The 72089-nt window shown below is 35.8% G+C and overlaps 1 long non-coding RNA gene across 5 annotated transcripts; it reads left to right on the top strand.

Annotated features, from left to right (window-relative positions):
- Positions 1 to 24153: 24153 nt before the first annotated feature.
- LOC110352516 (uncharacterized) lies at positions 24154 to 57426 on the top strand. Of its 5 annotated transcripts, none has more exons than XR_011810950.1 (6): positions 24154 to 27708; positions 35099 to 35216; positions 35415 to 35530; positions 37488 to 37545; positions 48295 to 48342; positions 48608 to 49052. It is a non-coding gene; the product is annotated as an uncharacterized lncRNA (long non-coding RNA). The 5 variants fall into 5 exon arrangements; XR_011810949.1 differs by lacking the exon at positions 48608 to 49052 and adding an exon at positions 57129 to 57426 and having other exon boundaries at positions 24155 to 27708; XR_011810951.1 differs by lacking the exons at positions 48295 to 48342; positions 48608 to 49052 and adding an exon at positions 57129 to 57426 and having other exon boundaries at positions 24156 to 27708.
- Positions 57427 to 72089: the final 14663 nt, after the last annotated feature.

The raw sequence follows: 72089 nt of genomic DNA, 5'->3' as shown, positions 1-72089 counted from the left end.
AACGGGCGGACGAGAGGCAGTCTGCACACACAGGATCAGTGGAGGGGGATATTGGGAATGCTGGGAAAAATCGGCAGTCGGCTGTCAGCTGTTGAAGAGAGCAGGTTGCTTGTACTGTGAACACCTGTCAAAACACCTCATCACGGAGAATCATGGAGCATTTACTGGAGCAGTGATACGCGATCAAATTTTGTGTAAAGCTTGGTAAAATGGGCAAAGAGACTCACGACATGATTAAGGAGGCCTACGGTGATGCTGCCATGGGTAGATCGGGTGTTTTTGAGTGGCACAAGCATGGCACAAGCTGTTCCGAGAAGGTAGGGAAAGAGTGGAAGACGACGACCGCTCCGGACACCCTTCGACCAGCAAGACCAATGAAAATGTGTCGCGAGTGACAAATTTACTGAACCGTGATCGCAGGATGAGTATCAGAATGATTGCTGATGACTTGAGCATTCCTCAAACCCAAGTTCTTGAGATGGTGAAAGAAAATTTAGCCATGAGGAAAGTGTTGTTGTGGTTCCGCTCGAGTGGGCAGCCGAGCTCCACCACAGCCGCTCTCTCACTCCCCCTCCTCAAAGAGGAATGGGGAGAAAATATGTGAAAGGGGCTCAAGGGTTGAGATAAGGACGAGAAAATCACGCAATAATTAGTGTAACGGGCAAACCGGACTCAGCATAAGAAGACAGATAGTAAGATTTATTGCTCATTACTAACAAGCTAGAGAAGTGAGAAACAAAGGAAAGAAACCAAAAGCACCTCCCCCCCATCCACCCTCTTCCACCTCCTCCCCCCGAGCAGCGCAGGGGAACGGGGGAATGGGGGTTATGGTCAGTCTACAGCACTTCTTCTCTGCCGCTCCTTCTTGGTCACTCTCGTCCCCTGTGCTGTGGGGTCCCACCCACGGGATGCAGTCCTTGACGTACTGATCCGGCGTGGGCTTCCCACAGGCAGCAGCTCTTCCAGAACTGCTCCAGATATGGGTCCATACCACGGGGTCCATCCCTCAGGAGAAAACTGCTCCAACCTGGCTCCCCTACGGGCAGCAGCTCCTGCCAGATCACCTGCTCCTGCGTGGTCTCCTCTCCACGGGCTACAGGTCCGGCTCGGAATCTGCTCCGGCAGGGGTCTTCCACAGGCGGCAGCCTCCGTCGGTGCAGGGCCACCTGCTCCACCGTGGTCTCCTCCACGGGCTGCAGCGTGAAACCCTGCTCCACCGTGGTACTCCATGGGCTGCAGGGGGACATCCTGCTTCACCATGGTCCTCACCACAGGCCGCAGGGGACTTCTGCTCCGGCGCCTGGAGCACCTCTCCCCCTCCTTCTACACTGACCTTGGCACCTGCAAGGCTGTTTCTCACTCCCTTGACTCTCCCGGCTGCTGTGTGGCGCAGCGTTTTTTTTCCCTGTCTTAAATATGCTCTCACAGAGGCGCAAAACAACATCGCTTATTGGCTCAGATCTGGAAAACAACGGGGCCCTTCCCAAACATGGGGCGGCTTCTAGATCTTTCTCACAGAAACCACCCCTATGGCCCCCTGCTACCAAAACTTTGCCACGTAAACCCACTACAAGTGTGCACGAAGTTTGTGCCGAAATTGTTGTCAGAGGAGCATAAGTCCAACTGGAAAGCAATCTGCCAGGATCTTCTTCATCATGTGAATGAGGAGCCCGACTTTTTGGACAATGTAGTGACTGGTGATGAGACGTGGGTATTTGAATATGACCCTGAGAGTAAGCGGCAGAGCACAGAATGGCACACCCCTGCTTCCCCACACCCCAAGAAAGCACGAATGAGCAAATCCAAGCAAAAGTCCATGCTCATTTGCTTTTTTAATCGACATGGAGTCATCCACAAAGAGTTTGTACCACCTGGACAAACAGTTAATGCAGTTTTTTACGTGGAAGTCCTCACAAAACTGCGAAAACACATTGCTCATGTCCAGCCAGCCATTGTCAACAATTGGCGGCTGCACCATGACAACGCGCCGAGCCACACAGCGTTCTGCGTAGTGGAGTATCTTGCCCAGCACAAGGTGGCAACACTGCCTCAGCCCCCCTACAGCCCCAACTTAGCTCCGCCAGATGTTTTTCTATTCCCGAGAATAAAATTGACGCTCAAGGGGAAGCATCACGCATCAGCAAAGGCGCTTCAAGAGGCCGTGAAGAGGGAGCTAAACAGCATTCCATTCCAGGCATTCCTGGAGGCGTACGAAAACTGGAAAACTCGTTGGCAGCAGTGTGTAGATGCAGAAGGGTGCTACTTTGAAAAATTCTAATCGTTTGTTCTATTCTCATGAATAATTTAAAAAAAAAAAAATGAATTCTACTACTTTCAGAACAGACCAGTATACGCACATATACAATGAGTACTTATATAGAGTGTATACACAAAACCAGAAAAATACTCTTCTTGATGACCCCATCCTATTATTAATGTAGGTTTACATAAAACAACAAATAAATAAATAAATAAATAAATAAATAAATAAATAAACATTTGAAGGACAGAGAGGTCTGGTGTGAATATAGAAACCTGCATAAGGTTTGCATTGCTCCCACCTAACCCCAAGCCTCCCAATGTTTTCGTGATGTTTTCATGAAACGTCATGCTTGATATGACAATTTATCTGATCCCCACACAAGTTGCTCAAAGTTGTCTTACCTTATGTGATAAATGCTTTAAGCACATGAGAATATCTGGCAATATTCCTTACATGCTTAAACTTATTCTGTGCTTCATTATACAGTAAAAAAAAAAAAAAAAAAAAAAAAAAAAAAAGTTTAATCTTTGGTAGAAAACGGTTTATGTTTATTGGCAATAGCACATTACAGTGCATTACAATACATTTCAGTGATGATTTGATAGAACAAGTTAAAGGCTTTTAATTGATGATTGTCATCAGCTTGTAGAAAGACTCAAAAATGTTAATGGTGTCTCACTTATTAGCTTTTTATATCTTCGCTTGTTTTGTGCATGGTTTACTGTACTTATCAATTCCTACTTTATAGAAGTCCTCTCAATTCTTCAGATACAAGAAAGCAACCTGTTTCCTACTTGTTATTCATACTATATTCTTGATTATATTACATCCTCCAAAAATGGAATTTCTTGATTGATTTTCTGTGAATGATCACAGAACAGCTTTTAGTGTTCTAGGTCTAAACAACTGCAAAATAACTCAATTAATAGCCTGTAGCCTCCTTCCTCAAAATGTACCTGAGGCACATATGAATGGACCAACATAACATGGCCTGTCATTATCTTAATGTTATAATCCCATTCCATGTGAACAAGCCTGTTCCCAGAGTTTTCCACAGGCAATCTGGTATTTTGTCTCTGTCTCTGTTTTAATCTCCAATAGGCTCTATATACTTTCTGTCTAATGATTAATGCTGATGGTACAAAGTGCGTGTTTTTGTTGTTGTTTTGTTGCTGTTTGTTTCTTTGTTACTTTGTTTTGTTTGAATAGTCACTAATGCTTTACTTCAGCTCTATTTGATTTTATTATGTCTCTTCATCCTACTACTTTAAACAGGATCCATAAATATAAAAATCACACACTTGCTGCTCATTTTTAATTGGAAAAGGAAGGACAAAAATCACTTGCAGTTTGTTTTTTTTTTTCATTGGAGTTTTAGCAAATTTCTGATTTAGATACAGTGCAGGATGTTCTGCAGCTCACGAGTTTCAATTTAGAAATAAAGTTATTATTATGAGTTTCCCCATGAGATTGGCATACTTTTAGCAATAGAAATTATACAAGCACCTATAATGATGATCCTTCTCAAATGACATAATTTTGGACCCTACAGTACCCCACAATATTGCAGAACGTCCTTATCTAAGGGTAATGATAAAGACAATAATGAATAACTAGTGGAATATCTCAAAACATAATCTGTACTATCTTTAAAGAAAAATCTTTCTTTTTTTTTTTTTTTTTCCTTCTACAGTATGCTAAGCTGCGTCACACAGCTCCAAGTGAAGAATATAGAAATAATAATAATAAAGGAATAATAATAATAAAAATAAATAAATAAATAATAAAGTTACAAGTCTGATCTTATCTTATCATCTTAACCTATCAAAAGTTTATGCACTTATTTACCTGCAATATTTATGAACATACTTTATTCACTGATCCCTTTAATCATAGGCCTTCTTAGTATCACTGAGTCTTTAAAAGTTTCCAAAGACTCAGTGTTTGGCTTAATAATCAACAATTATTAGACTGAGGCAGAGTGGCAGGGCTTCATCCCCAAAGTGTTCCCCCCAAGTGCCACAAATGCACTAGCTTTGCTACCAGAACGTCCTCTTCATGCTTTGGGAAGCAGGTTGCTGCTATGCACTGTTGCAGGATGTGGGGGTGGAGGTGCACAGGAGCTTGTCACCTGCCTCCTCTGATTCCCCAGAGCTAGCAGCAGCAATCAGAGCTAATGTACCAACCCTGGAATCAAACTCTGAAAAATTCCCATCACCAGCAAACATAATGGGTAATCATCACATTTTAAGCATCAGGCTCAAAAAGAGTCAAGTATTTCCTCATTCTAGTCTCTACCTCTCAGTTTTTCACATATCAGTTAAAGTTGTTTTCCATAGAATAGCAGTTTTTCCATCCTAGGAATTACTCTGTTTATGTTTGCATTGCCAAATGTGTATAGAATATAAATGTGAAATATTTGACATAAAAGAAAACTATAAAAATTGCTAGTAATTATTACTATGACTCCAGTCTATAACTCCTTATTCATGTACACCTAATTTTGTTGTGGCTGTTTTTGCTTCAGTGAAGAACTGAGAAAAAGCTCACTAAGTTGGGCAAGTTTCTTGAGATTTAAGAAGGAACTTTTCTTTGCATAAACAATTGCAGATGTTTATGCTAATACTGGAAAAGTATTAAGCAACATATCAGCATCAGAACAAAATAATTTGACCACAAGACTTGCAAAGTTCATTCTGATCTCTTGTAAAGTCCTTGTCGTATTTTCTGACCAATGTATCCCAGTGCTGTGCAAGGTGAGACAACAGTTGGCTGGGACATGCTCAGTATGCTTCTTTTTGTCAGTTCCGGAACAAAACTCCACAAGTTATATGAATATCAGGTATATTTCCAGTTCAAAGTATTGAACTGAGCTTTGAGTCATTGTAATTAACATCCTGCTCTCTTATTAGGAGGCATATTTGCTCATACATCATTTATTAAAGAATTATTCTGTAAATCTAGTAATAAATGATAATCAGCTGAGAGTCCCCACCATGCTGAGGTCATTTTTCAGTGTTGTTTACAGAAATGCCTGTTGTACTGAAATTGTGTGTTTGGTCTAGTAAATATTTATTCAACAAATATTCCCATGATAGTAAATGTAAAGATTACCAAAAGGCCCATGGCACAAAAGATCATATGATTTAAGGTAACTAGTGATTTATGGCATTGTTACCTCCCATCATTGAGGAAATGAGGCTTGAAACTGACTAATGTTTCTCTTTATTTTGTTTGCTGGAAGCATTTATAACTTCCTCTGGGGATTTTTCAGAGCTACATTGTATGATATTCCCAAACTATTTTTGCACTGTTGTTTGATTTTAATTATAGTTGAATAGAAGTAAAATCTTGGGAATACTTCTAATTTGCTTAACTCCTTCCTGTTGTGTCTTGTTAAAATTTTTCCTAATTGATTATCAAGAGGAATCGGTCTATTTGCAGTGTGAGCAACCTCAAGGATATCTACTCTTTGCTCCATTCTTTCATACATTTGAGTAGCATGGGGGAGGTCAGCCAGTGTCCAGAAACTTTCAGAATAGGTCAGAGAAGCCACAAGAGGTGGGGAAAAAAAAAAAAAAATCTTTTGTGGGGTTTACCCCAAGTGACTGCATGGAAGGCATGGAGGGGAGGTTGTGGTCACCCAGACACTCAGCACAGCCCCTGGAGGTACCTGCTTTGGTCACTGTCTCCTGCAGAGATACCCCTGAGACTATGAAAAAAAGATGAGAAAAAAATTCTATATCTTTCAGAAAGCTGATCTAACCTGTATGAACTAACAAGCACTTTCATACTAGTAAGGGTGAGAATACTAAATTGCCACACAGGACGATGTGGCAATCAGGTAATGAAAATGCATTCCTGAAACTGCTTTTCTACCCACTGGTGGTATGAGAATCAGTTGTGACTTAATTTATGGATTGCGTGAGTAAAGAATGAAAGTATATTTCTTTTGCAATGATTAGCAGCCTCAAGAATATTTCAACCAGGAAAAAATGCTGATTTGTTTATGAGGTCAATCAAAAGACATACACCCAACACTGCCTTCCTAGCAGAGCTTTCAGTTACATTCAGTCATTTGTTATCTTGTATTGATAAAGTTAATGCAGGGAATCAAAGCCAAGCATATATCACCAGTAAATATTATGATCATATACATCTGCAGAACACACAAACTCTGTCGTCACTTAACTAGAGCTTTAAGAAAACCTAAACACAGTACTTGATTTATGAAAGTGGTATGACATGTTTTTTCTACTGATGAAACACACAACATTTATTTCAATAATAAGAGTTTGGAATTAATTATTGTAACCAAAAATGTTTTAGCTCAGGTCATAGTTCTTAAGGTTATCTAGCTCTTTCATAGCTATCTTTGTTCCTATATTTAAAAGTATTTTATGAAAATGGCTGTTATTAAAGTTATGGAATTTATTAATGTTAAAGTTAAAGGAAGTTATTAAAATCTATCTTATACATGGAATCAGAGGCTTCCAGTGAGCTACAACTGCTTTCATTTTAATTAAGCCAAGTTGCAACAAAGAGTTCCTCAGTGTTATGCTCTTCCACCTTCACTGGAAATTGGAAGTTTGTCCAGACCAGTTGCTTACAAAATGGATTTGTAACAACCCATGTTCCTCCACCCCAAATTTCCCAAGTGATTTTTGAAATTAAAATACCTTTCCTAAATGCCAGTCTCCATTTTCCTTTTCCAGTTTTCTCACCATTTTTAGGTATTCTTGACAAGGTACTTTGCTTGTCTTTCTCTGACCTGCCTTACCTCTTGGCAGCAGATACAGCCTTTTTCCCACCATTCACACAATCAGAGAGTATCTCTCTTTCCTAGTGCTGCCCTGTTCATTGCCTTCAAGGGTTTGTCAGTCACTCTGAAACTCTTTTTTATCACATTTTGAATCTATTTGTTAGGATCTGGATTTTGAAGTTATAGTATTCACGGAAATTTATTTTTTTGTTATTCTGTTACTTATTTCATTTTTTTCAACAGCCTGTGCTGAACAGAGAAACTGTAAAATGTTTATCATAAGATTAGACTTTCCAGTTCTTTGAGAAGTACCTGTCTGAGTAGTGGTCATCAAAGTTTAATAGTCCATCATCTCTATTCAGGAAGATACATAAATAGCCCTAACAGGCTTCCCATACACCAACACACTTACTAATTCATTAGTTTTAAATTCTTTCAAAGCTGTAAGCTGTACATGGACTTATCAAGTTGTCAGAGGAGTACAGTAATGCACCTTGATGCTTTTACAGTTATGATAGATCTGTGATTAATGCATTCTTTTAAAGAACATGTTACCTGTAAACCTAGATTATCCTACAGATGATCAACTTTCACTCTTAATTTATAACGCATCTCAGAAAACACAGCGGAAACACACAGCTGCTTTAATTCTGGTTGGTTTTGTTTAAACCTCTATAAAATTATACCTCTATCTCTACCAGAATAAACAAATACAGACTAGCGCCCTGAGCTTTTTCTGTTTACTACAAAACTTTTTCAGTAGAAAAACAAAGTTTAATTTTAAGAATGGTATACATGTACTCTTAACTAAATAAAAGCCCATTACAATTTGTTGCAGAAGAACCTTCTCGCACTCCAGAGCTTACTGTCTAAACCTTTGCCTCTATGGAAAATTAGGTGCAATTTTTAAGTTTGTTCAGAATATCTCAAATCAAATTTTTTTGAAAGAAATTTGAATTTTGACTGAATCATATATTTTTTAAAAAGTCCAGACATATTTAAATCCCCCAAAAATTCAAGCTTGCTAATAGAATCTCAGTGCCTTCTCTAAGTTTTTCTAATTCTTGTCCAGTTCCTCTTCAGTTTGCAGGGTTTTTTTAGACTTATTTATTGAGAATCATTTCAATTTGTGAAAGATGATTTTTTTTTCTTGAAGCGACTGCAGGATATAATCTTTCCCTTACTCTGAAAATTTATTTACATCAGCAAATACAACAAGACTTGTTTGAAAAAACTAGTCAACATTCTTCAAAGGACATAAGAATATTTGTCTCATTTCCAAATATACTTTTAAAAAACTCTTCATTTTCCTTTAGTCCAGCCCTGTTAAGTACATCTAAAATGCATTTATTGGAAGTCATTAAAATAGGGACCTCAAGATGGGTTCCTATTTAATAAATTAGAAAATTAAAAATAAAAATAAAATAATTTTTAAAAAGTTTCCTTTTACTAATTCAGAGAATGAGTTAATGCAAGCAAAAAGATCACTGGAGGAAATAGTTCATACTCTGTTTTACACAACCCTCCCAAATAAGTTATCAGTTCAAAGCTCTTTAAAAAGATCCATGATGTGGTACAGATCCTGGTTATGTGGCTAAGATCCCTGCTTATTTTATGAAATAAAATGAACAGACCCTGACACTACAAATGAAGATTAAAATAACTTTGTTAAGAAGCTAAAAAGCTCTGTCAGAATAATGCAATAAAAAGTTACATTCTGGTGTGAGGCACTACGCATTCAAAATATCTTCCACGCAGATCAGGACAACACAAGCTTAAATTATAAAGGGATTTTTAAGGCATTTTTCTTAAAGCAGTAATCAATATCTGCAAGTTTCTAGTCTGGTAAGAAGGTCAGCAGACAGCCCCTGAATAAGCAGATCACTTGCTGTGGTCTTTAGGCTTTTTGTTTATTTGTTTTTTTGTTTTCCCATGGAGATCTGAAGAACTGATTGGTAACCTTTTCTTTAATAACTTTGCATCTTTTGCCTGTAGTGAAATTTTAAGTGCAATCAAGTTTTCTTTGTGTGGAAAAAAAAAAAAATACTACCTCAATTAATAAATCTCCTCTATTAGATAAATTGCTTCACTTTGTCTATACTTATCTTCTTCCTCTTGAATGCAGTTACAAATGACTACAGCATCTGAAGGGTAGCACATTCCTTGGAGAGCTGACACCAGAAACCGGAGCCATTTATATATATATATATAATATATATATAATATATATAATATATATATTTAATATATACTATATTTATATATATTTATATATGTGTGTGTGATATATATATCAATACATTTAATATATTTAATATATAATCTATATAATATTTATATATATATATATATACAGATATATCTATCTATCTATCTATATATAGATATATATATAGATAGATAGATAGATATATCTCGTCCAGAGAAGGGCGACGAAGCTGGAGAGGGGCCTGGAGAACAAGTCCTACGAGGAGCGGCTGAAGGAGCTGGGCTTGTTCAGCCTGGAGAAAAGGAGGCTCAGGGGTGACCTTATCGCTCTCTACAGGTACCTTAAAGGAGGCTGTAGCGAGGTGGGGGTTGGCCTGTTCTCCCACGTGCCTGGTGACAGGATGAGGGGGAATGGGCTTAAGTTGCACCAGGGGAGTTTTAGGTTGGATCTTAGGAAGAACTTCTTTACCGAAAGTATTATTAGACATTGGAACAGGCTGCCCAGGGAAGTGGTGGAGTCACCATCCCTGGAGGTCTTTAAAAGACGTTTAGATGTAGAGCTTAGGGATATGGTTTAGTGGGGACTGTTAGCGTTAGGTCAGAGGTTGAACTCGATGATCTTGAGGTCTCTTCCAACCTAGAGATTCTGTGATTCTGTTATATATATATATATATATAATGCCACAGAATATGCATTTCTAGCTCTCATTGGGTGACTTTCTGCCACTTTTGGCCTAAGCGGGGCCAATGTGAAAACAACATCTACCCTATTTACTCCATAAAAGTTCATTAAGTTTTGTCCAGGTAAGAGCTATGGGAAAAAGTTCTACATGACAGAGTAGTATGGACAGGAAAATGCTTCTAAGTAAGGGGTCTGGTAATTAATTCTGAATACCAGTGGAAATTCAACTAAAGTTCTATCACAGTGTGGTGCAATCGCCTGAAGTAACTAGGAAAATAAAACATTCACATTTTAAAGAAAATGTACAGCATTGAAGAGGCTTTCAGGGTAGGGCGTAGCTGCATTACCTGAGTGTTCCCTAGGCTTGGGGATTCAGCAACATTACCTTGGCTGCTGTCACACTGGGAAAACCTGTTGTGCTAGCTCTAAGGAACAGTATGGAATGTAGAGTGGAGTGGAGACACCATGGCTAGGCTCTGTGACCAGGTGGGGACTCTATTGTTCTTGTGCACACCAAGACCAATAAGCTGCACTTTTTGCTACCCTGAGCCAAGGATCTGTCATGTTTTGACAAATGCTGTACCCTGGTGTACTTTTTCTCATTATAATATCATTATAATACCAAAACACATTTCCATCCCAGAAGCTACCTGCCTCCAAGGTGCGAGCACCCCTCACTGAGCATGCACTCTGAATTTCTCAGAGCCTATTACTTTAAACGGAGACGGGAGAACTTTTCACCAATCATAACTAAGATATGCTTGATTAGAGTCACTCAAGCTCCACCTACAAGATAGAAAATGATATAAATTGGCCTAAGAGAGAGGGAATGTTAGGGAAGATACCACTGTCAGGGGAGATACCATCCCGAGGGAATATAACATCCTTAGGACCTCCTGATTCCTGGACCAGTCGACGGGCTGAACCTCTCTTCCCCCCCATTGGGACGTCTTTGGGTGAGATTTGAACACTTGGTTATAAATCTTTCTAGAGCCTTTGATCCTTTTAATGCTTTACTTTCTAGGCTGCACACCTGTAACACCTGTAACACCTGTGTATTTCATGCATGATAGCTTGCTTTTGCAGTCACTATCACTGGCAATCCAAAGAACCTGTGTACCTGTTGCTGTAATAAATCGCACTTGATTGACTAGAGTAAGGGTGGTTATACGTTATTGGAGAAACCGTGACCATGACAGTTCAGTGCTCTGAATCCAGCCAGTCCCCTAACGGTTAATGTGTTATTGGCAAATCTGTGATTGTAATAGTTCAGTACCCTGAATCCAACTGGGCCTATAACGGTTAATACAACCCTTAACACAACACACAGCCACATTAACATCAAATGAGACTATCAGAATTAATATTCCTGCAAAAAAATATCAAGGAGTTAAGAATTATTAAACTGTTATTACTAAATGTTACATGGTAAAAAGGCAAAAAAGATTTAAAGAAGCTGTGAAGTTTTGCCTGGTCCTTGCATCACACATGATAACATCTCAAGGTTAGTATACAAAAGTTAGAGTGCAGTTAGTTAGGGAAAATGTGAATATATAGGGTACATGATACTCAGCAGTAACTCACTACATGAACAGAAGGTAATGTTGCTTGTTGGTTGCTGGAGAGGCAGGCGACATATTCTCTGTAAATACGAGTGATAGGACTGGGAATGGTGTTAAGCTGCGGCAGGGGAAGTTTAGGCTTGACATCAGGAAGAGGTTCTTCACCAAGAGGGTGGTTGCATACTGGAACAAGCACCCCAGTGAAGTAGTCACTGCACCAAGCCTGTCTGAATTTAAAAAGCTTGGTTTGGAAAAGGCATCCATTTTTTTCATCTAGTTGGACTGCTACAACTCAGGTGTTGAATGACCCATGAATGAGTCCATAGGCAAGCCCAAGGTACCATAACTATTGAGATTTCTGCTGACAGCGTAAATTTGAGCATTTGCTTCTACCCTACCTTCTAGCACATGGATCACTGTATACAAAATTACAGATAAGAAAGATTGTAAGCATTAAAAACTAGTTTATATCACAAAAAGTAGCTGAGATTTATTTATTTGTTTGTTTGTTTATTCCTACAAAGCAGCTGGAATGAAAGCCAAGGAACTAATTGGCTGGAGATTTCACCTAATGCAATTCTCTCTCAATAAACACACATCAAACTTCTTCAACAACTAGATACATGTCTCATCTCATCCTACATTTAAGAATATCATTTTAAAAATATATTCCTACAATTGTAATTAAATACAGTCAAAATATCTATTTCTCAAGATTTTTGCTGCAACTATTTTTTATTCCTTATCCTTTTCCTGTTTCTCTTTTATCCATACAAAAGAGCAAATCATAGTATAGTCCAACCATAAAGCTCATAGTCAGTACTGAGTTTTTTTTAATCAAAGCTGAATGTATTATGTCTTTATTGAATCTTGTCTATTTTCTGCTGAAAAAATGTCCCCATGACTGTCTCAGAGATACGTGAGAGAGTCAATTTCATAAAATTCTGGCCCATTGATTGTGTAACATCAATCATTTGAGTTACAGAGTTTGGAATAGATATTAAAAATATGTGATATTTTATGCATTTTTGCAGCATTGCTAGCAAAACAAGAGTCACATGCAAACTAGAAAAGTGAAAGCCTGACATGACCCCTGTAACATTCAACCAAGAGAAATATCTTGTCTGCAAGTCTAAATCATCTATACGATATCATTAATCTGAAAACATGAAAATGTGACTTCTTCACTTGGAAACTTACAAGTCCCTTGTTTAAACAACAACAACAAAAAAAAATCTATGAAAACAGCCCCTTGAGGGTGGCGGGGGGAGGGGGGGAAGATAGAAACGTACCTGAAGAAAATCAGCTTGCTTGCCAGTTCATTTTAATTATTGAGAATTAAACTACTGATGTGTTGTTGTGATGAATGGGAGAATCATGTTATCCATTTCATTTTACTTGTAACATGAGTAATATATGACATAAGTTTTGCTAAAAAATAGAATTAAGCTGTGGTGAGAAAGGTCACCTTTCTCTTTCATCCTGGCAGTGGTACTCCAAAGATCTTGCTGGAGGCAGAAACTTCACCTCACTTGAAAGCTACCAAGTATGGTTGTCTGGGATGACCTTCTAGAAAGTATGTGCACAACACCAGGGAAATACTGGTCAGGAAAGTACATATCTGGAATTCTGGAACACATACACATATATGTACACACATCTGAAACTCATATCCGCATACCTAGTACATACCCAGAACAAAAACTAAAAATAAGAAATAAATAAATAAATAATAATAAAAAACACAGAGAAAAGGGTCATCTACTTTCAGAAATCCATGAGAAATCCATTTAATCTTTTTTTTTCACCCAAATGATTAAATGATTTCTGGTTTCTCCATCATTCTTCTTGCATGTTACATCTAGAGAAACAGGAAACTACTCACAGTTTCCAGCCAAAAAAAAAAAAAAAAAAAGATTAGAAACAGCATTTAACACAATGAGACTTGTCATGAAGGTCATAAAGTATATTCCTGTTCCATGGTTAGATGGCTTTATCTATTCAACTTTAAAGCCAAATACTTACACTTAAATTAAAAATGTGATTTGTGCAATAGGCATATGTAAGTGTCTCATTTTCTCTATGTTATTTTCCACAGACTCATTTACAAGAATTTTTGGGGAATGTAATCACAGAAGCAGTGTGTACACAATTTAAATAAATTCTTTTGAAATCAAAAGAATATTCATGGAAATATGTTTGCTGTATTCATCCAATTCTAATTATTACTTACTTTTGACATCTGTGGAAATACAGAAAAAGTATTAAAATTGAGTCTGAAGGAGTAAAATATCATTCCTCCACTAGTATGAGATTAACATATCAAGTTACACCCTTTAGAAACAATGTAAAATTTAAGTGGAAATATCTTATTCAATTATACTGCAGGAAGACATTGGCCAGTTTATTAGTATTACAGAAGTATGAAAATTATTGCAGTTTAGGGATGCATGTGGGGATACTAATATGTTAGTTGAAATTAAAGCATGATATCCGTTCTGTGTAGGAAGTACAAATTTGATTTGAATGAAAGCAGAAATGTTAAAGAATTAAAAGCCTTTTACTTCATCTTACTGAGTCTGGCTGATGAACCTAGCAAGATGACTATTGCTGAAAAAAATAAAAATAAAAAAGCATGTAACAAGCATACCATTTCATGACAACAAGCCCAAAGGCCCAGCATTAATGTGATGGCTACCCAATTGAATATGTGTTTTTGTGCTCCAGCTGCTCAGGCTATCTCTTAAGCCAACATTATCTTTCATTGTTCTATCAGGCATTCTGAACAGCACTTCATGGAAGCAATGAAGGTAATTCTGTAATTAGTGGCTTTTTGTACTTTGATCAGAGTTAAAGTTAGAAATGTTTCATGTTGGGGAGGGGTGAATATCCAGGGATTTCTGCTAATGTTAGAAAGATAGGGGTAAAATGGGAAAGTTACCTCCTCCCCAGATAAATCTAAGATTTAATTTAGAGACATTTAATTAATTAATATTTAATTTAATTTAAATAGAGGATGTTCTCCTTGGACCTTCATGCTTACTGAAGTTTCATTGCCACAAGTCAGCACCCCTCTGGTTTGAGCTGAGTCCTTAAAAATATTCACAAACTACATTATCTCTTATTTTGTTATACATGTATATCTTTAATTCAAGTAGCTTTTACCTTACAAACTAAAATACTGAACTTCTCCACAACAATCTGCCCTAAATTATATCACACTCAGGCTAACTATTGGTCAGCGTGATTGATTATGCTATATGCAAGCTGAAAAACATAACTGCATGTTACAAGCAACAGTAAAGAGAATGTTGCAGGCAGCAGCTGCATCTACCCAAAGCAAACACTTCATCCTTGCTGTGACAGCATCTGATAGAAAGCTTTTGCTATTTTTTCCTTAGTGTGCAAAAACAACATAATCAAGTTTTTTTACTCTTCTTGCCATTTATTTGTATCTCTAGTAAAACAGACAGTGAAATACAAAGGAAACACAAGCTAGAATTAGAACACTTATGGCAAAGCATCTTTCAAAAGTTCCAGTAGCAAACAGCATGAGATATATAGAGATTGTACTGGTGTACTTATTCTCCTTGATGTACCTACAAGCTGGCTCTTAGCAATGAGCTTTTAAAGTTCTTTGAATATAGCTAGAAATGAACTTGGACTTGAATATTCATCTTTCTAGCATCTGCACAGAGGAGTTGGCATTCTTTGGAGAAAACTGTCCAGCACTCACCTCTCCAAAAGCAAACCAAGCTGCTGTCTGTCATTGTGAAATGACCTGTGCCATGTGGTTATCACTGCATTTTCTATCTGAGCTACCAACCAAGCATTTGCAAATAGAAGTTACTTCCTTTAAAACTTGTATTGTCAGAAAATCTTTAGGCCTGGGGAGGAAGGAGGAAAGAGTCAGAGATTAACTCTGACTTCCTACTGTTTCATAATACATAACTCTTCTCTTTTAGTTATGCATGCTGATGTGCATGCGTGCTGCAAATTCCAAAACCACAAAAATAAAAGAGGATACTTTTTGTCATCTGCTTTACTTACACTGTTAGCAACTTTTCTTCCCAGGCCTTTCATTTTCCTCTTTAATAGACTCTCAAACATGTATCAATGGATTTCTTTGTGACTGTAACTAGCATAACTAGCAGAGTGTTTTTTTTTTGTTTTTTTTTTTTGTTGTTTTTTTTTTTTTTTTTTTCCCAATGGTAGTAGGTGTTGAAGAATTTGAATTGAAATTTGAAGGTTCCTGGCTCCCAAGCCAGCAGGGGATGAGGTTTAATTGCTTGGAAATACATTTTCACAGCTGATACTGGAGAACAGAAAAAGTCTGTATGTCAAGAGCCTCTAAACTAATCATTTAGCCATAACATGCACCACCCCATACCTGGGGACAATGTAACTGTTAACAGCTTGAAGCTGTTGAAAAAATATACCAATGAGAAGGTTTATTCTACTTCTCTAATGCTATTCTTCACCCTGAATAAACTAATATAAGAGAAATGTCTTATCATAGAATCATAGAATATCCTGAGTTGGAAGGGACCCTTAAGGATCATCAAGTCCAACTCTTGACACCGCACAGGTCTACCCAAAAGTTCAGATCATGTGACTAAGCGCACAGTCCAATCTCTTCTTAAATTCAGTCAGGCTCGGTGCAGTGACCACTTCCCTGGGGAGCCTGTTCCAGTGTGCAACCACTCTCTCTGTGAAGAACTTCCTCCTGATGTCAAGCCTAAACTTCCCCTGCCTCAGCTTAACCCCGTTCCCGTGGGTCCTGTCGCTGGTGTTAATGGAGAAAAGGTCTCCTGCCTCTCGACACCCCCTTACGAGGAAGTTGTAGACTGCGATGAGGTCTCCCCTCAGCCTCCTCTTCTCCAGGCTGAACAGGCCCAGTGCCCTCAGCCGTTCCTCGTACGTCTTCCCCTCCAGGCCTTTCACCATCTTCGTAGCCCTCCTCTGGACACTCTCCAACAGTTTCATGTCCTTTTTATACTGTGGTGCCCAGAACTGCACACAGTACTCAAGGTGAGGCCGCACCAGCGCAGAGTAGAGCGGGACAATCACCTCCCTTGACCTACTAGCGATGCCGTGCTTGATGCACCCCAGGACACGGTTGGCCCTCCTGGCTGCCAGGGCACACTGCTGGCTCATATTCAACTTGCTGTCTACCACCACCCCCAGATCCCTCTCTTCTAGGCTGCTCTCCAGCGTCTCATCGCCCAGTCTGTACGTGCAGCCAGGGTTTCCCCGTCCCAGGTGCAGGACCCGGCACTTGCTCTTATTGAACTTCATGCGGTTGGTGATTGCCCAGCTCTCCAACCTATCCAGATCCCTCTGCAAGGCCTTTCCACCCTCATTCGAGTCCACAACTCCTCCAAGTTTGGTGTCATCAGCAAACTTGCTCAAAATACCTTCTATTCCTACATCCAGATCATTTATAAAAATATTGAAAAGTACGGGCCCTAAAATGGAGCCTTGAGGGACCCCACTGGTGACCGCCCGCCAGCCTGACGCAGCCCCATTTACCATAACCCTTTGGGCCCTGCCCGTTAGCCAATTGCTCACCCATCGTATGATGTTTTCATTTAGCTGTATGGTGGACATTTTGTCCAGTAGGATCCTATGGGAAACCGTGTCAAAAGCCTTGCTGAAGTCCAAAAAAATCACATCAGCTGGTTTCCCTTGGTCCACCATACGGGTGATCTTATCATAAAAGGAAATCAGGTTAGTTAGGCAGGACCTACCCTTCACAAACCCATGCTGGCTGGGACCAATGACTGCTTTATCCCCCAGGTGCGCCTCAATAAGTTCGAGAACCATCTTCTCCATGATTTTACCAGGCACTGACGTGAGACTGACAGGCCTGTAATTGCCAGGGTCTTCTTTCTGACCCTTCTTGAAAATCGGCACAACATTTGCCAGCTTCCAGTCTACCGGGACCTCTCCAGATTCCCAGGATCGTTGAAAAATAATTGAGAGAGGTTCCGCGATGACATCCACCAGCTCTTTCAGCACCCGGGGATGAATCCCATCCGGACCCATGGACTTGTAGGGATCCAGGTGGAGTAGCAAATCCCGCACACGTTCAGGGTCGGTTGGGAGTTTGTCATCCCCACCGTCCTGGTCATCCAGCTCAGGGCACCCTGGGTCCCGAAGCCCATCATCGGCATTGAAGACAGAGGCAAAGAAGGCGTTAAGCGTCTCTGCTTTGCCTATGTCATTGTCTGTGAGGAGACCTTCCCTATCAAGGAGCGGCCCTATGTATTCTTTAGTTCTCCTTTTTCCATTCACATATCTAAAAAAAACCTTTTTATTTTCTCTCACAGACACAGCCAGCTTCAACTCTAGGTGTGCTTTAGCCACACGAATTTTCCCCCTACAAACACGAACAGCATCCCTGTATTCTTTCCATGACACCTGGCCCTCCTTCCAGTAGCGAAACACTCTCTGTTTCTGCCTAATCTCCATTAGAATGTTCCTGGTCAGCCACGCCGGCCTCCTGCCCCGCCTGCCTGACTTGCGGTATTTAGGAATTGCCTGATCTTGTGCTTCTAGGAGGCATCGCTTAAAGAATGACCAGCACTGGTGGACATCGAGGCCTTCAAGAGCAGTTTCCCAGGGGACCTTGCTGACTAGTTCCCCGAGCAGCCTGAAGTCCGCCTTCCCCATATCTAGGGATGAGGTTTTGGTGGCACTTTTCCTTCTGTCACCGTAAATTTTGAACTCAACCACTTCATGGTCGCTATGACCGAGGCGGCCACCAACCACCACATCTCCCACCAGACCCTCTCTGTTTTCCAGCAACAGGTCTAGGAGGGCACCTTTCCTAGTTGGCTCCGTTAGCACCTGCACCAAGAAGTTATCATCTAGGTGCTTCATGAACCTCCTGGACTTGCTCGTGTCAGCCGTGTGGCACTCCCAGTTAACGTCTGGCAAGTTGAAGTCCCCCATAAGGACAAGGGGAGTTAATCTCGAGGCCTCTCTTAGTTCTGTAAAGAATAATTTATCGGCGCTATCGTCCTGGCCAGGCGGTCTGTAATAGACTCCCACAACGACATCCCCTTTATTCGTTCGTCCCTTGATCCTTACCCAGAGGCTCTCAACTTTGCCATCGCCGACCTGAAGTTCCACACAGTCCAGCCCCTGCTTCACATACATCGCCACCCCACCACCTCTCCTACCCTGCCTGTCCCTCCTGAAGAGCCTGTAACCATCTATCGCAACACCCCAGTCACAGGACTCATCCCACCAGGTTTCACTTATGCCGATGATGTCGTAGTTGCGGGACTGGGCCAGTACTTCTAGCTCATCCATTTTATTCCTCATACTGCATTATTTTCAGTTCTGTCAGTTTGAATGAAAACAATTGTGTGTACACCTAGTTTTAGCACTGGAATTTATTAGATCTGAGACTGTTCATTAGGGTAACAATTCTGAAGTTGCTCTGTTGTTAATATACTGCCTGTATAAGCTTATAGACTGCCTGTTATATCTGGTGACACTCTGGAGGCTGAGATTTGGTTTCCAGCACTACAGATCAGGTCAAGAATTGTAATAACAATTAGCCATTAGTCACTAGATCTCAATTTGCCATAATAGAAGGTCATGTATTCTGATTATTTTCTCCCTGGAAAGAAAGAAGAAACATAGGAAACTGTCAAGCTTTTGAAAATCAGACTGTGCAAAATCTGGGTATGGCTTTTGAGAAAATAACAGGAATAAAACTTTAAATTTCTTTTTGAGCTATTATTTTATCATGGGGCAGGATCTACATGTATTGACATTGTCTAGTATAGTAACAGTTAGTCTTCTTTTATTTATTTATTTTTAAACCCCAGTGAAATGGAAAATCTATCTAATCTCACCTAGAATCAAACAGATAGATTCCGACTCAATACGGATATATGAGACGCTGAGAAATATGCAACATCCTACTTCTTGCCACTATAATTATTTCTTTCCTATCACTTATTGTGAAGTACAGAGCAGAGACATTTCAGACTGTTTCAGTGTACTTCTCTAACTCTGTACCTATTAGCTAAGGAGACAGCAGTAACCCCCTCTCATTAATGCTGCAGGGATGCACCAGAGAGTATTTGGATGCAGAAGAGGTGAGCCCCATGGAGCGCTACCAGTCAATTTGGGCTCTGAAGTAGACTAGGGAGTAAATGACACTGATATAGAGTTGTGCCCTCCTGCCCCCATAACAGTTCCCCGAAACCAAAGGTTTCTGCAATTCCAGCTGGGGTTGAGCTTTGCTGGTCTGTAAAAGAAGCCAACTGTGAGGAGCATGGGTGACATAGTAAGACTTTGTGTTCTACTCTTCGGAAGAAATATTTTATTTTAAATCTGTTAGTGCCTATACAAAATTGTAAATAAGAGATATGACTGAACTGTTAATTTTCTAATTCAAGTTGTTCAAAGATCAAGGAGGATATACGAGAACATTTATCTCACCTCCAGTTATCTCCTGAGAGTTTTTTACTTGGCAATGTTTCTTTAGAATTGGGGGGGAAGAGGCAGGAGGAAGAAAAGAGAAAGGAAAAAAAATAGAAATTCTGTTGCATTTCATAAAGAATTAGCTTTTTCCTTGTGATCTGATCAAAGGCCTATGAAGAAAAAGGATGATGTAACTCAGATTTCAGGAAGCTATTCAGTGATGAAAAATCTGGAAAGGCATGACAGCTGAAAGAGTAGATAACATTTCAGATCAGATCCTTCTCTTTAATGGACAGTAGCAGCTGAAAGAGAAATTATAAGGGAAGCTTCAAAATGTAAAGAATGAATATTGTGAATTGGTCTTACTTAAGAACAGTATTTGGAATTAATATAAACAGAGAAGTGATCTCATGCCCATTGACAGCCCGGCTAACAATCACTTGACAGATAGTTAACTATAGAAAGGTCAAAAGTCAGGGCTTTTAATCTATAGGTTGATGATCCCTTGGGGACTGTGTGGTGTGAAAAAGAATTTGGTATGTTTGATGCTATTATAGGCATGATCAGCTTGTCAAAATCCATTAGCACTCCATTGTGCTTCAAATAAGCATTAAGCTAGCTTTTGGTATGATTTTTTGAAGCAGATTTCTTATCATTCTTGGTAATACTTTATAAGCATGACACATTCCATTACTTATAGGATAAAAAGTGATTTTTCAGCAACTGGTAAAATGCATAATATATTCTTCATTTAGGTCTGTTTAGTACACTGAATATTTTTCTGAAAGACTTCAAGTTGAGTTGAAGACTTCACAGAGAACAAATAGAACAAACTGAAAGTGCATCTTAACTTACGGGGCACAGTGTTATCTTTTACATGATTATAGCATGACAAAGAACAAAACAAGCCTGCATTATCTTTTAAAAGAAAATCAGAAATATATTTAGTCCTATTTTATTGCTTTTAGACCCAAAGTGTTTATAACTGACATTTTCTTTGAATATTTTGCAAGATATTATTTGACTATTTAGATAGCTCTAAGGAAGAGAAACTTCGCTTGTTTTTAACATTTGTTCATTATAATTTCAAAAAACACTTCTTATAATGACCTTGAAAGTAAAGAAAGTTTTTTTGGGTATACAACATTCATTAGTAAGTAGTGCATGAAGAATGTTAATGCTGTGAAGATAAAATATTTGAAAAACTGTATTTTTTCAATAAATAAAAAAACAAGATGTGGAACCTAAATTACAAGAAGGTGTAGTAATATGTACCTACAACATTATGAAAGCTTATTAAGTTCACTTAGGAGAATGCAATAAAAGTGAAATGAAAACAAATTTCTCAGCAGATAATAACATTTATGGTAGTTACATAATACTGACTGTAAGTATGACTTAAATCTACTAAGTAAAAACTATTCCATGCAGCTTTGAATTTGATTGCTGTCAGCTTCAGAACATGCATCCTACCATACAATTCTATCCCGTATGTCAACCTTTAAAAATAGGTTTGGAGAACAAAATGAAATCTTTTGATGTTACACTATGATAGCTTTGGCCAATTAAATACATAAATAAATAAATAAGCATTGAGAAAAAACAAACAAAACAAAAAAAAAATCAATGCCTCCCAATATGTAATAAATCTTGACTTTACCTCCCCATAGATTACATCTGTGTCTTCAGAAAGGCTCAGTCAGTCTGGTTCATCTGATGGGCAGATGCATGTCATGCAGTACTTGACGAGAAACTTGTGAGCATACTTTGGCCACGTCTACTTTGAACTGTCAGATGGATTTCTCTTGGGTATCTTTCCTTTTGCTGTGCATCGGAGCAAAATAATATTTTATTGTTGGTCATAATTAATAATTCATTGAAATGTACCAAATGATCATACACAAAAAAAAATAATATGTGGATATAAATCTTATTAGGTCCCTGGATAAAGTCACACTATGTTTTTACATTTTGAATTTCCAGGCATATATTATATTGTCCAATATTGAAACAAGCTGAGAAATATAATATAAAAATTTGATAAATTGCTTTCTGTCTGTAAATGAGAAAACAGACTTGTAAAATGTGAAATGAACCATTCTGGCAAAGTAGAATTTGAGCTTAGACTGTAAACACTTGAGTTAATGGCTAGGGTATCTCTGAGTCTCAGAAGCTGTGGTACAGAGGGAGGGTGAAAGTGAGGTTATGGAAGCTCTTCAATATTTTACTTTGAACATCCTTACAGTCTTTAATTAGACAGATTACCTGTTCTGCATGGTGCGGTGTGCTGAACAATTTTAAACTGGCTTGTCCTCAAGGCAAATGGAAGGCAAAGTCAAAAAGAATTACACTCTACACAAATAACAATGAATGTTCTATTAACAAGTGTGGTAAAATATGAAACCTTCCCAGCCCATACACTATTTAATTTTTAACTTTACCATGTACAAAAGCACTTGTTAAATATTTACTGACCATTTGAATTTATGTACCTAACCTGTCCACCTCTTCAATGCCTCAGTCTGTGTGAAACCATGACATTTAATGTTGTAATTATGTGAAATTTTCTGATTTATGTTGCTTCATGTCTAAGAAAATGTGACAATGTAATGGAAACCTTTTTGACAGAAAAAATAATAAATGCTTTCTTTATTTCAGTTCCACTGAAGAGACATTTTTTTATCTTTATTTTTTTAAATCTCAGTTCATATCTATACCTATAGTAGAAAGCATAGAGGAACAAGGATGTTTACTAATGATTCCTGGATGCAAGCATTTACTTGCTGTATATATGCTAAATTCCCGAATCTATTTAATCGGTTTATTCAGCCAGCCACCTATGGGGAAGGTCACCATGTCAAACAATCCTGAATGGTATTTTGTGTGAATTGGGAACAGAACTTTTTAAAGGCCAGAGGTTTAGGAACATAAACCAGATGTTCTCATTTGAAATAGGCTACTTATTAAAAAAGGTCAAACACTTAGATCTTTTTTAAATCTTACTGTCAGACATACTCCATAGAACTAAGATTTTACTGTTCTGAGTGGTATGAATTTCACTGATTCCTTAGATGAAATATACCTTCTGATCTTTGCCATAAATGTATTGTTTCCCTTTTTATATTCTACTGTTGAATCAAAGAAATTTACTAATTTAATCAGATGAATATTTTTCACAATACTGATTTTTAAAATTACTTTTTAAGTTTTTACTTTTATCATTCAGAATTACTCTAAGTAATTAATTCATATATTTCTTCTGATATATTTTCCAGACAATAATTTGCACAGCATAAATCTAGATCACAATGTGGTTAGTGTGAAGACGTATGTGGTTCGATTTTGTTCTGTTTAGTTTTGTTTTGTTTTCTGCAGATAAACACATCTAAAAATTGGTCTCTTGTCCATAGAAGTTAAATGAAATGTCATTTAATAATTAATATAATTTAATTCAATTGTTCAGCTTGCTAAACTATTTTACCAAACTGTCTGTGTTGACTGGTAGGATCTTATTTACTAGAATGATCACATTTGTGAATAGGAATTTTTAAGACTTTCAGAGAAGAAAAATAGCAAAACGCAAATCAGCTAACCTGCAAAACTGCCATGGGGGAAGGTCCAGCCTCTTTCCAACTTCCACACAGAACAATGAATATTAAACTGAGCTCTATCCATTCTCCTTGGACAACTGGATGTTCAGAAATAGCTCCAATCAGAAGTGGCTGGAGCAGTCCTTCTCCCCACAGCTCTAGTGCTACCCTTCTTCCCCCAGCCCCAGTGCTACCCTTCTTGCCAGAGACAAAGAAAAAAAATAGATACTTGATATAGCAATCAAAAGTTACAACAGAACAGAGAAAATGAAACACCTGCCTTTGATAGCATACAGCAAAGCATGTATAAGTGATTGATTGCCACTAAATGTCTGTAGATCTGCTTTCACTGGTATGGATTATGGCCAATTTTCTCGTTTCAGCCACTTCATGTCCTTGAAGGTGGTAGGAGCCCTGGAGCTATAAGGAATGAAAAGCAAATCCACTGGCTGGAGATGGAGTATTTTGTTCTGCTTGGCCTACACTACTCTACACACACACACACACACACACACACATACACACACACACACAAAAAAAAAAAAAAAAAAAAAAAAAAAACAAACAGACAAACAAAACCATAACTGAGAACATTTTGCTTATGTTATATTCAGCTGGTTAGCCTGTTGTGCATGTGAATGACATTTGCAAAATGTTCTTTATTCATAGTGAACTCCAGATGAATTTCCATTTCTAGGTCAGAAACATTATTCAATGTACATCTCCATTTTAAAAATATTTGAATGAGATACTGGGCTATTTAAATTTACAGAGAAGAAAACTCTAAATATTAGTATATTTTTACTGCAAAATATAATCATCTATATATTTGTGTCCAAAAATCACTGTAATTTCATATAACAGAATCATTGAATCATTAACGTTGGAAAAGACCTCTAAGATCATGTGGTCCAATCATCCACCTACCACCAATACCTCCCACTAAACCATGTCCCTAAGCACCGCGTCCAACTTTTCCTTAAATATCCCCAGGGATGGTGACTCTACCACCTCCATGGGCAACCTGTTCCAGTGCCTAACTACTCTTCCTGAGAAGAAATGTCTCCCATTTTCCAGCCTAAACATCCCCTGGTGCAACTTGAGGCCTCTAGTCCTATCACTGTTTATCTGCAAGAAGGGGCCAACACCCAGCTTCCCACAACTTCATTTCAGATAGTTGTAGAGAGCAATTATGAGCCTTCTGTTCTCCAGACTAAACAACCACAGTTGTCTCAGCCACTCCTTATAGAACTTGTGTTCCAGGCCCTTCACCAGTTTTGTAGCCTTTCTCTGGACAAGCTCCAAGGCCTCAATGTCCTTCTTGTAGTGAGGGGCCCAAAATTTAAAATGGTATTGGCGGTGTAGCCTCAGCAGAGCATACTACAGGGGGATGATCACTTCCCTGGTCCTGCTAGCTACACTGTGTCTGATTCAAGACAGGATGCTGTTGGCCGTCTCAACCACTGGGCACTCTGCTTTCCAGCTGTGCTATCAGATTCAAAAAAAAAAAAAAAGTGTTTTTTCTTGTTTGTTTTTATGTTTTTTAAGTTTGTTAAGTGTTAAGTTTGTTATGTGTTTTAATTTTTTTAAGTTTGTTTTTAATTTTTTTTCTTTCAGATATAAGTTCTGACCAGAAAATACTTAGCATAAGCTGTTTTCTAGCTTTTCTTAGTCTTTCCTATATTGCCAGTATTAGTCCTGATATATCTTATTTCACAAACTGAAGGTTGTCTTCTAGGTCATCCAGAAGAAGACAAACTTCAGCAAATTTATTTACTGATTTTGTACTTTGATTGAGATTTGGTAGAGCAAAAGTCCAAAATATTTGAGTAAAAATGAAAATTCTACCAGTATCAATGTATTTTATAGATACATAATATATCAAAATCTGTGTTGGAACTACAGAGAGCAAAGCATTTTCTATTCACAATGAAATCTTCACTTCAGTATTTTCCTACAGTTCACAAGCAGATACTACACTTCAGTTTTATTTGAAATGAAAATTTCAACTTCAATTCAAATAGCAGTATGAAAACTCATCATGGTATATGAGACTGTGTAGATGATTATTTTTAATGGAAGTAATGAGAAAATATAAATAAATATGTTAAAATATGAATCTTCAGTTTATTAGTCAGTCGTTATTTGCTTTTTTTTGTTTTTCAGAAGCCTATTTGGAGTCTCATTAATGAGAAAAAAATGTTGACTATTGGTCTGTATAAAGGAGGCTCTAGAATGAAACTTCAAAAAAACATTTGAATATCTCTGTTATATGGATTGTCAAGGACAACTCTGAATGCTCACAGTAGTTCAGTGGTGAACCGTGACAAAATCATGTGAAAATTCCCAAGGGAAAATATAAAATTAAGTGAAGAAAAATGAAATATTAGAGCGTATGTCAGAAGAAAAGCTAGATCCAGCAGACTCATCTCAGTTGGACTCACACTTACTGTTGTTTTTGTTCATGTACCATCAACTCATATTCCCTAACCTTCTTTGGTATTACTTCTGAATCTGTGTTTCCTTTGTTTGTAGTCTGTGGGCTGCTACAGTCTTTGAACACATTATGTGTATAAACTGTTGTTGTTGTCGTTTAAAAAAAAAAAAAAAAAAGACAACAATTTCAATCATTTTTCAATCAAATTTTCTGTAACTGCGCTCTTCATTTTGTTAATCATCTTGATATAAGCTTTTTTTAATTTAATCATGATAAGGATTTGTGAGTCAATAGAGCATTTCTGTCCAGTACTTTATTGTATAAGCTACTGTGCACATGGGAAAAAGTTGTGCCTTTACCCAAAATAATGCCATGATTTTCCTTTTTCTCTGAGAAAATATTTTAGACTCTTATCTGCCACCTGTGTAGTTTAATGCTGCATCCCCATCAAGGCAAAGTGTGTGCTGTACATGTATAGCACAAAAGTGGGAAATCAAACTCTTTCAGATTACTGTAGTATATATAAAAATTGTGCTTTTACAAAAATCATATTTCTGGTTGTTAATTTACATGACTGTTTTCATGACCTTTTCAGATGTATGAGAGATGTTTAATATTATGTTATTTCTAAAGTTATTACAAGCCATATAATCTGCTCAACTCCATGGGTTTTGTTTTTAACTAAATTATTCAATCAATTTATATATCTTGAGAATATTACTAATATTACATTCCAAAAGCTGTCAAATATGAAGGTTATCAACTCCTAAGGCAGAGAACATCTTTTGCTTTGAGTGTAGTTACAAACAAACCAGTACCAGAAAGAGTCTACAAAAAATATGTACAAAATTGAAACTACCATCAAAGAAAGGAAACTCTCACTCCTGTTTCCCAAAAGAGTACTGATGAAAATAATATTTTTGTTTAAGTACTGTTTAATACAACTATTAAACACATTGCTGTTCTACATTTCCTTCTAGTAGTTAAAATTATTCTCTCCCTTTGTCAATTTACAAAATACATCATCCTTGAGGTGTCTTTTGGAGAGTTTTCTACTCCAATATATATTTATATAGATAAATAATTAATGGTATAATAAAGTAAGCCTAGATTTGACTATGTGTCCACTGAAAGTGTAAGGAAGAAAATTAACAGGAGCTTGTTTCACTTTAATAACATAATGGAAGCCAGTTGTTTTGTTGTTGTTGTTGTTGTTTTTGTTTGTTTGTTTGTTTGTTTTTATATAAATGTAATATTTAAAATGTATTTTCTTTTTTATTTATTTTCTATTAAATTGAGATTAGTTACTTTAATCACCATCTGAAAAATACCAAAAACTGGAAAAGAAACTCCATGAAAATGTACTTTGTGCACTAATAAACTGTGTTCAAACTGAGGTTTTGTAAACTGTGAATTACTGGCCTGGATTAACCTCATCAGTAACCATTACAGTCTTTTATTTAGCAGTGATTTAGTCTTTACTAATTTCTGCTGAATGGAGCTTAGACAGTTCATAACCTGAGACATAACAAGGGAAAAACTTGCAAAGAAAATCCCAACAAACATCAGAGACTCTTAGAATTAGGATATAATTAAAGAGGGAAATAAACTGCGGCAGATTGTTGTTTTCCTCTTTTGGATTGGTTTGTTTTTTCTTTCCAGCAAGGTACTCCTTTGTAGCCCTGCTGTTACCAAGGTCCTCACTTACCTCTTTGCTCTGGAGAATTACAACCCTTCAAACACCGTCTATATCTTTAAGGTGAGAAAAAAAATCCATTATATTTAGGATTTTAATATTTAATTCTGCATACCACGGTCCAGAATATGTTGGTTCTTCTACTGGCTTCATAATAACATTACACATAGAGTTAAACATTTTACTGCACAGAGGCTTCCTGTGACAAAAAAGTGGGAAACCCTGCTTGAGAACTGTTGCTAGCATTCGTATCAATACAATGTTTTGTAATTAAGTTCATAGCAGTCCTTAATCTTTTGTGCCTTATATTCCTTGCTGATATCTAATGTGCTTAATTTTGTTTAAATACTTGCTGCAGAAAAAATATAGCAGGTATATTTGTCGTGCTGTTTAGAACATCTAGCATGTCTTGACAATTGCAATTACAATGCTGTTAAATATATCTAACATGCCCTGACACTCCATCTAGAAGAATGAACATGACAGTGAAGACTGTTTTCCAAAAACATTTATGTTCCTGCAGTACGCATATGAAAAATAATTCAGCAATTCAATTCATTTTCGAAATCAAACTTCAAAGTGTTTTAGGAATGTTTACCACAGAAATCAAGCATGTATTTAACAGAATAGAGATGCATCTAGAATTTGCTGAACATTTCTTCTCTTACAGACATCATGCAAAAAAAAAAAAAAAAAACTAGCATGTGAATGCTAATCAGAAATTTAAACTCTTCAGTAACCTATATAAATCTAACTGCAGAGATTTTTAGAGGGTCACTAATTTATGAAAGCAGAAGTTAATTGATGCGAATATTTATGAAAAATTAGTAAGAATCACAATCTAAATACATAAAATCTGAAGAGGTATTTGGGTGCTTTTTTTTTTTTTTTTTTCCTGCAGTATTTTTATTCTTGCATGGCTGAATAAGAGAAAAGATTTAGTAGTGTAACCAACAACTGATGACATGAAAGAGCAGAGCTTAATTCCAGCCTCAGACTTAGTTTTCCTCCAGGACATTTGGCAAAATCCTAACTAAGCACCTGAAACTTTCTGGAGTTCAGTCATTTGTCTCTGTGACTCAGTTCCTGTTTGCAAAACAAATTTAATTGCACTTCCTTACTCTACAGGATTGTTGTGACAATATGTACATTAAAGATTGAGGACAACAGGGACTGTATGAACACAGTCAACACCCAGTGGTGTTGACTGCATACTGATGAGGCTGTAAGCTTTGCAGCCCGAATCCTGCTAGCTATATCCTTCAGTCCAGAGAAGTCTGCTGAGCTCCAGCACAGGGAGGTACCACACACACTTGCTTTCTCTTTCCTCAGCACGTTTGGCACTATCTGAACATGTATATTTAGCATTTCTGCTTAGGACTCTTAACATGTCTTGACACTTTCGAGAAAGTCAAGAATAGTGCAGGCTCTCCTTCTTGACATCTGGCCTTTGGTGTTTTTATTCCTTTCTCTAATACAGCAAAGGACAAAAATTCTTAGAAAACACGACAAGTGCCCTGTAGGCCAATTCTTTGACAGACTGTGCTATGTCAATAAGAAGTACAATGTGGATGACTTTAACTCCAAGAAGTAATAGGGATGAAGAAATGTGGCTCATATTATGTTAGCTGAAGGGAATCTTAATGTGTCAGCCCTAAACAGCAGCATAGACATTACCTACATATTAGATACAGGACAGAAAACAAAATTTGTTAGTCTAGTGAGCCACCTGGTCAATGACCCTGCACCATTTCTGAGTCTGCCTTGGTACAGCACCTGAAAACACCACCCAGCTTACCCAAAGTACAGAAAGGCTTCTGTAGAATAAGAAACATGCTAAATAGTAAATAAATATTTTTATTTTCTTTTTTCTTTCCCTTTTTTTTTTTTTTTTTTTTTTTTTACTGTCTACTAAGATTGCTACTGGCACTGTATCTTATTAGCCCCAGGGCCTGAAGCCCAAAGCCCAGTGGGTGTTAAAAGTCTGTTATTGTGTTATTTATTCAGGAGCTGCAAACTGGATGAACAAGGGAATACGTTAAGATTTATTCTGGTAGGCTGAGAATTTTAAAGAAATGATGTTTTACTGAATATATGGATTTTAAGTGACTATATTAGAACTTTCATTTAAGCGTTTCCTAAAATCTTACCATGATATTATTAACAACATAGAAACTTTGGAAACTGAAAATACAGACATAAAAAAATTATTTGTTACAAAAAAGGGCCTTGCTCGTCTCTTGGGAAACTGAATATTCTAATGTCTGTTTATACCAGCAGAAATAAATTGTATTTGGTAAACATAATGTTAGTCATTTTCAAATATGAAAAGATGTGTGAGCTTTTTTTTTGTTTTGTTTGTTTGTTTGTTTGTTTCAAAGACTTTGCATTGCACATTGAATTTATTTGAGTTAAACTGAATTTTAGCATAGTAAGACTTTGGCTCTCAACAGAAATTCCCTTTCACATATGCATGTGTTTTTTTTTTTTTTTTCTTCCGTTTCTTTACTTCAGCTTTCTTTATGCCTGCCTTCCTTCTTTTTTTTTTTTTTCTTTTTTTTTTTCTTTTTTTCCTCCCTCTTTCTTTCATTATTCTTTTTTTTTTTTTTTTTTTTTTTGTTTGTTTGTTTGTTTGTTTTTCTCTCTCTCTTCCTTTTTTTTTGTTTGTTTTGTTTTGTTTTGTTTGGGAAGTTTAGCATGAAGGTGTTACCTACTTTTCAAAATGTATCTAATTGTCAATGAGACAGATTGAAATATCAACATGAACTGTCTAAAATGTCTGAAATGTCTAAAATCAAAGTTTCTGAGTCATAATTTCTAAATTACACTGACCAAATAAGTTTTGTACTGAATTAACCTTTGGATGAAAGCTTCATTTCCATTTCTCATGACAAGCTTTGAGATGTGTTTTTGTTTCCAAATCATGGAAAGAAAAAATAAAAAAAGGATCATATATCGCATCGCTTCTCACTGTATGTGGGCAGAAATGACTGTTGTGCAAGCCTGTTAGGAAAAAGCAGGTTTCAAATGATTTCAGAAACTAGCAGTTATTTCAGAAATGGTGGGAAATTGTCAGAATAACATAAAGGACAAAAATAAAATGTAAAGAATTGAGTGGCTTCTTGCTGTAGAAATGACTTCTTGTTTTTCCATTTGAAAAAAATCATCATATTTTATTAAAGTGGTTAAGGCTCTGAGATATTTACTTGACACAGCAGTCAACAACACAAAATGTGCACTGTAGAATATTGTGTCCATAAGTCCCACAGTGTGATCATCATGTTAGATAAAAATAAATAAATAAATTTCACCATTATTGCAGACAACTAAATATAATAAATTTCTTAGGAAAAACAAACAAGATGACACTAGGAGAAAGGGATAGATAGATAGATAGATAGATAGATAGACAGACAGACATGCATACATACATACATACATACATATGAAACTTTAGCTTGTATCTCATTTTAGATACTTGTCCTTATCCTGTTATGCTATCTACCAAATTCCATGCTTCACTTTTTAGCCGCTATTATCATTCAAGTTGTAAATGCCAAGCCAGCTAATCTCAGTAGTACCATTAGCTACTCAATTTATATATAAAAGAAGGATATCTGTAATTAAGTAAAGCCAGTTTAAAGAGTTATTTAAGCTGTCATATTCCTGTATAAACCATCATGAAAAGTAGGTCATGTCTTAAATATATTAAAATAAAACCATTGAGATTACTCTTTCTTTTAATTTTTTTTGTGTTTATTGTAAAACAAATAATCAAATTAACATTTTAAATAAATTAATTTTTTTTTTTCTGTAAGCACAGTTTGACAATTTAGGCTGAATTAGATCTCTACTTCATCTTCATACCAAATTTGTAAGGTTATTTTCCCACACTCTTTTCTTAAAAAAAAAAAAAAATAATAATAATAATAAAGAAATTATGTCCAGTTCTATCCACCTGATTAATATAGCGCAGTTGTATAGTGCAGCCAAGGGAGAGATGGATTAATATGTCAGCTAAAACTGACAGTGGGATGACTAGTAACCTGCTTGATATAATTCCATAGGGTTTCAGGCCTTCTAGGTGAATGCTTATAGCCAGAAAACTTGTTTTTAAGTAGATATGCAATTGATGAAGTAACTTTTATTCAGATACTGATACAAAAATCCTAGTAGTTGAGATAGGAAAAATGGTGTTTCCTTAAATAATGTTAATTTTTCCCTTAAACAGTTATTAAATCATTTTTTTTTGTTTGTTTGTTTTGTTTGTTTGTTTGTTTGTTTCCTATCTTATTCCAGGAACAAACTGTTTTTAGGTGTTTTTTTAGAAAAGATAGAATTTTAAAAATAAAAGGATTGGCAATATAAAATGTATTGATCATAATTCACATAACAAGGCACTTAATTTTTAAAGCTAATTGGTATATAGAGAAAACAGGGAAATAAAACGTAGTGGAATCAGATACAAAATGTCTATAGGAGTAGGCACTTGGTAGCATTTACCAAACATCCAAGCAGGTTATATTATAAATGCAGGTTCTCTCAATAGCAATGATGTGTCGAGTGAGGTTTGTAAAATCTCCCTTTTTCTTTCCAAATAAGGATGAATTATGGCCTAGAGTGTCCTGTCCAGGTGTTAAATGTCTCAGGATGTGTCTGAGATCTAGCCCCTCAGGTGGGAAGACTGGGTCATGTCATATGAGAATCTGTTTCATAGAAGTGCTTTGCCCATCTTTGCTTCATAGTCTGGATTTGAGTCAGGCAGCTGGCTCTCTAGGAAAGAAAATGAAGTACAAGAGGGAGCTGGTTCAAATTCAAAACTTTGCCCTTTAAGGCAATATGAAAGCATCAGCAAGCAAAGCCACTGCAGGCCACTCTTCAGGGTTTTCCTGCATAGGAAACATAGGTATGTTGTTGTTTCATTCTAGTGCTTTGGGTGAAAATCAGTTCTTGTGTGTACTACTTCAATAAGGTTTGTGTTATTTTATTTATTTATTTATTTATTGTTTAAAGAAGCTATGCATAGTAGCTAATATAACATAAATAAGTAAAAATTCTTTGAGATAATTATTTCAAATGTACAACTAAATGTGAAAAATCTCAATTGCATTGAGTCCAAATGCATTCCAAACAAGTGTTACAAATATAAACACAAAGTGTATGTTGCAGATATAACTTCATGGCACTAATTGTTACAGCAAAATAATATCCAGAATTTAAACTAAAATTTTGCAAGTATTCTGGTCAATGCCTTCTGCCTATTTTCAAACACTGACTCTTCTATCAGTACCCTCATTGCACTGTCTAAACAACTGTTTGATCGTTCATTCAGAGAATGACCTTCAGTAGCTTAGAAGAATATTAGCAGTTAAAGCTTATTTTTAATGGTATGAGACATAAATTCCATTCAAAATGAAACAACAGTTGTTTTTCTTCTACAAGTTTAATTTCTGAAAGGCACAAATATGCCACCTGTGGTGTTCTGAAAGACTGGTCATACAGAACTATCAAGAAATTCAGCTTTTCTGCTTAAATAACTGTATAACAGGAGATAGATCTCAAATGAATTCAGCACCCACCATCACGTAGGTGCCTAGAGTGCTTTGTCAGTGTCATAGCTGCAGGTGGTAATGGAGAGCTGTATCTCTGCCACCCAGGGAAAGGCATGAGGTACTCTGATGTACTGACAGATCTGGAGTTCCTAACAGGAAGAAAGGCAGTGTAGTGCTGACAAAAATCGCCCCTGAGGAGTTGATGGGTTCCTTGGCAGGCAGCACCTTACCAGGAACTGCCTGGGAACACAGAGGCCACACATCTCCTTATCACGTTGATTTAATGCTTATGTCTGATAGAGGATACAGTACTGAACATCTGCAAGCAGAGGAAGATTGTATGAAGACAGACATTGCCCATTAAATTACACTTGGCCTCTTTTCACGTGGTGTCCCAAGGCTCCTTATGTAACCATGAAGGCTTGGAGCCTTGGTAAATTTCCAGCCATGACTGTGAACAAAACAAAACTTGATTTGTTTTAGATTGTTCATCAGAGTACAGGGTTCTGGCTTTCCTACTGAGATCTAAGGTGTTCAACCTGGGGAAATCATTTCTTAAAGATTCAGCTGGAGTGAATCATCTGACTGAACCTAAATGTGTATAACATTTCATTTTGTCTTAGTTAAGACACCCTAACACACAATGGAACACTAGTAATTTGGAGTGTTTGAGCAAGGAAAGAATGTTGGATAGTGCAAAAAATATTAATCCATAAATGCCTTATATTTCTCAGGCATGATTTTATCTAGAACTCCAGAAAAACACTTAGAGCAAGTGATAAATGAAACCAAATTTTTTGATGAAAAAATATTATACTCTAATTGAATTTAATTTTAATGTTTAGAATTTCAGAATGCACAATACCTTTTTCATATCTGTTAAGTCTGCTACAATAATCTATAACACCAGTGTGTATTGTTCTTTGCTAAAATCCCTTGGATGCTTAAAAACCTAGCTGGAAAAGATATATTCTATTACATTTTGTAGCATTTTCCCATAGTATCTGACAGCAGTTGTAGAGAATGTTAGGAAGCACTAACCCTGGCCAAGACATTCATTGAAGAAATTTTTTCTTGATTTAACATACACAAGAAAATGGTAAAACTGAGATTATAGTTCAGAAAAGACTAAGCTCTCAGAGAACTCTTCTTTAGCCACCAGATAGACAAACACTCCATTATTAACAGAATGCTTAACTGTATAACACATTAATATCAGTTTTGTAGGACATACAAACAAAATTGTCATGCATACTTAAACAGGAAATTATTTGTGAAAAATGTAGGTCCTGATGGGAAGCCAGTGGGCTAGACCATTCACTTCAACAAGCTTTTGTTTGTTTCTTAAACCTTTGAAACTAAGGAGAACTGAATTTCCTTCTTTAATATGGAAAGAGTATGCAACAGATGCCAGAATCAGTACATTAATAGTGCACAGCGCTTCAGCACCCTGAAGTACTGTGCACTGTAAACTAGTAATGGATAAAAGCTTTCAGAAGATAGCTGTATGGTTTTGACAATTATTACAAAGATTCCTAAAATATATTAGTTATGGTTTATTCTTCACTACATTGTTCATAAAGTTAGCTCAAGGTCAATACTATGTGTGCTTTGCCCGTCTTTGAACACTCCTAACAAACCTAAATCTTGCTTGCTTCTGTCCCCTTTCCACCAGCTGCAGAGTCCCAACAGACCACTAGATTATAATAAATCAGTAGTGGTTTAATCTGATTTTACTATCTAACTCTCACCTTCAGAAAGCTTTCCTTAACTGTCTGTAAAATCCCTCGTCTCTCACGCTCATACAGCATTTTTATGGCATGGAACTGCCAGCATGTCTCAGTGTTTCTTCCATGACTGTTTGCTGGTTCAGTTTCAGCCTGGTGTTGTTCATTTTTCAGACTCTCAGCCTGGCGCTTGACCTCACACTGTGGTGACAGGTCCAAAGTACCAGTCTCCACACTCGATGCAAATGCAGTGGTGGAAGACATCAAGCTGATGAGAGCTGGAAGGGCTATGGTAAGGGGAAGACTTGTTTACCAGAGGCTGGATTACTCAGGCTCTAACATGAATGTCATAAAGATGCCACCCATCTGAAATGTCCTGTCCAGTATGAAATATATGTTCACTTTGATGCTTAGACCTTCAAACACAATCCCACAATGATCTATCCTGCCATGTAAGCTTTAAGGCTGAACTTCAATTTGTTTTCCACAGAAAAATGAAAACATGACATTGTCCTGACAGAACTTCCTGAAGTACATGCAACCATCCTTGTGCCTGAATACCTGACCATTTACAGGAAGTGTTGATTGGTTTGAGGTAGTGACAAGGTAAGTGAGGAAATTTTTTAATGCATAATTATATTTTTTCTAATGCATACTTTCTATTTCATAGAGAATGAAGAAATTTTGTGTATCTTTTTTCATTCCTCAGCATTGTTTCTATTCCTTAAACTACTCTGATATACCATCTAATTTCATTTTGAGAGTAAAGCAATAGCATTTTTGTCAGTTACCCACACTTTCCCTTTTTGTTACCACTCATAAACCCTGAACACCTGGGATTGCTAAAAGCTTCCCCTTGCTCCACTGACGCATTTGTGAATGTCTATCTTTTCCTCTTAATTATTGTTTGGGGGAAGTAAATGTATATCTGGGGCCAATATGGAGATTATTCATAGTATTCTGGTTAAACAGCTTCAGTGGTTCCTCTGGGTAGAAGTTTACAGGAGTGTCTTTTAAATTTTTATAATTTCTTTTTTTTTTTTTTTTTTTGTACAGTCTTTTTTTTCCATTCATCAGACTCTCTAATGTAGTAATCTACCTTCATGTTTATAACAGACTTCTTTGTTGCATATAATGAAGTAGATAGTAAACAAGTATTACTAAAAGCTTTTTAAAATGTGCAAATACATAGAAATGTATATATATATACTTTTTTATTGTAGAAAATATTTGTTAGGTTTAATGTTTCCCTAAGAACTGATAGTGCTGAATACCATTAATATTTTATATATCAAATATTTTTATTTATTCAACTGCACTAGTTGACCCAAAGCATTAATTAATGAAAATCATTTCCATTACAGTCTACAAGCAATTCCTTAAAAGCTGCACTATAACATGCTTTAAAGATATATGTGTTTTTCATGGTTCAATTATTGTCATGGCAAATATCCAGACTGGTGAATAAAGACAATAAAATACCCTATAAGAAGTTAGAGGCCCCTGAACACTTTTATTATACTGTACACACTGGAATCAATGAAAGTTTTTAGGTACTATAGTCTGGGAAGCCATCTGGTTTGTTCTATTCTGAACAAAGAAAGCCATTTTTATATTCGTACTTTTTCCCTTATTGGAGGGGAGTACTTATGCTTCTGTAGCTAAGACTGTGTCAGCACTTCCTTTATTAAACCCATTATAAGAACCAAAAGAGAGACTGGAGAGTTTTGAAGTATCTACAGGTGGGTGAGAGGGAGGTGTGAGAACAGAGCAGCTGGGGACCTTCTTGCTGGTCCAGCTGTGCACGTTAACCCAGCTGAACTTCACAAACAGTGATCTCATTGGAGCATCTGTGAACGAATTTCACAAATGTAATTAAAATATCTAGCTAGTACTGGGTACAGAGATCACTGAAAGAGCAGGAGTCTATCCGTTCAGGTAACTGGTCATGCTTTAGAGACTAGTTCACATCTCCAAGTGAGATCACCCTCACTAGGGGCAGGGAGGAGTTGCTGGGCAGGGTCTGGGGACAGACGTGGGAGAAGGGGATGGAGCTGTCTGCAGAACAGAGCTTGGAGTCTATCTTGGAATATCATGTGGCCTGGTGTCCCTCCTTCTCCTACACTGTGGCTTGGCCTGTAGCAGGGCAGCAGTGAGGCAGGTCTTCAGGCCTGGCAGTGTCCCAGGCATATCCACAGTCTGTCACCCTGCAGGCAGGGAACACTTGGCTACACTGTGGCTCTATGCTGGTGCCTGGCAATTACTAATACCTGGCAGTGTTGGAGCCTGGCAATTACTGGTACTTGGCTGTGTTGGTACAAAATAGCAGAAGACAGGGAGAATTCCAATGGCATTTTGAAACTCTGAAGTGAAACTTTCCAACCCTGACATACAGGCAATAGAGTCTCATGAAGTTCTCTTACTGATTTCTGCTACTTCTATGATTTCCATGGGGCTGTTTTTAAACCATTAACCAGACTGAGCATTACTCCGTGTGAAATTTAACACCTCTACGCTGTCTTTGCCATACTTGAAGAATCTTTTTTTTTTTTTTTTTTTTCAGGATTTAATTGAAATTTTACTTCAGAGGCTTCTAGAGCCAGGATCTACTGAAATGGAAGGTAGCTGACAAAGCTGTCGTGGTTTAATAAGATTGCTTCACCACATTCCAGAAATATTAATGCATCCAACCATAATTCAAACTGTTCCTGTTTGTCCAAGAGCTGGGAATATCGTGATACAGCTTTGTCACCACATACATCAATGACACAGCAAATTTCTGTTCAGTAGAAAATGGCTTTCACAAGATATATCACATTATTCTTGCAGTTCTTTCCACCCATCAGCATTATCCTGGAGGAATAAATAAGTGGTGTGATTTACATTTTTCATATACTGGGTTTGGAGATATCTAGTATCATTCACTTCAGCTAAAGACTATGTACTCTAAGGCATGTTTCTGCCCTGATGAATCACTCCAAAATGTTATGATCTGTTTATCTGGATTCTGGAAGATAAGTCACTCTGCTCTGATCTTCCCAGGTTAGGTTCTGAATGATGATGTAATTCATGTTTATGAAATTGCTTGCAAATAGTTAGCATGGAAGTTCAACTTAATCTCCATATTTGTGTAGTTTTTAGGAAACTTATTTTCAGACACATGGATATTTTATTTTATTACATTTACTCATCTTGATTTCTCCTGTGACCAAAAAATTCTTCCCCCAGCTGCTTTGTTCTTAATTTTAAGTGAGCAATTACTTCATGATATGTTACTTTTGTAGTATAAGCTATTCCCAGAACAGGAGAAACAGACAGGGTGTGCCCAGGATATCTCCAAATTCTACTCTCATTGTTTTTATCTGTTTTTCATGCTGCAATTTCTTTTACGGTATTAGTCTTAGCAGGGTGGTTGCAATGTGATTTTCACAAATTAGATTTTCCTTTCCCAATTATGTTGTACTCTATTTATGGTTGTTCCACTAAAATTTAACTTCTAATGTTGTTTTTGTAGGCTTGACAATTCCCTTGTCTTTCTGTTTCTCATGAAAAATGCAGAAATTCAGCTGCAGCTCTTTATAGTGTCCATTAAATTCTTTAATAGATTCTTGTGCAGTCTTAGAAAGATAGTCACTAATGAGGTATGATTGCCATATCTTGGCTGAGTACTTAAAAAAACACTGACCTGTTCATTATAAAATCTAATTTGAAAAGATGTGGCATTTATATCTTATTTAGAAAACTCATACTTCAACTGGGGAAAAAAAAAAAAAAAAAATCTTACATAAACCTAGTATTGCACTTGTAAATAATTTATGAATGAGAATTCCATGGAAGGAAGAAGTTGTTTATAAAAACTACAAAATTCACTATGCTTTCTCAGATATTTCTGGTCTCACAAAAATGTGCAAAGTCATGCCATTCAGGAAGCTTCAATTAAGTAATTTATTTATGCAAATGTTGAATGTAGTAAGTTAATTAGAACAGCAATGGGTGTTTGCTAGAGATTCCAAGTTTGGCAGGCTAATCACTCTACTCTGGCATGCTGCATGTCATTTGTCCCTTAGGCTTCCCATAAAAATGAGTCAAAACTCCTCATAAAAATGAAAGATTGCTTCAAAATCAGGAGCTATGTCCTGAAAATGTTCTAAATAGGATTTGGTGGGTTTGAGGGAATGGATTTGCAACAGATGCTGAGACCCAAGAGAGAGGAAGTGAAGATGAAATTAATAAATTCTCCATCCAAATTGCATTTTCAGGTAGGGTATGACTCAAGATTCAGACCTGTCCAGGTATGCACACAAGAGCCAGACTCACGCTTTTCAATATCATACTCAATCTATTGACACCCTCACAAAAAGGGCAAGGTAAATGTTCACCTGTAAAACAAAAAATAGAGAGAGAGAACAAACAAACAAACAAAAAAAAAAAAAAAAAAAAAAAGAAACAACAACAAAAACACCTTGAATTTGCCTTGTATTTACCTTGAATTTCATTGCTTTCCATTTCAAGAAGAAGATGATCCTAGATAAGTCTGGCAAAGAAAGTAAATCTGTCTGGTACTCCAACCACAGAAAACCAATGCTAATCATAGAATCATGGAATCATTAAGATTGGAAAAGACCTCCAAGATCATCTCATCCAACCATCACCTTACTACAAATATCACCCACTAAACCATGTCCCTAAGCACCATGTCCAGCATTTCCTTGAACACCCCCAGAAATGGTGACTTCACCACTTCTCTGGACAATCCATTTCAATGCCTGACTGCTCTTTCTGAGAAGAAATGTCTCCTAGTTTGTAACCTAAACCTCCCCTGGCATAACTTGAGGCCATTCCCTCTAGTCCTATCACTAGTTACCTGTGAGAAGATGCCAACCCCCTGCTCCTCAGCACTTCCTTCCAGGTAGATGTCAAAAGCTACATGCTTAAATATATTTGTACTTTCAGCTTCAAAGACTTGTCACCAACGTGATGCATATGATACAATTTTAGTCATATTTGTCATGTGGTGTAGAGGTAGAGTCAGTTAGTAGTATCTGAACTTTAATTCAAATATCAGTTGTTCTTTCTGATTATTATTTATACGTTGACTTACTTGAATTCTGAAGATGTTGACGGTCCATTTTTTTGTATTGCATAGCTCTTTCAGTTCAATCTTTTTTTTTTTTTTCCCCGATTGAGTAAAGTAGTTATATATGGTCCCTTATTATTATTTTTGTTAGCTTCTTTTACACTTGAAAGGATGAAAGAAATTCCACTTAATTACTCTGTTTTGGCGTGCGCTGTTGTGGACTGAGAACACACACTTCACACTGTCCTTCCGATAATTCTGACAGTACTGTCTGAAATAGTAAAATCATAGGTCAGAAATTTGGGAATATGTCACAATTCACATTGCACTATGACTGGAAAGTCAGTTAGCCTATTATGCATGTGTGTGTTTGTGTATGGTCCATATTAAAATAATTAATCCTCATGACATGTAACATAGGAGTGGCAAAGGCACAGAACTGCCAGCATAATATCCACAGAGCTGTAATGATGTTACAGTGAATTTACTGTGTTTTCATTGAATCATCCATGCCTTTAATGAAAATGGTAGGCGCTTTTTTTTTTTTTTTTTTTTTTTTCCTAAACTCTATTTAGTATTTATAGCTGCTTGGAGAGAAATTCATAGAGATGTATGCATGGAGGAGTAGTGATGTCCTTTAGTAGTACTTTAAAAAAAAATAATTTCAGAAGAACCCTCACAATTAGATCTTTAGCCCACTGGTAATTGCCTTGCAGTTCTGATAAGAAAATAGTTAAATGTCTCATATTACTGTGAAAATAAAAACTGATTTTATTTTTATTTTTTTTAAAGAACTAATACACACCTTTGTTTTTCTGGAATGTGCCTATTTCTTCACTATGTTCAGCCTTCAGGGTGGGCAATATGTTTTAGTCCTTCTGCTCTTTCTCCAGCTTTTCAGTTTCAATCCTTCAATTAAGTGAGAACAACATCGACTATTGTTCTCCCCCTCACATTTTTTCACATTAATACCGATTTGTTTTAATATCGGGAGATACTGAAGATTTTCTATTTATTACTGGTGAAATGGCTAGTCATCATTTCATCCCAGGGGAAGAATCACATATCCAACTGGAAGGAAAATATCACCTGTTAAAAGCAACTGGTGATTGATATTTTGATGGAATGTAGTAACAAAAGTGAGGATTATACCTTCAGTGACTTTTCTGAGAAATTTTAAAACTCTATATAAATCTCCTAATCCCACCAACAGCTCCATTTTTACAACTGCTACATGTTCTTATGTCAGCTTCTCCTGTCTGTGCTCTCAAAAAGACTGTGATAGCTGAAATAGAAGAGAAATCCCTTGCCAGTGCTCAGTATTTTCTCTAGCTGACAGTGAATACCTGCACAGAGACGTTCTGCAAGAAGCATTCGTTGCTGGGCAGCACCCCATTGGTAAGTGGCAGCAGAGCTACAGTGCAGGTGATAGAAAAGCCATCTAACTTAAGGTTTGCTGATGAACAGAAGTGTAAGAGCTTTGGATCCACAGAAGTGTCTGTGGCCAATTTCTCTGTTGTGGTTTTCCTTTTTTCATTATTTTTGACATTTCAGAGATGAGGCTTTGTTATATAACACAAGTCTATGGCAGTGGACCAGGAGAGATAAGAATTCACTGAGATATAGAACATACAGACTAAGAAAATGTGTGAAAAATTGAAATGACAAGGGTGGGTTGATAGCTTGTTGTTATTGAGCTATAGCACCTTGGTTGGAGAATTAGGTAGTTGGAGACAGAGTAAAATAAAATATGTGCTGACTATGCCTAGAGAGCAAAAGCTGAAATATTTAAACCTCCCAAATCACGGCTTATGATAGATAGATAGACCAATTTGACTTTAACACAGGAATGCTAGAGATAAAGTATGATATATTGCTGATGAAGTGTCATTTCAACATGTTATACTGGACTTGTATACATCAGTAAATAAAATAAAATGTCAAAAAGAAGTCCACACAACCACCAAGTAAAATATATCAATGCATAATCAAATATGAACATGTACTAGAAAACAATAAGAAGAGGAAAATGAACTTAACAGGAACTAGAAAATAAAGTATGCAAGGAAGAGCCTTTAATACTGACCTCATTTATTTGGAATTATTTTCTGCTAATATTTAAGCAATTTTATATGGATTATTTCCATTTACCCAAGCTACTCCTTTTATGTTGATTGTTTTTCCTATCATCTGAAGAATTAAAAGGGTCATATCTCAACTGTTCTTTGGCAGTTCAAACAGGATTTCTTGCCTTGTCTTTTACAAACTTGAGCAAAGATCCTATGTTTAGACCAATATAATTTTCCTTTTCTCACATAATCAGCCTGTTATACTAGCCTCATTGGAAGAGGTAGTGATGGAACCATCATTTCCCCTGATTTTCCACCCTTTTCATCACACTCCAGATATTAATAAAATCCCAGCTGTGCTCCAAAACATTTATTTTCTTCTACAAGCACAGGTCCTAAAATTAGAAATGATCCCTGGTAAAAAAAAAGGTTTCATCTGATGGGGGGGGGGGGGGGGGGGGAAGGCAAATTACAGTTAAAGTTACATCAATTGATTTTTAGGTATAATGAAATAAATTCAATCTAACTTCTATCAAGTTTCTCTAACAGCCTTATTCTTCCCATCAGTCTACCTGCAAGGAATGTTACATCAAAATGCCATTCTGTCCAAAGCAGACTTTTTCTAGTCTGCCAAACTCTGCACTTACTTTTGCAAATTAATTTCATTGGACATCAGATCATTACATAATAATCTTATGAAATAAATGTCATCACAATGTATTGTAAATAGATTGGGTTTCGCTAGATTCTGTGACCCTAAACAAAATCTGACTTTTTTTTTTTTCCTTACTGATAGTGTAGTTAATTCATCTAACAGTTTGGTTAACATATATCTCAAATAGAGTAAGGATTGTTACAAGACTGTACAATGTAATACTGAAAATGTCTGGACTCACAGACATTATGTACTTGTTAACACCAGAAATATTGTCACATTTCCTTCTGCTGGTGAAAACAAAAAGAACTTCTTTGGGTTGTGAGATGAGCATAACATTTGCAAATATTAATTTTAAAAAATGATAATTGTGGTTTTAAATGATAACATAAATTATACTAAATTTCAGTTTTTCCTCCCAACTGAAACAGAGAACAGGCACTCTTATACTAAATTATGAGGAAAACAACATTCAAACAAACTCCCCAAAACTTTTTTGAAACTTCCAAAATTAATACAAATCTCCTGGAACTGAGAAATTCAAGGTGGGTGTTTTTCAAGGGGAGATAAATACAGCATGCCTGGCTTCCCATTTTGCATGGGTACGTGCATTTACATACACAAATATTTCCTGGAAGCTTCCTCAATCTTTTATTTATTTACAGTAAATGTTTATTGCATATGCCCTTTTCAGAGGCAATGTTCTCTTCCAAATCTTTTTTGGATGTAAAACTGCAGATTAATATTCTGTTTTATTAGCACAGCTGTGACCATGGGTAAGTCAGATATAGTATACAGGTCCTTTTTTCTTGCTATTAAGAAAAAAACCTCTATCTACTAATTTATTTTTTTTTCATTACAATATCCTTGGTGAAGCTCTAAGAAGCACTTTTACTCAAACAAAGGAATTTTAAAATAACCATTTCTTTTACTGATGAGGGCAAGTCCAGTAAGAATGCTGTGTTAAAACTTGTTTCACATGACAAATATCACAAATAGTGTGGGGATCTCTTAAATGATGCAGTGAAATTGTTGGTTCTCTCCAGGGAGGGGAAAAAAATAGACAGTGTAATATTGTCCTGGTCCTTTTGAAACTATGCAGATTGAATACATTGATTAGTAACTATAAGCAGTAATTCCTGAAAATGAGTGTTGTGCCCCTCTAGCTTTCTGAATGTGTGCTGCTATCTGATGGAGAGAGAAAAAAAAAATATATATATATATATATATATTATTGACGATAATCAGCGGAAATTAATTCTGTGTATTCAGCAAAAAGAATATTCACCATATTGTGGGATGTGCCTGCTTCGGTGCCATGTACCATAGGCCAATGCTGTGTCTCTATAACAGTTCCTTTATTTCCGAGCTTATCCTACAGACTGTGAGTGGTGTCTTTTGAAGAAAACAGTTATTAGACCATCTGATTAGTGTTAATACCATCAGTCCAATTTTGCATATTACTAAAACCACGGTGGACTGAAGTGAATAATGTCCACTTGTTAGAGGTTAATGCAGCTGACATGATGATAATTATCCTAATATGTTCTCATCAGATTAACATTACTATGTTAGTTGCATTAAATAGACCTATAAAGATCAATACGAAAAGCTTAATGAACGTTATATTGCTGCCACATTGCATGGTAGTACAGTGTAAGAATTCATCTGTTCTTAGTAATACAAATATATCGTCTCTTTTCTTACAGTAGTACATTGATTGGATTGGTTGGAGATGCCATGTTGTCTCTAATATTGTAAATTTTAAAGAAAAGACTAAAAAGATTGATTAATATACCAATATTGACTCATTTATTGTATTCTTGCCTAGAAGAGGGAGTAGAGTATTACTGACATCCCTTACAGTTTTTTTTGTTTGTTTGTTTTTGGTTTTGTTTCTAGAGCACTTGTCAAATTAGTTAGTTTCCTCATAATTTATTTGGAACAGTGCACTGAAAAATATTTTAAAACCTTGGTACAAGAGCATATAAACAAAAGTCCAAGAGATGATTAAAGAGCACAGAGCTCAGTTTCAAAATGTTTTCTCATATCCAGGGCCTAAGAATTTTCAGTAGGATATGAGAAATTTTAAAGTAATTTACCTTTTCTCCAAATAAAAAATAATAATAATTAAAAACACACACACACACACATAACATCATTGTGCAGTTTCTGCTGCCTGTATTTGTAATGGCAGTGCAAATGGGCAAAAAGACCTAATATACTTTACTCCTCTCTGATATAATCCTCAATAGCTAAGCACAGCATAACCCAAAGTAAGTTTATTATAAGTAAATCAAAATAGACTTTCCTGTCTGTCAAAGGAAGATCTGTCTTGAAACTGTAAATTCTTTTTCTGAAGTCTTCTCTTTTAAATCTTACACCCTAAAAAGCAGTTGTCTCTTAATATAAATTGTGTTCCTAGTGTATAAACAATATAGTTCAATAGTGAAGTATTTTTAAAATGTGATTTAAGAAACAATCCAAACTACAGTGGCACATAATTCATCACAACTTTCCAAAGTTGTCTAGTAGTCCCCTATGGGGAGGGAATCTTTGTGCAACAGAATTTCTTCACTTCTTAAAAAAACTTTTTTTTCATGCCTTTTTCCTTACTTCTGTACTGTAAAACTTGACATCTGTTCCCTGGCTGTCTTCTTAACTCTGGAGTTTTGTATGCAGACACAGGGAAATTCCATTCCAGGTGCCCCCTCATACATAGTTCACTTTATTTAATTTGTTTCTGCAATTTCACTGATAGGAAAAAAAAAAAAAAAAAAAAGGAATTAAAAAAAAGTTCTGTCTGAAGTCATTAGTTTTCCATCAAGAGTAACACAGAATCATTATATTGTCTATAGCTTGTGACAACTCTAGATTTGGTCACCATTGCACTGCAATATCAGCATGCATATTACATTTTCATGTAAAACAAGAATGGGTATTTGCCTGGAATATTTAATTCATTAACAAGATAACAATAACACATTAAAAATACAATAGCAAAAGTGCTGTGCGAGCCTTCATGAAAACTAAGATTTTAAATGATTGGTCTTCATTTATCTTCCTTTCATTTCATTTTTAAAAGCAACATAATAATTTATAGCAGCTACCTGAAGTAAATTTGGCATTTAAAATACTCTGAATATTTATTTTTTTATAATGAGGTATACTTAACAATCCATTTTTTTTAGCTTTTCTGAGAGCACAACTGTGAAAAGAAAATGAGGAAACGTGTACAAACATTTCATTGACTTGATAAACCTTAAGAGTACAGAGGTAAATGTTCAGCAAAGTTAAATGTCTTTTTACTCCTTAGTACACATCACTCCATACTTTTCTCTCTCATTCACCACTCTGTAGCTGTGTCTGTGCCTCTGCAAGCAGCACTTTCCTGGCACACACACATGCTACCAAGATGCAGCATTATCCACTTCTGTAAACTTGTCTAGCTCCATTGATTTTAGTAGCACAAGGCAGATCTACACCATCTGATGAGCTGACCCTTAGAGTCTTACCTTTTTTCATTGCTGCATGCCAGACAATTTTTCTTTGCACAGTTGTGTTTTGACAGTACAGTCTGAGTGACTTAACCAAAAAAAAAAAAAAAAAAAACAAACAAAAAAAACCTAATTGCTTCAATTTCAGGCCTAAGGAATCTTTAATACGAGAACGTTTATTAGAAAACAGTTTTAAAAGTTTATCACAGTCCAGAATCCTTCCTGTTATTAACAACTCACACTACCAAAATGATAGTCCTTCCTCCCATATTGCAACACATAAACTTAATTACCATTTGACATGAAAATGAAAAAGTTGAATTTGTCAGGGTTACGTGGTAATGTGCTAATGACAGTAAAGTAAGTATAAAGGTATGTTCCAGTGTTCGTCATTTGGTTTGTTTGTTTGTTTTGATTTTTTTTTATTCCAGATTACAAACAGTGGCTACTAATATTGTTATAATTTGAAGATGTGACACTGTCTTCCTAATGCAGTGGAAACACAGCATTTATAAGATCTGGGGTTCAAAAACTATAGCAGTCCTAACAGGAAAAAAAATGTACAAGACTCAGTCCCACTGCTGAGTTCCATTCAGAGTGCAATCTGGACAGTGAGGTGGGCTGGCTTCTTAAAATTTTCTCTAACTTTCCTCTTAGTTCATATAGTCATTCTGCTATTCCATCATCCAGTGATTACACAGGATACATGAGCAAGGAATTGACTCATCTGATATTTTTGGTTAGACCACTCCACAAATATATTAAATTTGTGAACTGACATATAGAACCCTATGATTAATTTATTGGGCCACACTGAATATGGATAAATTAGAATATAGGTCCTCAGCTCAGGTTAGGTTAAATATTGTGACTAATTCATTATATCAGAAGGAAATAGATCCCAGTTTTAGTGTGTGTAAAGAAATGGTCTCTTATATTGTAGTCTATCACTATTTTTTGTGTGAAAACAAGTTAGAAAATTTGGCCTTAATGAAGACCCAAGCTAACAATCACAGTCATGAAACATTTTCTGGCCACTCAAAGCTGCATAGAAAAAGACAGAAGTCTTTAGATATAAGTGCTCAGTATTTAAAAACACCGGGAGGGAGACAAATATCTTGTTTAATGATCCTTTGGGAGCCAACATATTCATATTATGATCACATAAATCTCTTTTCTGGTTTCTTTACCTGATCCTTTGGCACCCTAAGTATTGCACAACAGCTATCATTTTCTCATCAGCATCTCAGAAGATGCCACAAATTCACCACATAATTTGTCTCAGATCTGTAATAGATTTGGAACTCATCCTGTTTAAAAATTAAAGGACAATGAACTCGATTTTTTCTTTTGACTTAATAGAAGGCACTTTTCAAAGGTTTTTTTTATGCCTTTTTGACCAGACAAATTAGCCATTATATCTTCTTAAACAATTCATTAGTTACTAATGGCTGCAGTGACATCTGCTGATGACAGTGAAGCTGATCAAGTAATGCTTTCAGTGCTTCTAAATTCATCCACTCATAAATTCCCAGGCTTGCAAAGAGCATAGAGGAACAGGCAGAGATTTACTCTGGAACAATTATTTATATAACCAAAGTCGAAACCTCTAACTGTTCTACCATGACTTGAATCCAGTAGTATACAAACATGAGCTCTGTGGCCAGCAGCTAAAGGAGAAAGCTGTAGAGAATGTAATTTTTATTGGTCACTTACCTTTACATCCTCCACTGATATTTGAGATATTTGAAATATAGAGTGACTACTTTTGCCATTACAATATTTTGATATTGATAGCCCAGAAAAGGGCACAGTCTGGACTTAACAAAAGCACCCACATCACTATGGACAGTGTGATAAACCAGTCAAAGTGTGTGTACATGGTCATAAAATAGCCCTACCATGATAGGCCTGGTCTCTGCTGCAGTCACAGGTCTGGGCAGTAATGTCACATTCATACAAGCTGTTTCCCTGTCACTGGTGACAGATCTGCTAAGAAATAGGCATTAACAATTATTATTTTTTAGAGCTCCAAGCCATGGAACCATCTTACCTTTTACCTTTACATGCAGGACCATCTGTGAGGTTACTGAAAATGATCCAGAAAAAAGTACTGGAAGGTGAGAGAAGATATTTTTTCATAACATGTAAATGTGTATTTGCATTTAAAAGCAATAGGACCCTCCTGTTCCTGTGTTTCCCAAGTTTACAAACTTTACCATTCCTCTAATAGAGTTTGTGGGTTTTTTTGTTGTTTTTTTTTTGTTTGTTTGTTTGTTTGTTTGTTTTGTTGTTGCTGTTGTTGTTTTGTTTGGTTTGGTTTGTGTTTTTTTTTTAATTTTATTTAATTTTGTTTTGTTTTGTTTTTCTTTCTTCCTCTGACAGTAACAGGGAAAAGTATGTTTAGTTTCCCTTCACATCAAGCTGGTGAACTTACGTTTCAAGAAAGAACTTAGATGTATTGAAATCATCTTTTTTGCTGCAATTAACCAACTGGCAGAAGGACTATAGATATATCACAGGCACATACAGAGAATTTCTGAACATCCTGAAAGAATAGCATGTAGTTTTCCTTGTCCAACAAAGGCACAATGGACCTGATTTATCTTTTAGAACTATCTAAGGAAATACACTGAATCTGGGTTTATTTATACTGAGATTACTTCCTAGTGGTAAAATACATTAATGTGCCCTTAAATTGATGGTTAATTGACCTTAAAATGATGGATAAAATGGCTTTAGTGACTTATGTGAATAAAGAGAATCCAGTATATTTTGGCAACTTCTTATTCCAGAAACATTTTATTTTATTTTACTTTATATGAACAGTTTAATTTGCATGCTGAACACCAAGAATTTTCTCACATATTAATAAAGGGATGAAAACCAAGTGAAATTACAGGCACAGATCTAGACATCTGTCCTGCAGAAGCAGAACATGTTGCTTGCATGCAGTTTAGCAAATCATACTTATCTTCTATAAACTAAGCCTCATGCCTAAGTGTCTGTGACCTCAGTGATTTCGTTCTCCTTATAAAGCCATTAACACTTCAAATGATTCATAATTTGCTAAATCTGAATACAGAAATGTTAGAAATAATTCAACTTATTTTTATTTTATTTTGTTTTATTGAAATAAAAAATGCCAGTGCTCAAGTCCAATACCTACATTAAGCAAATCCTAGGTGAAAGATTTTAATAAAACCCTGTTTTAACATTCCCAGGGATAATTTCTTCTTTCCTTGAAAGTAATTAAAAAAACAAAAAAAAACAAAAAAAAACAAAAAACAAACAAACAAAAAAAAACAACGGTTGTTTTCAGATAGAAATTCATGAGCATTCTGGCATTTTTAATGTTTTTAAACTTTTTTCAACCTGTGCAAATTCTCATGAAATAGAAAAACATTTCTTATTCATCTGAATTATAGAGTATTCATAGGATAATTCCATTCAGAAAATGATGGAAAACACAGCAAGCGACCTCAGAGAATCACTCAGCATACTGAATTTCCTCTTGATATAGCAGAGAGCAATTAGATTTTTAGAAGAAAGAAAATATCTATTACCTGTTCGTACTGTTAATGGTCACATCCACAATCCAATACATTTAAACAGTTCCAAGTGATTTAATAATTGCCATTCTCTTACAAAAATAGCAATTTTCTCATACCCTTACAATATGGAAGTAGTTTTCTAGTGTGAATGTCTGCATCTGCAATTATTCATATTCAGTGACTTGAATTTTTATAAAAGGTTTTTCTGGCAAATCAGTTTAACTCAGTTTGTAATCCTACTTTGTAATTTAAAAAATTGAATGAATGTTTCTAGAAGCCTTCTTCAGACTCCATTTATAGCATGGGAACCATAAGGGGACTGATTTCCCATCCCACTGAATATAGTAGTAGATTTTTACTTGGATTAAACTCTTCGTGAAAATAGTTCTTGTATGGAATAGCCTTCAAAAAGGAGCGAGTGCCACAAAGCCCTGGAACAACATATTACAAGCACAACAGTGTTTCCAAACTACCACTTCTCTGTGCTTTCTTCTTCTTTATAGTTGACCACAGCTAGGACAATACCACGTAACTTAGCTCCACTAAAGCCAATTTTGTATTTTATTTCCATATTTTAAGAAAAAGACACTGTGTTATCCTGTTTGTAGCTCAAATACAGACATAGAACCAAATCTTTAATTGCATACACAGTTATTGCATTGCTCATAAAACATTTTTTTACAGAAATCTTTATTCATGTGGATTTTAGTACAGCCACATAATACAGTTCACTTAAAGAAAGAAAGCAAAAGTACATTTTTTTTAATATCTGTGTGAGTGTCAGAAAATCAGCTTTCTTAATGATGATGAAAGAAATATATGATATATACCCTATTCACTTCAATTTGTTCACTATTCAAATAATTCTTTTCTTGTCCTATTTTTGTCCTGGTTAACTCATTTTAAAATTCAATAGTCTCATTTTGTCTAAAAATCACACTCATCTTTCTCTCAGTTTTGACTTCCCAATCCCACATTTTACTTGTGAACTATGGATACTATTATGTGTTCAGTGTTGCAACTTCTGTACCAATAAAAATCTGGATCAGAAACAGCTTCTGATCTCTCTCCCAAGGACAGTAATGCTTGATTAAATTCTCTATATGCCTTGCTGAAATGTCACTTGGGATATGATTGCCCAGTGTTCTCTGCCCAAGTGCATTGCAAGACCACCATTTGGCTCAGTAAAATTCCTGCATGGGAGGAGGCTCTTAGTTTGCCTACACAGCAGTATTTATGTCTGTTTAAGGGCAAAATCATTCTGTTAGATTAGTGCAGTGATCTAGACAGATGGACAGAGCCAGTGGTACCAAGGCAGTCTCCATCTCAGTGCAGTCCCTAAGGCCCTCAATAGCTGAGCAAGGTCAAAACAGCAAACTGAAACTGTGTCAGGATCAGGTTTAAAGCTATCCCTGAGGCACATACTTCATCCATCTCTCCCATCCACAGAAAAAGTGGGTGAAACTCGTATAAGAGGTTCCTGAGGGATGCTTGGGAAAAAGGGAGCACATGTAAGAAAAGAGCTTTTGTTTTTGTGTTTCTGAAGGTTGAAGTATTTCTGTATTTCCTATGTTATAAAAGAAGATAAAAAATGCTTAGTGTAACATTAAAGTTAATCATATTTTTCCTTTTGATTCTATTGAGCTTTGCAATATTTCTGTAATACCCTAAGTAGCACAGTATGGAATGTTTGATTATATTTTAAGATCACAGTGTTTACTGTATTTTTTACAAACACTCAGCTGTTGCATTCATATTTTTATGTCTATATCTCGTACCACACTAATTATCTCATAACACATGTAGTAATTTGGAACAGTTCTTGGTCCTGTGCTATTTAAGATAAAGAAAAAAGAGAGAAGAAACAACAAAATTGTGGCAAGTAAGGAGAACATGTCACTGTTGCAGAGTGACCTGGATCATTTGCATGGGCATAAGCAACAATATGTATTCCAGTATGTGCAAATGCATCTCTTAGGGAAATGTTTTTGTCTTATCTCCTGGCTGTATGACCACCATCATCTTTAAATGATGAAACATTAGAACTAAAGTTAGACTATAATTAACATTCACATTTGATCAGAAATGAATGGCAGAAAAACAAGTTAAATTTTTTTTAATAATCTTGAGTATCCACGGAAAACAGAAATCTGGTAAAGAACTGCTCAGTCAAGTTGTTAAAATACCTGAAAAAGTAAGAGAAAAGATTTTAGATGTTTTTATGCATCTTTACTAGCAAGAGTACTTAGCTTACCAATGGCTGTGATGTAGTATTGTTCTAATAGTTTGCAAGTAGATCATTTTACAAAAAATTAGGTACTATTTCAGACACAAATTAAGAGAAGTCCTGCAGCCTCCATTTAAAAAAAACAAAAACAAAAACATTTGATTCTCTTACAGCATGAATTTTACAGTCTAAATCTTAAATCTTCTCATTGTAATCAACATCAACATGAAGTGCTCCATACACTCTGTTAGGCACAAGAAGAGGAAACATGGCTTGCCAAAGCTTGCACTAAAATGTTTCTTTCAAAGGGAAGCTTTTATAAACTTCCATTCAAAACAAGCAAGCAACTAAAAAACAAATAAACAACAAACACTAAAATTCTCAACTGGTATAAATTGGCCTGTTGACTTTATTGGAGCTCTACCAAATTATATGTACAGATAATTTGGCTTGTGAATCTTAAACTGTGGGATAAAACAGGAACTCTCAAAAGGTAGAGGTAAACAAAATAATTTTTAGACAGTAATTAGTCTTCTAAACTTCAAGAACCTTAATGAGCTGCAAGCAACTGAGCTTCCTTTATTTCAATGCACTGCTCCTCATGTTTCATGCTACTTTATTAGATTAGCTTGCAAATTAGCTTACATTAATGAAAAATGATTAAACTTAAACCAATGGAAATTAAATGGCTTAACTGTAAAGGCATTTGAAATTGCTTTTAAAATTAACAATAGGTTTTATTCACTGATCTTTCCATGCTTAAAGTTTAGCATCAGCTCCTTTATATGAATGAATCATGCCTACAAAGCAGCTAAGGGTGCCTTTGGAAAACATCTTGCCTCTTAACTCCAGGATTTTCTCTGCAAACTCATCATTGTGCAAAGCAGGCTCAGAGGTGCTTAAGCACAGCAGTATAGTGATGGCAAAATGTATATCACTATACTATGACTGACTTGGAGCCAGGCAGCTGACAATTATCTCTGTATATATGATGTGTGCTTGTTTATAATAGTACCTCATCAAAGGCTGGATAATTTCAGAAGAAATTATGCATGTGTATTTTATGTTTGTGTATTTAATGCAATTTGTTTAGTGACATGCTAGAAAAGGCAAACTCTTAACTTTATTTGAATGAGGTGTGTTTGGATCCCTCTAGTAAATTCAATACTGTTTTTTTTTTTTTTCTTTTAAAAATAATGTGCTTTTAGCATGCACCAGAAACATGGCTGAAATTGTTGGTGTTTGTTTTTCTTATATATTTTGATTTTTTTTTCCATTCTATCTTAAGCACATCCACCTGTTACTAGTAAAACATCCCAATTTGCTTAATTTAATTTATGGTATGACAGGACCACACAGTCATTCTTCAATTGATTTATGGGACCCCAATATAAATTTGAAATGGAAGACCTCTGCTGAAAACAGTTAGCTTCCAAAAAACGTAAACCAAAAAGCAAAGTTCCCAAGTCCTACACAGGCACAGCAGACAGGAAACACTGTGCAGTAATGAAGAAGATAGGACACAAGCTGAGAGACCATAAGGACTCTTTGCAGTTGAGGAAACTTTATGGTGGCTTTGTAAACACGGGTATATTTCAACTCAGGTGTCATTTCTTCAACACAGGTGTATTTTTACACTTCCAAAGAAAGAGAAGGGACTGCTGGAACAGCTACAGAAGGACTGGCAGGAAAGAGTAGGCACCACTGGTACTAGTATTTTTTTGGTCCCCAGAGAACCAACACAGCCCTCTAAAGTCCTTCAGAGGTGCTGATGAAATCAGTGGAAACTATATCAAATTATTCTTTCGTAGAGGACTAGGCCTTTGGTGGTCTAAAAAAGGAATTGGATGGTCTAAAAAAGGAATTCAGATTTTAGAAATGCCTTAAGGTGTTTTTCTGCAAGTGAGTGAATTTCATTCAGAGTAAAGCAAACCTATGAACACCAAGTCTTTCATGGTCTAGCATACAAAGAAAGGGTTTACTATTTTGTATTATAATTTACTATTATGTACTCTTTGTAAATAAATGGTCTACAAAGAAAATGCATTTTTAAAAATCTATTATTATTATAGAGTTGCTAAAGCTACAAAAAGTCTTTTGTGTTTTCTTTTGAGGGTAAAGGTCATTTGTTAAGAAATCTCCTGGATGGGATGATGAAGCAAAACCTAAACAAATAAAAAATGAATAAAAATTAAAAAAAAAAAAAAAAAAAAGGAAATCAGATTATAATGGTATCTAATGGGATTCTAAAAAAAGTCCATTGCTCTCAGGTATCATCAGGTAGTGAAATTAAAAGAAAAGCATAGAAACTCAATTATTGTCATAACTCTCTAAAAGGATGTTGTCACAACTAGAAATTTCTTTGGCTCCACAGTTATATTGAAAATTTTAGATTTCCCAAATCATTATAGGTTATTGTGTCTCATAAAATTAATATGTATGTATCAAATGTTTGGCAAACTACACACATCAAAGCCTTCAGAATTTTATTTCATGTTTTTAAAATATACATGATAATGAAATTAAGCAGCTGAACAGAAAGAAGTTACACTAAAAATTGTGCACGTTGTTGGCTTGGTAACTGATACTGCAAGGAAGCAAGAGCTTACGAAAGCCATGAGGCCATCACAGCTTTCCTTATTTTCAGTAGATTAAATTCTCCTTCTACTTAAATCACTAGTCATGCTTCCACTTTCCTGCTTCTCACCACTGGTGTCTTAGGCTGTAGGTAAAGTGGAATGATAATTTAGTGTTGCTTTTACTCCTTTAGGATGAAGTTACATAGCTATTCTTACATATGAAAATTCACAGAATCACAGAATTTCTAGGTTGGAAGAGACCTCAAGATCATCGAGTCCAACCTCTGACCTAACAAGACCCCACTAAACCATATCACTAAGCTCTACATCTAAACGTCTTTTAAAGACCTCCAGGGATGGTGACTCCACCACTTCCCTGGGCAGCCCGTTCCAATGCCTAACAACCCTTTCGGTAAAGAAGTTCTTCCTAAGATCCAACCTAAAACTCCCCTGGCGCAACTTAAGCCCATTCCCCCTCGTCCTGTCACCAGGCACGTGGGAGAACAGACCAACCCCCACCTCGCTACAGCCTCCTTTAATGTACTTAAAATTGTTTATTCAATCTTTTTTCTGAAATTATGCATTGACATTCTGCACAAGATAATTGCATTCCTTGGAAGAATAGTGGCAAAATCTCAAGTATTTTATTTTTTTTTTTAGAACTAATTGGTAACTTTGTCTATAAGTAACTGTTCCAAAATAAATATGAATTTAACTGCAGAATGCAGAATAAAAACAAAATTTCTCTAATAGCTGTAAATGCAGTTTTAATACACACATAGACTGCTGTTCAGTGTTCAAAAAGTCATCTGAAGTTTCCAGAAATACAAGGCAATAACACTGTATGACATTGGATTACCTTGTGTAAAAATACATAATTAGGAGTTGATGTTTGGTCTTCCCTTTGACAAAAATATAAGTTTATCATAAAAACTTTACAAGTACTCGTTATTTAAGCTTTAATATTTTAAATCTGGTCACAAATTTAAAACTTGTTCTGTAAAGCAGACGCTCAAAAAATGATTCAGTTCACTGAAATACTGTTTTTCCACCATATATAGAAAACTTTCTGCCAGCCTTATTAAAAATACAATCAGTGTCTGGCTTCATGACTGAATGCTTCAAAATAAACCACTAGATACAGACCGAACTGTTCACTTGCATAGCAGTTCCACAGTTCTCATTTTGAGAATGTTTTGTCTTCATATAGCTCCTTAAAAAAGCAAAAGTCAATATATGCCACTCTATAGAGCTGTTGGGAGTTTGGGAAATGTTATCCCTATTATACAGATAAAAGTGATAAGGATTACAATTCCCAAAGGAGGGGAATAAGATGCTTAACACCAGATGATACTTAGGTAGCTGAGCATTTCTGTTTGCTCATGGTTTTTAGAAACATGCACTCACTGAAACACATGTACATTCAGTAATAATTGTTGCCTGACTTCAGCTATGAACATAAATGGAAAAACTATATTCTTACCAGGAAAATATAAATGATTAGTTGTAAGTACAGACAGATCTTAAATACGCCTGCATTCAATGAAAGCATGTGAGTTTTCAAGGCTTTATAAAACACCACAAAGATTTTATGAATGCATTTGTAGATTTACCTTTCTAGGTTCTTCTCCTTCATTTGTTTTCCCCTATAAATATGACTGGGCTCATAGTTATCTACTGTTTCACTCAATGCAAACCTTCTTTCCGTGAAACTCTACTGTTTCACTGAAGTCAGGCAACAATTATTACTGAATGTACATGTGTTTCAGTGAGTGCATGTTTCTAAAAAACAATAGATGTCTTCAACTCTGGTTCACTGGCTGTATTCTTGAAATTCAAAGACAGCGGCCAGAAAGAGTTCATTTATCAGACACCTGCAGTCCACAAGTGAACTTCAGTTAGGTGAGTCATGAAGAGGGGGCTGCACTCTCAGACACTAAATTTAAGCTTGAGTTATTTTATCATGTTGCATTACATCCTTTCTTCTGCTGCTTCAATGCATATAATGATTCAGATTTTCCTATCATTTACACTCCCTTAAATGAATATATATACTTACCCACAGGACTGGTTCCTGCAGAAGGTAGCAACCACATCACACCCTTCTCCTGCAGTTCAGCGATACAAGGAGGAGAAAAAGAGAACACTTAAACCTCTTTAAGGGAGCCTCAGCTGGTGCACGGCTGCCTTCATCAACCTTTCTCCCATGCATATGCAGCAACTGGCACAAAAGTTGTGTCACAGATGGAAATGAATCTCACTAAACGATGCTTTGTGTTTTGGCTCTCTTGGTGTATGGACTGTCCATTAGTAGATATAGGCAATTAAATAAATTAGAGGAGCCAGACAGTCCGGGAGAGACTAGCGTCTTCTTTGTAAACATCCCTCCTGGCTGCACACAATAAATCTGTCTGGAAAAGAGACCTTGGCCCATTAGTTTGTGTCCAGATATGTATTCCTTCCTTTTTTCTCTCATGTGAGTTGTATATTTCAAACATGTCCACATGGAAGGGATTATAGTCAAACTTCCTTCTCCTATTTTCCAGAGGTGTTTGGAAAGCTGATGGCAAGAATACCAATCAAGTAGTGTGCGCTTGGAGGACAAAGTGGAGGAGAATCCCAATGTGACGCTGCCGGGGCATGCACACGGACAGCTTGAGCCGGCCAAAGGGAAAGGCTGTAAATCATACTCAGAAGGAGATTGATGATGTTTGTGGAGCATTCTCTCAGGGTGCCAAAGAGGTGTTTGTTCCTGAGGCTTAAGAATTATTTTTGTGGAAGGCTTTTATCATTAAAGTTGATGATGTGCCTACAACCAAGAAAATAAAAGAACGATGCTTGCAACAGCAGAATGATTTGTATTCTTTTGCATGACATAAACTTTCATCATCCATCCTGTTGACAGTTATGATTTGTTAAAGTTTTCTCCAGGGTGTTTATAACAAAGATTTGAATTTATTGTTATGTGATTTGCATCTTTATTTCTACTATGTATGAAATCTGTAGTATTTAGCAGATCTATCTCATAGTTCAGATCTAATTTACGTAGTGGAGACCTCTTAAACATATAGCCTTTGTGTCTAATAAATTCATTAATTGTAAGAGGCTGGTATGTTTTATGAGGTGTTAATTAAAGTTGGTCTCAACATAAGACAACTGGCAAAAACTGGTATGCGGTAGTCCTATTAATTGAACAGCTTAATTTAGAGTTACTTGCATATCACACCATTAATAGTTTTCTATTTTATGGACAATTATTAGGAAATAATAAACAGTGAATAAGTACATAAACAGATAAAGTTAGATATCTGTGCATGATATATACAAACATACAAGTACATGTGTGTGCACATTGTTGATATCTCAGGAATATATTTTTGAATAATTATATTAAGAAAAGAGAACAACTTATCACAAAGTAAATGCTTCTCAGTTGTTCTTACAGATTTCTGGTATCTCATTTTGTGTTGATTTTCTTATGTTAATTATGGCAATTAATAATAATATGGGATTAATATATGGCTAATTGATATCTTCTGAAACAACCACTAGGGAAAGACAGTGTTAGGGTGAAAGACTGCTTTATTATGCAATCAGATAGTCATCATGGTAAATCAAGGTGTTTTTTAACTTGTGTCACACTTATTAAAGAGTTTGCAGGTCTGACTAAAAGTATACAGTATACAGTATAAAACACTTGGAACATGAAGCATGTTCCAGGGTAAGCAACCTCAATAGTATTCACCCATATCCCAATGTTTATATGTGGTATCACATTTAAAATATTCAGTGACATTTAATAACTTGAAACTGCATACAAATCCTAAGTACTTAGGCAACTTATTTCTTCATTACCAACATTTATTAAACTCAAAATGTACAGATAGCTCAACTTTGTGTTTACAAACTCAGAAACCCCACGCTAACCAGATATTGGGTGAAATGGCTGAACAGGAGTTCATAGGAAACTTTCCACTGACAAAGGTGCAAGCAGGATTTTAGCCTGTCATTTTGCATCTCATTGTCTAAACTAACCATACCTTACCCTCCAAAATGTTCTAAATTCTGCAGTACTGAAAAGAAATCTAGCTTTGCAGAAACTTAGCTGCAGATTTGAAACATGATTTTTCTCTTTACTAAAGTTATGTTTTATATTTATAGATTTATATGAAACTGAGTTTTTGAGTATGGTTAGATGAGCATAAATAATAAAGTAAATATATTTTCATAAATCACTGTTTGTAAGATACAATTCATCATCTTATGCATAATAACTGATCATGTGTACACTTCTAGCAGTTGCAGTGCAAACCAAAACAAGTTTACTCAAATCACACTGCCTGGGAAAGAAGGCAAATGCTATCTTATTAAACCAAGCCATATGACTCCCTTGTGCATATCCATATGCACTTTTCCTTAGTACATATAACAATTCTTTGTTGTTACCACTGAAAACTGTCATTCTAAGGACAGGAAAATTATTAGATATATGTTAAAGTAGCAACCCTGAGACAAATATATAATTCTATCACATTCAACATTGTAAAAATATAAAATATCTAAGCTTGATAATGTCTAAGCATGATAGTATAAAGAAATATACACAAACATAATGTATTTAAATGCATCATTAGGTGATTACTCATCTATTTTACACAGGTCTCTTGGTAAGATGAAGATCAAAAATTGCCAAGTGCTTTGAAATAGTTTTGTTTCCTTTTTTTTTTTTTTTTTTTCCTGTGTTTTAGAGAGCATCAGTGGCCAAAGTGATTTAGCAAATTGTTCCTTTCTAGAGCCTGATGATATCTTTTAACATTTTCATAATGTTTAAACACCTGGAGGAGCTGACTATCCTATTTGGTAAAAGTGTGGATTGGTTGAATTGCTGTTGGTTATTTCAATAACTTTGCATCTTCCTATCAGCCTATAATGCATTATAAAAAATGTGAAATATTTAAAAAGGTGAGTCTGACATAATCCCAAAGATCCAGTAAAGCTTCTGTTCACAGGACAGTCATTGAACATACATTATATTCAATTCACTACACTGCATAAGCACCATCAGCTGACTAAGAGGTTTTCCAGGGAAAATTGAAAGCATGGCCAAGAAACATTTTTCTTTATAATACAGTTCAGATTTTCATAAGGATTTGGAAAAAATGAAAATTAATTAGGGAAAATAGTTAAAGCTGAACTTCATTGTAAACAAAATCTTTAGATGGAGTAATGATAAATACTCTACAACGTGCAGTACCGTCTTTTTTATCGGATTCAAGATGTACGGAATTTTTTTCATATGTTCATTTTCAGTTTCAGTGCATTCCATAGCCATTTAGATATTAATAAATCACTTTCAGACTCTACATAGGAACCACAATATTTAAGCTTTTTAAGTTAATTTCCTCTTTAAAAAATAAGGAGATAAGAACAGGAACAATATTTAAGTCCAGTTTTGCTCTTTCAGAGAAATAACTGTCATTTTACTTCTCTGTTCAAATCAAATATTTTCCTGTTAAAAAGGAACCATATTCCTTGGATTCCTAAGAACTCGAATAACCTGAATAACTATTGCTCTTCTCAGATACCAGTTTGACTGCAGGCATGCCAATTTTTTTTTCTTGCCAAGAAAAATCTTTTGTTGGTGGTGTTTGGTTTGGTTTTAGATTTTGTTTTTAATAATATACATGCAGGAGTTATTTTATGAATAGCTGAATTGCATGTATGTCTAGAGAATGTTACACTTTGCTTACCTGCTTGGTGTGTCTGGGTGTGATGACCACAGAAAAAACACAGCAGTTCTCCTGGCCAGCATTTTTATGAGCACCTGTTTCATCTCCAGGATCACAAGTTCAGAGAAAAGAGCAGGATGTCACCCACCCCTTTGTCCACTAATTTTGTGAAACAAAAGCATTTAGCATGTTTCTCTGTTCTGTCCTTATATAATTGAGGCCTCCCTTTCTGATGTCCTATGTCTTCCTATATGTCTTTGGCCTAGCTTTTAAAAGTGTAGACGGGTAACAGGTAATATTTAATGCATTGAAACATGAATTCCATAAAAAGTAAAGAGTGCTTTGAAACTAGGTTTCTGAATCTTTCTATTATTTCTATTTTTTTTTACCAATAGTGGAAAAAAAAATATTTGAAACTTTCTGTCTTCCCTGTGAAGAGTGTTTTCTGTTTCTAACTGCTCATGAGCTTGCTGATTTAACAGATAACTTGAAAAAAATGACCAGTAATTCAGAATTTCAAAAATATTTTCTTTTTAATATGTAATATTTTTACCTATGAAAATCATAAATTATTCAACCAGGTGTCAAAGTGTTTATAAAATATTTGATTCAAAGCTATAGATTACGTGGACATCCCATAATTCTTTATTTCAAACCACAGTTTTAATATTTAACTTCTAATCTGAAAATACTTACTAATAATTAATTTGTCTGGGGTGAAACTTTTCCCCAATTCATATCCTCCATCTGCTTGCACATACTGTGAAATTATAATCAGCTGTAATTTGTGACTGAGACGTGCCAAACATTTCTAAAACAATTTGGAAAGTGGCAGACTAGATTTTTTGCCAACTTGCACTCCATGCAGATGCTACTTGTTCTTCTCACTTTCCTCACCAAAGCTGAGTTTAAAAAAGAAATCTTGAAGTTCTGTTAAAGCAATATTTGTGGAAACCACTTCATACTATTTTGCTCTCCTCCTGAGCTGTAAGAATTTGGGGACTGAGTCCAAAGCTGATGGGAATCAGCTGAAAAATTCCCATTCACTTGGCCAGAGTTAGCATAGATGTTAGTTCTCCCACATCTTCCAGCTGAACCCTCTAATTATAGAAGCAAAATAGACAGTGTATCTCTTCAGAGCTTGCTTATTTATTCATTTACTTCAGACTCATGGGGTTAAAGATGGATTTGCAAATATTAATGAGTATTGCTCTTAAGAAAAATCACTAGATTTACATTGGTAGTAAAATTAATGTAAGGCGTATTTGCAACAGGGTAATAAGAAATTATTTCCTGTCCCAACTCCTAAATTCTGTCAAATTCCACATCATAATGCACACCTTTATTAAGGGAGGGAGATTATGTAAAGATTACACTGGTGATTAAACAAGATCATCACACAGCAATGAGATTTGTAGATTATAGAGACTATGTCAAATTATTGTCATGTGGGGTCACACTATTTTGAAGTTTGCAATTAAAAAAAATGTAGACCATTTGAGGTCATCAGTTTCAAATTATTTTAAACAATTGAGTTGTGAAGGGTGAATAGTATCAATAGTTAATAGCTTGTATCAGAGCCTCAGGCTTGCAAACTGATTCATCTACACTGATTATTGTAAGACTAGAACTCAAGTTTTGTAAGAGATCAGGGTATAAAACTATTAACATATTTGAGATAGTTACATTATTTGGAGCACTAAAAAAAATTTCTACAAGCAAAATTTCAGAAATATATTTTCTTATTTGGAAATAAAATACATTTTATTTTATTTTATTTATTTTATTTTATTTTATTTTGTTTTGTTTTGATTTGTTTTATTTGAATTATTGGGATTAAGTATGAATAAAATATGGAAATTCTGAAATAAAAAAGTGTTTCAAAATGAAAATGTCATCTTTATTGGACATTTCTCTATGGTTAAAACTGCATATTCAGTTTAATGTTGTGTGTTTTTTTGTTGTTTTTCTTTTCAAACTTTTGTTTCAAATTGGACTGTGTATTCTCCAATTACAAGCAAAATGCATATCTAAATTCCCAAAGGGAAAACATCTGGAGGACTGGATGGAAAGGAAACTGATAGAGGCTGTACTATTCCTTCTCTGCCAGACTGGAAAACTCTGCTGAGTACTCCTGCTACTGGGAGCAGCGTTAGGGTGCACCGGGGAAGCTACTGCTCAGGCCCCTCTGAACAGCCATGCTAGCTGTATTTTGGGGAGAACCCTGCCTGACTCTCTTGGCTGGCTATATTGCTGCTGTCATCCTGTCATCTCACCTTTTTCTTTTTTTCTGCAGCAGACAAGTCTAGTGATGCATCTTCAGAGCACAATATTATTTATTTATTTATCTATCTATCTATTTATTTATTTATTTATTTATTTATTTATTTTCCTCCGTTGCTGGGAAGGCTTATCTCAGATCTCTGTTTCATTAAAACAGAATACACTCTCTCTTACTGTTATTGTCATTTCTTCTTCCTTTTAGGGTAACAAGGTACATGCATTTCAAGACATTAATTGTACAGGACCAAATGTTTCCATTATATTGGGAATCTTTCTTTATTCCAGATGTGCATATTATTTTCATGGTAAAGCTCACATCTACAGAAAGATGCTCTCAAAGTTAGATGTGTTTAAGGGCACTTCTAAAATGAGGATTTAATGTACTAACAATGCATTTAGATATGACATTTACTTCCATTTTATAAGGCTGTAAATATTTGAACTAGAAGCACACGGAAAAAAAAAAAAATGAATGGAGATTATAGGAGGAAAGCTGGTTCTTTCTGCTAAACAGTTTGCCTATAGGACAGTATAAGCTTGCCAACATTTTTCAGAAGTATTTACTCCCTATATCCTATGGACTATGTGATAGAGTGAATAAGAAAAAAGTAGTATTAATACTACATAACATATCTTTCACTTGCCAGTAATCTGATGTGCCCATTGTTTAGTTTTTGTTTTGTTTTGTTTTAATTTTTTATGATTTTATAGGGAATACAATGTCATGTTTACCAGCAGAGAGGACATAAAATTGAAGTGAATATAGTGAATATTTGGGAAAAATATGGTCTACAAAAGCAGCTTGAAAGGCGAAGCAAGTTAAACGTGTTCGATTTCTTTGTTTAAGGGTTTACAACACATACTCAAAAGACTTTACTTGATTATTTTTTTTTCTAGTGAAAGTATTACTTTTAATATTTCTATTTGATTTCATTTACTCTTCCTTTCAAAATGTTAAATTCAAATCCTCTTTGTCTTGTGAAAACTAAACCTTTATGTGCAGGTAAAAATTGATCTCCTGAAGTGTCATGTTGTGTACCATGCCTCTCATTTCTGAAGTTATATTATTTTTATTTTATTAAAAGAAATGAAAAAATTTTATTTGAGTCAAAAATAGTCACTAATTTGGTCACTGGACATCAGAGGATTTAACTGGCTACAAAACCAATTAAGTTGAAACCCAGACCCTTTAAGATCTTGGCTCAGATATATATCATAATGAATAATCAAGTTTATATTAACTGTGGCTTTGTATTCTAGTTTCTGAAATTTTAATTTTATATTTGTAGGTTTTGCCATGACACCGCAAGAGTTAGACTGCATTTCATGTTGGTAAATGAAAGATGCTTCTCACATTACTCCAGGATGTGGATGTACTGCAAGGCTTAAACTACATTAAGATGACTGGGCTACAAAAGCCAACTGTCTCACAGGAGAAATGATGTATGACTGTTGCACTAGCTCCATCAATCAGCCTGTTCCCTATTCTAATTCCTTTAAAATACATTTATATTTCTTATCCAAAGTTTCTTCTTATGTTTTCCAAAGAAAAGATATCAACCATTCATCTAGTATTAGTTTTATGCCAGTCTAAATAAAGCAAGAAAACAAGAGTAATGTCTTAATGAGACAGCACAGTGAACCTGTCCTTCAACAGTTCCACCACACCTTAGAAAAAAATGAATATGACTTTCAGACACAGAAAACATGCACAGTATTTCCTCAGCCTTATGTATCACTCTCATTTATGTTATTAGGCCACCTGATGACCTCTTTTTTTTATTTGACTTGCATAAATATCTCATCTGTTTTTAATAACTGACGTTATTAAACAGATTCATAGATTATTTGTAATTGTATAGTCAAAGAAAAGAAACACTGTTTTATGGCTTGACCTAATGCTCATCTTCTCGTGCAAGCTAATAAGACAGATTTCAAAGGGAAGGTTCAAAGATCTCAAATTGTTGTCTGTTATTTTACCAATATTGCTACTGTTGTCTGTACAGTCAATGAAGTTTTTGAATTTCCCCCTTATAATTTGTGTCAAAAAATAACTAATGAGAGTGCCAGCAAGATTTAGTTTGGTGTAAGAGAAGTGCAACTTCCTTGTGACATGCCAGAGCTAGGAGACTGGGATGGAAATGAAACCAGCACAGCATTTAAATTAAATATTAGCAGCAACCTTTCTATGATACGTAAGTAAAAATAGCAAGCCAAGTTCTCACATGACCTCATATTAATCCAGGGTAAATGCATTATATGCAATTTATATTAAGATAAAACCCTGCCAATGCTAAAACTTTCAAACTAATTTGCAACTGGTGAAAATATTCTCACCTCATCAGTCACAAGTTACTTAGTTTACTTTCTCTAGTGAATTTTCTGCCTTTACAATCAAGCTTTGTCATTCCTATCACACTGCCTACAAACTCTGTTTATATTCATAAACAAAAAGACCATCTGGGCACCTATCCAACATTTCTTCAACAAAGGATAAAATGCCTGTGGAGCTCAAACATATCCCTGTGCAAAGGAGAGACTGGACAAACTGGGTATTGCCTTTGCCTGGGGACTTATACACATTGTTCAAAGAAACAGTTTGTGGCAGGAATAAATATTCTGTCTGAGGCATCTGATGAGGGAGAAGCTGTTAGCTGATGTACAATATGGCTATGCAGACAAGTTACCATGGAGTAACCAGGAGACTTAATTTAGGATTTGACACATGAGTAGAGAGGTGAAGCTTTAAACATAAATCTGGTGCAAATCACACGCTGAAAGCTTCATACAAACAAGCAGACTGTACATTTGAAAGTGTGAGAGGCACTGACAGACAGGCATTTGAAAACGTGATAGATGAAGCCTGGATTCATCCAAGGTGAGACTGACTATTATTGGGCTAATTCAAAGGAACTGTGATAGTGTTCCAAGCTTTTTAAGACAGGGTCAGTTTGGTATGGACATTCTATTTTGTGGTTTATAACTTCATCATAATAGATTTTTAGACATTATCTACTTTCAATTTAACTGCCTGTATAAACTCTGCTACTTCAGGTAGATATAAAAGGATAATGGCATACTTTGATTAAGGTGCTGACTTTCTTAAATTTTGTAAATATAAAGTTTATTTAAGTCTATCTCAAACTTGCTGTGATATAAATACATACCTGTGCAGGTATTAACCTATAGTATTAGCTAACACAATGAATACATTTTTTCCAATCATTTTGAAAGATTGTATATAATCATACACTCTGCTAGTAACTGGATTTGTACAGTTTTTATATCAGTATAAACCATTTATAGCTTTAGCATTCCCAGACATGGTTTTATGCCCTGGGAAACCCTCATAGGTCAGAGCATCACTGGAGCTGAATTATTCTACATAGAATAAATTCAAACTATGGAGCAAATTAACAGTTTGTGAACACAATTCTTCATCATTTTTTTATTTCACATATTGAGAGGTTAATAAAAGTATATAAAAATATTAAAAATATCTAAAAAAATAAAAAAGAACAAAAACAAAAACAAATCTTTTTTAATTATAATATACAGCATACAGTCTCATAGGCTTGGCCATAACACATATCCTGTTGTCAAGCATTAAGCTAAAAATAATTCACGATGAGAGATCTTGTGTTTGACTTCTTGACAAACTTATTGATTTTATTTCCTCACAAAATAGAAGAGCAAGTATCTAATTTGAAGTTTTTCTCACTCATACTTTATAACCTGGATCAAGTTTAGTAGTGTCTTGAGTCACAAAACTTCTAATACTCCAGTTCAATATTACACTCACATTACTGTGATTTAGAAGATATGTTAACTGGAAATTGAACAAGGCAGAGTGTATCTCAAAGGTATTTGACCCAGCATCTCACCAAAGGCTATTAAGAAAACTAAACTACCAAAGGTAGATATTCACATAGATAAAAAAAAAATGATTAAAATTTGAATTTTTATGGGGAGTGAAAGGGGTAATTATAAGTGGAAGTTTGTGCTGTTCAGTATGTTAATAAATGACCTCTAAAAGGATTAAATATTGAGGTAAGTACTTTGATGATGACATTATACATATTCAATACAGAAAAAGGAAGAGTCAACTGAAAAAATTCAAAAGGATTTCATATAATGAAGGGTCAGGAGTTTAAAAACAATCAAAGAAAACTAAAGTGGTCAAACGCAATTTGATGCATAGGGCAAAAAATCCCTAATGTTTCTTATACAATGCCTATTTTTGAAATGAGAGTTATTCTCAGGAATGAGAATCTGCATTACAATGGAAAAGTCAAAAAGATCAGATTAACTATTTTAAAAGGTAGTCAAAAATCAGGTGATATATAAGGGATTATTAGAAATGAATAGAGAAGAAAGCATAAAACAACAAGCATGTTCCCTTGTCTTATTTCTCCATCTTCAGACATTATATAGGGGAACTTAATATGGAGAAAGATGAGAAGGATGATCAAAGGTGTGGAGCAGCTTCTGTACAGGGAAGAACCATGGTTAAATATGCTAGGACCTCTTGCCTGAAAGGCTGTAGAAAGATCAGTGAAATCATGAGTAGGTGAAGTAGGAAGTAGGTGAATTGGTAAATGATTGCTCACTCTGCCATCCAAAAAAAAAAAAAAAAAAGAAAAAAGAAAAAAAAAAAAAGTGAGGTAAAACACATAAAATTAGAAATTAGCAGGTGGCAGGCCCAGAACAAACAAGAGGTGCTTCTGCAAAGATGCAATTAAGCTGTGACACTTGCTGTCACTGCAGATGGAAAAGTTTGCATGGCTTCAGACAAATTTGTGACAGGAAAATCTGCTTAGGACAATTAGATGCAGACACTTTCCATAGTTCAGGAACTACCTGAGCTACAGATGCCTGGAAAGTATTCTGTTGAATTTCCTAGCATATAATACCCCTATCTACTTGTCCTGCTCTCATGTACTTTCATTAGGCATCTGGTACTGGCAAGTGCTGAAGAGAGAATCCTAGCCTTGACAGAGGTGTGGTTTGACTCCATATGGACATTCTTATGTTCTTATATCAATCTGCATATGATTTGGTAAATGTGAGATATAAGTGCTCCTTTATTGAATATGTTTAATTATTAACTATTTCAGAATGCATGTAAGATGAAAGCTCAGAATGACTACTTTTTTTTGGAAGATCTGCCCTATGAAATCAGTGAATAGATCAATCATCAGGACTTAAGAAAATGTAGTAATCACATACTTTATTTCCTTCAACTTTTTCTATAGTAAACAAAATCTAATGAGTTTTGCTGATTTTTCATATATAAGGACTTCCAGTGATTTTGTTAGTAGAAGTGGATCCTATTTGACCAAGTTCTGGTCAGAAATACTGGCTACAGTAATATGAAAAGACATGCGGACCTCTTCATGGTTTTATTTCCAAAATCACTTTCAAGCTTTCACAAAGACGAAATTTCAAATGAAATATATACAAAGTTCCAAACAGGATTTATTTTCCAAGTTCAATTTTATACATATCAAAATTTTGCTGTTCATCATTTGTAATGGAAAATGAAATTATTCACAGCTTAAGTTTAAGCATATAAGAACAAAAAGTCAAACATATATAGTCCATGAACAGTATTTTCTAATAAAGTCCACTGCACTAGGCTGGACTTATATAAATGTTTTTTTAAATCTCAGTAACCCTACTTATATCTCTAATAACATAAATATTTTTAAATCTGTGAATAATAAATTTGCAAAAATGTAAGTAAAATTTGAAAAATTGTAAGTGAAATTTTCAAAACTGTAAGTACAGCCAATCATCATAATTTCACAGGCGAGGCTAGAACTGCTGATCATCTATACCTAGATATGTATTCCTATAAATATTTGTTTTGTGTATATTTGTTTTTATTTCAACAAGAATTGTGGATAAAATACTTCATCAAAAAGGTGACTTTCATCTGAAAATTGCAATTTAATTAAATGTTAATGCTATTTACACAGATACATTGACAAATCATTAGAATTCAAAGAATTTGAGTAAAGTTGCCTTCACATAGGCACTTAGAGACACTATGTCTTATTTAATATACTTGAAGTCAGCAAAGAGAAATTTGTATGAACAAATTATTCACTGGGAAGGTATTGTCACTTTAGGGAAATTGGATAGGAAGGAAAGTAAATTTGTAACATTTAATAAAAAGACAATTTCATTTTATTTTTTATTTTTATTTTTTTTTTGGTATACTTAGGAACATGTTTGAAGGAAGTTCTGAACATCAAACTTGTCCCCACAATGTCACTAATGGTTTAAAATTTATTGTTAACACAAAATGAGATAAAAGGTAATTTTTCTAATTGAAACTTGCAAAGTCTTTAAAGATAATTATATTTAACCTACAACAAAGCACTACGTTTTTTTATGAGCTGGTAATTTTGCTTCCAGATGAATGAACTATGAGTCTGATCAGGCTAGTTAGAGTACTGCAAGGAGGGAATTATGTGTTTGCACGGTAAAGCGGTTCATTACTAATCCATTGTGAGAGGGGTCTTTTGGAATTGGTTTACGTAAATGGTTGCATACAAAGAGAAATAGTGTCCAAATGGAAGGTAGTTAAAGACTGGGAGTAAAATTGAACAAATGAAAAAAGCCATCTTGATTTTGTCTAGCCTAGCAAGCTAATGTGGGTGACATCAATTTCTGTGACAGCAGCAAACAAAGAAGAGCCATGGTGATATCTACCTGAAACGATATCAACCCAATTACTCTCTAATTCGCAACAGGTACATCTTTCACCTCTTGTCTGAAGCACTTTGAAGTCAAGATTCCACTGCCAGGAAGCTTTAGCTACCTCATCACAATGCCCCATGGCACAGTCCAAATACCTTCCGGACTGCAGGTCTATGTCAGAAAAGTTTAGATAGCTTTGCATGGCTTAAAGCAATTTTTGAAGTAATGCATAGTGTTTTTCTGGCCTGTATTTGATAGGGTATAGCATACACTAGTCTTTTCAGTCCTCAGAGTGTCACTGCTGTTTAAGTAAGAAGTTTCAGTCCCTGGAGCCTTCAAGAGGCTGAAAATTTTTCATAACATATTAAGTCAATTTCAAATAACAAAAGCTTGTAAAATGCCCAGTGGAGAAATTAAAAAGACAAAGAGCTAGCTTCTATCTATAAATAGTTTTCTGGGCTTTCTTTACCCAGCTCTATTAGGAAACATCAACTAAACATGAAATATTCCATGAGGGGTGATTGTAATCTTCTTGTTTCTGGATCAGCACTTACTGTATGGCTACGTGTCATAATAAAATGGCAGAGAAAAATGTCTGAACCATCTTCAACTGAGTGGACTTAGTAATAGATGTGTTAGTTTCCCAAGAAAAGTATCCCTGACTGGGCAAAGGTCTAGGCTAATACAGCTATGCAACTTCTGATACCCAAGCTTTTTCATTTATTGTGACAGGTAGATGCTCCTGAGTCATTCAAGCATAACAAAGGAAAGTTCTCAGTTTTAATGCCATATTTCCTCCACTCATTGGCATGGTTCCCATTCCTCAAAACCCTTCATAATCAGCTAGTAATATAGTAGTAGTTGTAATCATAACAGCCAGGCTTAGAGTGAAGGCTCATGTCATTACAACATTTAATCCTCTTTGAAAGATCATGGTGACTGGGTAAATCTCCTGATAACTGGAAAAAAGCAAACATACCTGTCTTCAAGGTCAGACTACTTAACCTCAGTTCCTGGGAAGGTTATGGAGCAGAGTACTCCTAGAGACTAGTCATAAACAGGTGAAGGACAAACTTGCAATTGGAAGAAGCCAGAGAGGGTTTATGAAGGTTAAATTGCTCCTAACCTGATTCAGTGGATGACAGCAGTAGAGTACTGTGTGTAGCTTGACCTTAACAAAGCCTTCAACATGGTCTCCCATAGTGTCCTTGCAGCTAAATTAGTGAGATACGTACTGTGTAAGTGAATTATAAAGCAGGTGGAAAATCAACTGAACTGCTGGGTGTAAACAAAGTTCAACTGGCAGCCAGCTACTAGTAGCAAACTTCAGTGATGATTTCTAGGGCAAATACTGCTTAATGGCTTTGCTAATGAGCAGAGCAATGGAATGGGTTGCATTCTCAGCAAGTCTGCAGACAATGACAAACTGGGGGAGCAGCTGATATGCTGTACTCTTCAACTCTATTCAGAATTTGTGAGATTGCTATCAGCATTCTGTGCCCAGTTTGGGGCTTTCCTGTACAGATTATCAGTGTACTGAGATGAGTCCAAGGTAGCCAAGCACAATAAAAGTGATGTGTCCAGCAGTCACATTATAGCTCAGATAAAAATGACAGCAAGTACACTTGATAGCTGCACTTAGAAGTCAATGAAAGCTCAGTGGCTATGAATGCCAGCTTCTGACAGAGATGCCACGGAAAGCAGAAGCTCACTTTCTGTTTGTTCCTTTGTGAGTTGTGCAGGTTCAACATTCTTGCTACCACTGCCTACCTGTCACCATTTCATACCCCATAGTTACGTATTCAAGTGCTGTGCATGTTGTGAGTGGTTTGAACTTCCATGTAATGTGTGCCTTTATTGTAGAGTATCTGGTAGTATCTGCATTTTTATATCTTTATATGCAGCTCTAGAATCTGAATTCACCTGAAAATGTCTGCCAGTTTATGAGTAAATGATGGACATAAGGAATGTCCATCCATATTAAAATTATAGTTAGATAAAGTCATAATTAAACTGTAGTCTTAACTTTTTTAACCAAAGTTCAATATAGCACTATGTTCTGACTATTGTAGGCCTTTGTAGTTCTTGCCCAATGTAACACTTCTAGTGAGGTAGTGACACCTCTGCCTTTCCCAGCTTCTTCCCTTACCACCACCATCCCTCCAGTTCACAGTTCCCTTTCAGTGACACTATCCACTGCTGAGATGAAAAGTCAGAAGTGAAAAAAAATATTTCCATTGAAGTTCAATGTTTTTGTTGAACTAAAAAGTACGGGAGCTCAGGACCAGGAGCACTAACCTAAACAGTACATCAGTGCCTATCATACATGTAGGATAAACATGAAGCTGTTTCAGGTGAGTAGGACATTCCCATGAGTAGGACTGTTTCCCATACCTGCCCAGCTAAGTGGCCTAGCTGGACAAGGGCAAGGGAAACTCACAGAGCTTCACATTCCAAGAATTTTGGTTCTAGGGAGTCATCACAAACCCACACAACTTAAAGGAGTTCCTGAGCTAATACAGAATGGACAACCAGAAAGCAACAGTAAATTAAAGAGACTTTTTTCTCCTCCTGACACTCTTCTTGGATGAGCCCAGCTCAGCTTTGGTACTACTGTGGGTTTAGTCCACTGAATTTGCATCAGAACAAAAAATGGTTGCCAACTAATCATTCAAAGATGAGGCAGATTCCAGGGTTGAGGCAGACAAAAGCTCTGTAGTGATCTTTATACACCTACCAGAATTGAACTACTCATTAATCTTTCCCTAGAACAACCTTGTAGCGTGA

The sequence above is a fragment of the Anas platyrhynchos genome, chromosome 8 (assembly GCF_047663525.1).
Source record: "Anas platyrhynchos isolate ZD024472 breed Pekin duck chromosome 8, IASCAAS_PekinDuck_T2T, whole genome shotgun sequence".
In the NCBI taxonomy this organism is placed as follows: domain Eukaryota; kingdom Metazoa; phylum Chordata; class Aves; order Anseriformes; family Anatidae; genus Anas; species Anas platyrhynchos.
This window is presented reverse-complemented; position numbering and strand designations above follow the sequence as displayed.